General features: G+C 38.2%; 3 protein-coding genes across 3 annotated transcripts; all 3 read left to right on the plus strand.

Annotated features, from left to right (window-relative positions):
* Window positions 1-10,754: 10,754 nt before the first annotated feature.
* Window positions 10,755-39,480, plus strand: LOC134750752 (uncharacterized). Its single transcript, XM_063685994.1, has 12 exons — window positions 10,755-13,407; window positions 13,717-13,840; window positions 19,473-19,581; window positions 22,525-22,614; window positions 25,823-25,933; window positions 26,535-26,720; window positions 28,046-28,242; window positions 28,744-28,798; window positions 31,912-32,101; window positions 35,003-35,151; window positions 38,772-38,951; window positions 39,287-39,480. The coding sequence occupies exons 1-12, from the start codon at window positions 11,201-11,203 to the stop codon at window positions 39,478-39,480; spliced, it is 3,792 nt and encodes a 1,263-aa protein (XP_063542064.1). The 5' UTR covers window positions 10,755-11,200.
* Window positions 39,481-46,674: 7,194 nt separating this feature from the next.
* LOC134750672 (peroxiredoxin-2-like) lies at window positions 46,675-55,476 on the plus strand. The gene is made up of 7 exons (XM_063685904.1): window positions 46,675-46,811; window positions 46,919-46,967; window positions 47,555-47,696; window positions 48,957-49,092; window positions 51,508-51,610; window positions 52,626-52,754; window positions 54,629-55,476. Exons 1-7 carry the CDS (start codon window positions 46,779-46,781, stop codon window positions 54,718-54,720), a joined length of 684 nt encoding a protein of 227 aa, XP_063541974.1. The 5' UTR covers window positions 46,675-46,778; the 3' UTR covers window positions 54,721-55,476.
* A 7,735-nt stretch (window positions 55,477-63,211) lies between these two features.
* On the plus strand, window positions 63,212-69,047 carry LOC134750753 (myrosinase 1-like). Its single transcript, XM_063685995.1, has 8 exons — window positions 63,212-63,215; window positions 64,620-64,757; window positions 65,147-65,294; window positions 65,462-65,984; window positions 66,107-66,415; window positions 66,800-66,971; window positions 67,251-67,317; window positions 68,829-69,047. The coding sequence occupies exons 1-8, from the start codon at window positions 63,212-63,214 to the stop codon at window positions 69,037-69,039; spliced, it is 1,572 nt and encodes a 523-aa protein (XP_063542065.1). The 3' UTR covers window positions 69,040-69,047.
* Window positions 69,048-72,089: the final 3,042 nt, after the last annotated feature.

Genomic DNA, 72,089 nt, shown 5'->3' on the forward strand with positions numbered 1-72,089 from the left:
TCTTATCGCTAAAAAGCGATCTCTTCTAAACAACCTTTGGTTAGCGGGAAATGTGACACATATAAAAATATGAATGTTTCTAGTAATTACCTATATGTAGAGCGTCCCTAAGATACAGCTAGTTATGTAATTTAATCTAATAAACGAATTTTTATTTGTAATTTTATTTATTTAATTTACTTTGCCCTTTTTATCCATTTTCCGGGACCTGCTTTTAGTCTATTTGGGGCAAATAGGATAATGGAGAGCGGGCTCGCTTTCAAATCGATTTTACTAAAAGCCGCGTGAATATTTTAGCTTGTAGTTTGGGTCAGTTAAGGAATTAGCAAAACCGCGGTTTAAAAAAAGTTTCGTTCCGTTCAGTGACTACACCACTGCCTTAAAAATAATCAAAAATACTAAAATATAAATAAACTGTTTAATTACCTAATAAAATCACCTAATAATAATTTAAAATGGTTGATTAAATTTATTTTCACATATATTTTTACAGTTTTTGCATTGTACCGGTTAAACTGTTTGTGTTATGAGTAGAGATAAGTTCGCCTTTGTACTACATAATGACGAATGTTATTTTCCTGTTTTGTTTTGATCACTTTTAAGTCAGTTTACTGAAACACTAATCATCGATTTATAATTATTTATTAAACCACTCTACTTTATACTTAACTATACTATTTATACTCTTTTTACTAGTATTGAACTCTAAAAATATTTTGGTGGTAACTACTGGGACAAAAAACCCAGTAGTTACCACCAAATCGAGTTGGCGGTAACTACTGGGAGTTAATTTTTCCAGCGGTAAAAGGTGGGAAAAAAATTCCCAGTAGTTACCACTGGTAACAACTTGGTGGTAACTAGTGGGAATAATCCGTTCTCAATCAACAAGAAGTGAATATAGTCAAGTCGAAGTTTGTGAAGTGAAGTTGAAACAAAGGTTTTGTCCTGTACAATGAGAGCTATGGAAATCTCTCTTGTTCTGATAGCTCCGTCACATTTTGGTCTGCATTGAACATTATTGCCGTAAAGATTAATATTGATAAGGTAATTTACATCAAGAATAATTTTGGATAATATTGGTATACTCTTGCGGTAAATGTTCATGTCTGATGAGACAAACAGTTTACTTCGCGCATTTTTACTCAGTTATGTGGTATGGAACAATAACATGGGGAAACGTAACAGATGCATTGAATACACGTTCTATTAATTGCTTGATATGAATTTGTGGTATGATTACTACTTATTAACTTACTTTTAATTATGCGTCCAACGACCCAGAATCCACGCAGTGTAAATTCATCTAATCGCGTCAAAAGTAAGATGGTTTCGACAGGAAATTATTTTATTAAAATACTTGATAATCCCTGAAATCTGATGATGCATTAAGGTTTATTGACAACTCATATTTCTACTCAATAATGGCGTACGGGAAAATAACGTGGGGAAACAACATATTTATTTCATTTATTTAAACTTTATTGCACGATATAAAATTGTTCAAACGGCGGACTTAATGCCTTAAGGCATTCTCTAGCAGTCAACCATTGGGTCAAACAGAAACTTGTAGTTAGTGCAGGATTGTAAATATTGAGCTGAAATATATGAAACACAAAATCCAGTTACCTATGTAGATTCTAGTTATTTGAAAACATGAACTCCGGTTTGTGTGAAATTTACAACTTAGTTTTGCCAAAGTTGTGCAGTGAAGCCTCAATCGGAACAAAGGATCGTGGACAATGGAAGTTATGGAAATCTACGTTGCCTTGTTCTGATAGCGCGGAGTGCGGTTATCGTATCTTACCGTAATGCATATTGAACGTTGATGCCTGGATTTATACTAGTTGCATTTATTTTTTGGGCGTTTTCTTAAATAAATATTGAAAAACCTGATTCTTTCAAATCTGGACATTCTTGGGCTCATTCTACTCAGAATCGACAGCATTCTTCTTCCTGCCATTAAAATGTTTTCACTTGTATGTGCGTGACATAGTGGAATGTACAATTTTCATACAATTTTTTGGTACCCTTCATTTAATCATCAGGATTGAAAATGCTACTGATTCTGAGTTGAAAGAACCCAAAAGCACCAGGATCTGTGAGAATCAGGTTCACAAAAATGGCAAAAATTTTGAAAATAATACACAAAATAGTTCTTTACCTATAAATGGTAGAATAGTATAGTATTAGAAATGTGCAGTCAAGCGTGAGTCGGATTTAATTACTTAGTTATTGATCCGACCCCTACGGGTTTTTTAAAGACATTTCACTCACATTTTACATACACTGCCGGATTTATATTTTTTTAATACACGTGTGTAATTTAGATTTTAATTTGACATGTATTTTTGAACTTTACAATTTTAATATATAGTAAGTAAGTTTGTAAATAATTATTGTTAAGTATGTAACTATCTATCTAAACAGTCAATAATAATAAATGCATTTATTTTATGGACACCGGATCTATCTACTACACCTAAATTGCTTAAGAAAATAGTCGAGTGCTAGACCTAAACTAGTTAAGAAAAAAAAAACTATGTATAATCAATTTTGTACTCTGAAAAAAAGGGACACATTTATATTACAACTTTTTCGCTTGTACTGATTTAATTATACATTAAAATTAGGAAAGCATGATTATGAATATTCTCAACTTACACAGGCTAATCAAACGCCCTCAACGTCCACAACGACGAGCGAAAAAAATGTGACACAACGTCGGTCACACAGTAAATTAATATTTTTTTCTTACTAGTATGTTTCTAATATTGTTAGACTGTATTTACCACAAACAGTTTAGTTAGGTAACTATTTCTGTTCTAAGACCATCTCTTATTTTAACACGTTAACTTTTTCGATGCGAGTATCAGAAGTTTTTCCATAAGTTGGCGGCCTATTACAGTTTGGTTCACACTTCATTATACTGTTTATTTTTCGTGGGCATAGTTTTGGGTTAGCCTTTTAGGTCGTGGTACAAGTGAGGAAAATGTTGATTTTTTTTTTCAACTAATTACCTATATACTCGTACAATCAAGTATCTCAAGAGACTAGATTATTAAAATCGTAGGTAAAGGGGTCCTTCAAAAGCTTTTGTAAGATTTTGACGGATTGGCAAAGTGAATGTCAGATGGCGAAGACTGTTACCGAGCATAACAGTAACTTCTTACTATCCACCGGAACGGGCGATGTATAAATTACACTAGTTCGAGTGGTATTCAGATTTCATATTTTAAAGTTACAGTTATATTTTCAGCATTACATCTAACGCGCACCAATCACGACGAACGTCATTATCAAACTTTTAACAGATTTACCCCCATGTTCCTAAATCTATCTACTCTTTAACTACATTAATAAAACTTGACCAGAATAGTTTATTTTGGCCATGTGATCGTCTAGTGCTAATAATACATTGGTACCTTAGTACCCATCGTCTTTTACGTGCAGACTGATTAGATTTGGATTTGTGAGGGACGAGGGAAAAACGAGGTATAGCAAACCCTAGTGTCTGTGGTCTTGCCTCCCTCCGCTGTATGGGTCGTACAGACGAATAATAAAAAATAAATAAGCTATTCAAGATGTCCACAAAAGATGTGTCATCTGCTTGGCTCATGTTCTGAGGCAGCTCACAAAAACTAAACAGCGCCCACAAGTTCACCTCCGATTCCAAATGCTGAGGTTGCTTGAAGCAGTACGCACCGCCAGCCGATTTAGACACTGGTGGCAACTGCATCAGGTCGCCAAACAGTAGGATATTGACACCGCCGAAGAAATCATCAGTCATTTTCAGCTGCTGCAACCTGAGATGTACATTACGCAGTGTAGTGTACGGAACCATAGAAATCTCATCTACGATGAGCGAATGCACTCCACTCCATCTTTGCCTTTCCCTTTGAAGGCGTTCACCGGTTAAAAGACGCATCGTTTCATTTCTGCCCTTTTCGATGGGAAGGGCAAATGTGGAGTGCAATGTAGCGCCCCCAATTAGCCTTGCAGCTACCCCAGTTGTCGCTGTAACCTTTACAGTTTTACTAATTGAGTTATTGGTGAGGCGATAAATCTGTTCTATTATGAGTTTGAGGGTGAAAGTTTTCCCTGTACTAGTGACAAAGATCCGCAAAGGCTCATGGTTGTGTTCGGTATGCAGCAGCTGATCAGAAACTTTTTTGAACAATTCTCGTTGTTGTATGTTCATGGAGGTAACAGCTGCTGCATACTGTTGGTCAGGCATGGAACGCACCTCAGCCTCATCGACCTCTTCTAATTCAAACCCTTCATTTTCATGCATTTGATTCAAGTCAACAATTTCACCTACATTTGCGGTACTAGAAGCTGCGTTTGCGTCAGCCGCCAAATTTCCAGCAACGACGCGTGAAATTGCTTGCTGAATTTCTTGCTCCCATCTTGCCATATCTTCTGCACTATTACCCTCTTGCAGAGGTCGAAGTTGTTCTTTTTTTGCGAAAAATGCCTCTTTGGCCGTATTATGCCCCTCTTTCAATTCTCTTTCAGAACGGAATGGAACATGCGCCGCCAGAAGAGAGTAGTAATAGCCTTCGGGGTCGGAATTTGGTTTATAGTACCTAGTACGCAACACAGCGGGTCGGTTTCGCTTCTTCATCTTTCCTCGGTTATCGAGCAGCGTGATTGTTCGCTGTGGTGCGTTATCCTCTGCAGCATCCTCGTAGGCGTCAGCATCCTGATCATCCTCGGTGATGTTGTTGCGCGTCACAGGCTCATACCATACTGCAAATTCTCCTAAGCTTAATTGCTCCAATATAAGCGGTCTAGACATATAGCGGTCGAATATATTTTGGTATGGTTCACTGGCACCGTCATCCACCCTCAACATCCGATAATGTTCTTCCGGGACGCATGTATTAACGAAAACCACTTTTCGAGAGGAATCACGCATTTTAATGTGACATAACCGCACTGCTGCCTCACATGCTGAAACTTCCCTGTGTGTCAATATTGCGTTTTGCATAGCAAACACTTGCTTAGCCATACTGCCGCCCTTCTCCTGTACTCGCTTCATGGCATCGCTAATACTTTTAGAAACTTCTGCTGGCTCGGACTTTGATATGTACTTGGTAATATAGTACGCAATACCCGTTGCGGTGCCGCAAGGTTGAATATCTATATTACCTTTCCACATGCGAAGCATACGTGGGTTGTAATTATTTATGTCCTCTTCACCTTCTTGTCTCTTCAGTACATAAAAACGGCCGCCGTTGCGTATTTCCTCATCTTCGTCCAATATTCGAGATCTAGGTGCAGTAGGCCTCTAAAACCCAAACCGACAGAAATTTGCACCGTTTTTGTAGCAGGTGTGAGTGTGCTTATGCATCTGCACCCGCAGTACTAGTTCACGCATTTCCGGGTCAGTGTTGTTATCGGGTAGAGCGCAAGACACAACTTGATCCAGAAGCGCAATCCCTTCCTCCGTATCGAATGACGGTATGTCGGCACACCACACTACCATGTGCACGTGAGGACTCCCACGCAGTTGGAATTCGATGCGCCACCAAAAATCAACAACGGGCCGAGACAATAGAGGGTCATCAGGTTTCAGTTGGGTGAAAAAGGTGTTTAATCGAAGCATAAATTGTCTGCACAATGTAACCGGATACGATTCGACGAGACGAAGTTTTTCCGGGAAAGAAAGCTCTGACACAGGAATGCCGGGACGCCCATCTGCCACCAAGAGCGCCGTCAATATGTCTGGCCAGTGCAAATCATTACATGACAAAGTTATGTAAAAATGAGGAGCCCCTAAATTTCGCACCATGGCGGCCATTAGATCTGTAAACGCCTTAATGCCAGTAAGATTGCGTTCCACGGACATTACGCATTACGAGGTGAACATTTTGAACGACATTAGCAGGTTCTGCTCCATTTTGTCGCAACCGACCGCACACAGAGACATTTTGCTGGGCTTTGTAAAGCTCAACCATTGAGAGAGCGAAAAACAGGTACTCATTTGCTTGGAATCTCTTGTCATGGCTCATAACGCGTGACTGAAAATAGTCTAGAGTCGTTATGGGTACTTGTCGGTGTTCTCGAAATCCATTTTTACCATCTGGAAATATTTTTACCCAAGCTAGCTCTTCCGCTCTCTGTTCCCTGAGAATACTTATTGGAGGAGCTGTTTTGCGCTTCAACTCTCGTACAAGAATACAGCGGCCTACGTTAACGTTAGGTAAGACGGTGTTTATTTCCGGTACGTCAGTATCAATGGGCATCAAGCTGGTGGTTATGATTTCTCCGTCATTTAAACTGTCCAGAATGTCGACACCAACCTGAATACTCTCATTATTGTCGCAATTAACTGCAATCCCCGACGCAGGCGCGACAGATATTTCGGCGGGAGTCACAGCGCTTTCAGATGATATTTCAGTTATAGAAAACTGCAAATTTCTTGCGCTGCGTACGTCCAATACGACCAACAGATGACGACACAGTAGTTGTTCTAATGCAAACTGCATAAGAATTGCAGTTCCTCTATCGCCAGCTACAAAACCTTTAGGCCCGCGCGAGTGTGAATCAAAGAGATAGTATTCTGCGCCACGTTTCATTATAGCTACAGCATATCCGGTCTGACAAGTAACAATTCCTGATTCTGAGCTCCCAAAGAAATGATGTACGGCGTCATCTAAGCTACTAAAAGATTCTGGTAGCATTGTTTCTGGAGCGTCAGGTCTGATAAGTCCAATTACGACATCCGGCTCTATGCGTATATTGATAGTTAACCCACTAACAGTCAAATACGGCAACAGCTCCTCAGTATTTAGATAGTTGGGTCTATGGGGCAAACGCGCCATGCACTGTATGAAGTAACCATCGCCGGCCAACAACGCTCGATCTATTTCTGAGTTCGAAAAATGTAATCTTGAGCGTTGCGAGGGTTTAAAGGCACGAGAGTTAAACAAATTTTGCCACACACAATTTTTCACCACACTAACACAAGGAAAATACTAACTGTAAAATATCAAAGAAAATCAAAGCAAATAAATTCAAAACGAATGTTATTAAATGTATATCATTCAATATCATCATTTAAAAGTCAATTCTACCAGCCAACATAAGTAAACTACTCAGCATTTGATTACTTTGCCCCACATGTGGATAAAACTCAACTTGAATTTTCAAAAACCAAGAGAGCCTTTACCACCTGGAGTTGTGAAAAAATATAAAACTCAATAAAGGATCCCACAATAACGCTGAAAATTCCAATCTAAATCACTTGATTTACAATGATTACACGTGGTCTTGACGTGGTCGTTCCTGTTAGAGCTGTCCCGGCATTTTTGCAAGGCTCACTTCCCACCACTTAGTTTATATAGACACTAGTTTTACGAAAACGACTACCGTCTGGCCTTCCATCTTTAAGAGGCAACAGAGTATTATTGTGACTAGTCGTTTCCTCACGATGTTTCACCGAAAAGCGTTTGGTAAATGTCAAATGATATTTCGTTCATAAATTTCAAGAAACTCTTTGTTATCAGTTGGAGTTTAATTTAAACCCGCGAACTTCAATTTAAAGTTGCATGCTTTACCGCTAGAACAACGCTTACCATACATAATGTAACAGTCGCAATAACACCTGAATGTTTACGAGCATAATTATATTTATGTTTGTATGAAAAAAATTGTAAGTACTGTGCAAATTGGCGTCTTTACAAAACCTAGCAAATTAGCACCCTAGCGAATTCTAGGGCGCTAATTATTGCTTTCGTCAACAAGTGCAACATACTTCAAAAACAGGAGGAGGTTCTCGATTCGTTGGAATCTTTTTTAGGGTCCCGTACGCAAGGCGACAAACTGTGCCTCCGCTGTCCGTCTGTCTGTCTGTTCGTCCGTTCATAACGCAGTAGATTAGAAAGAATCACTAGTGCTCGTCATTCTGAGTAGAAAATAACTTAACATTTCGGGGAATTTAATTATAACATAACATGAACTTAAAGCAATAAAATAAAAACCCTTACCGGATTTAACATAAAAAGCTAAAATGGACTACAATTAAGGCTTTTTTATACCGATTGATGTTATGCAACCACCGCAGCGTATTGGCGCTTTAAACTCTAATGGAGTAAGAATTCACTATCTAGTCTAACTACTTCTCTTGACTTGCCTCTGTTTTATTTCATTCTTACAAATACATAAGTCAAAATGACAGACCAAATAAAACAAACGATTAAACGATGTCGTGATTGTTTCACCGGATGGTCTCACCGGAAGATCAGCGCTGGAAGTCGCCAGCAACATGCTGAGGTGAGACCATTTCGTGGCACTTTTTAGGGTTCCGTACCCAAAAGGTAAAAACGGGACCCTATTACTAAGACTCCGCTGTCCGTCTGTCCGTCTGTCTGTTTGTCACCAAGCTGTATCTCATGAACCGTGATAGCTGGACAGTAGAAATTTTCACAGATGTATTTCTGTTGCCGCTATAACAACAAATACTAAAAAGTACGGAACCCTCGGTGCGCGAGTCCGACTCGCACTTGGCCGGTTTTTTCTTTCTATGTTTCTCTGTTTTGTATAATTTTCTATTTTTGTATTTGTGCTAACGAATAAATTATTTCTATTCTATTCTATTCTAATAGCTAATCGATGCTTGTAGCGCGTTTTTGAATGACGTCATTGATGTTTCTTATCTTACATAACATTGGTAATTACCTAAGGTATTCATATTTCTATAGAAAAATACAGTGCAAATTAGCATGTTCGTGCATACAGGGTCCCGTACCCAAAAGTTAACGGAATCTTATTACTTTGCCTCCGCTGTCTGTATTTCTATCACAAGGCTGTATCTCGTAAGAAAGCTACGATGTAAACATAGCCGGTATTTATGTAATCATATCTAACAACAATAAATAATAAAAATTAAATTAATAATTAAGTGGAGTCACCGTTCGTACAAGAAGCATATTTTTTTCTCTAACTGGGTACTTATAAAATAAAATAAAATAAAAATAAAAAAGCCTTTTTTATTTCTTGCATACAAAAAAGAGAACAATAATGTTGTTTCTAAGTGTAAGGAGTTGGTTGTTAGTAGTTAGTTTTTTACATATTTTGTGTTTTTTTACCTATCTTAATTTCTAGAATGTTAGTATTTTTAGTATTTATAATTTCATGTTAAGATTATTAAGTATATTTATTTGTTGTAATTTTTTTTTAATCTTCTGCAAGAACCCCAGGTTGGGTGAAGGCCTCCTCCAAAGACGCCCAAATAGTTCGGTCTTGTGTATGAAATTTTTGTGTTCTTCTATTGACATTCCGCCTCTTCTCACTTCCGATATACCTATTACATTGTACTTGATTTCTTTTATTGATTCTTCTAATTCAATTCAGCGGTCATATGACGAAAGTGTTCTGACGTTGTATGTTGCAATCTGTATTTGTTGAAATTGAAATTCTTTGTTCTTGACCATACATACCGATATCGATAAATACACACCAGAAAAACCAGAAAAATGGAACAAGTACTATCCACACTCCGCGAGATACAAAAGGAGCTCAACGAACAAAAAACAACAATTCGAGAGAGTGGTGAAAAAGTTACTGAGCAAGTGACCCAAAATATCAATATAATCATTGAAGAGAAATTCGAAAAATGGGAAGGAAAGTACGATACTCTTAAGGAAAAAGTGGATACACAAGAAAAAAGACTATGTATTCTGGAGAAACAGGCGAGGTAAAGGCTCGCTGGCGCAAGCGCGTTGTGCGGTCGTGTGCGCGTGCGTTATCTCGCAGTCATCATGACGTCGATGTTAAAGTGCAATAGTTGCAATATAGTAGTCAACGAGTTGCTAGCGTTTGTGCAAAACAAGCTGTCTTTGATGGACGAGGACAGTTTGTACAGGATTTGTGTGTCTTCGTTCTCCACCGAAGACATAACTAAATCGAAAGGCCTATTGTTCGCGGCTACGGATACGAGTGTAAACAAGATCAACAGAAGAGGTGATAAAAAAGAACAGCGCGATATGGAGGACATTATAGCGCTTCTCAAATGCACGGAAACAGAAAAAATACCGGTCTTTGTGGCTCGTGACCTTCACCGGCTGCCTCCGGTAACGTTTGATTCAGTTGACGTTACTTGTTTGCTGAGGGACATCAACCAACTAAAATCAGATTTAAAGACCATCAAATTAAATTATGTCACAAATGACCAGTTAGACGAAGTGAAGAAAGAAATTGGCCAAACAAAGAATCATGTTCGCAGGATGACATCGCCGTTTTCAAACGTCAATCATTCAATTTCAAATCTGAACGTCAACTGTAAGAGAGGTGCCTGCGTAGATAGCGGTCCGATGGGGTTCTCGCATTTTGAAATCGACGAATCGCGGAGAACCGATGACAACCTGTCTCACGTAAGCAGCGGGGAAAACATCCTACTATCCCTCTCCCCCCCGCATGTACCGCTCAGTGAAGTATTAACGAGCTCCCACTCTAATGCAGCGAATCCCGAGGTGCATTCTCTCTCGACGACACTTGACGTTTCTAAGCAGTCGACCGACTGCGCGGGCGCGGACGGAATCGGACAAAATGCGGCCCCGGCCCCGTCTCCTTCTAAACCTGGGCGTGCGAGCGAGACACTGATAACGGAGAGTTGCGATGACAGCAAGATGGCGGCCAGTTGCCAAAACGTAAACAACGACCTGGCCGGCGTAGTTAGACAAGATAACTTGAGTATTTTAAATCCTCAACTAGTAAAATCGCCAAAATCGGTACAGAGTGAGATTGAGTGTAGACCGACTATGGCGGAGGTTGTGAAAGACGGCGTCTGGGAACAGGCGTTATCGCGTAAACGAGTGGCAAAACAAAGGAAAAATCAAAATCGCTTTGTGGGACAGCGGGGCAAAGCCGAAGCCCTGCAGCAAGGGAAATTCAGAGCAGCGGAGCTGACGATACCTTTGTTTATATCTAATGTTCACAAGGATACTTTGGAGGATGACATCGTTGAACACATTAGAGCGAAAACAAATACTACAATCAAGTTATTGAAGATTAACATGCAAGACAAACAAAAGAGCCATAATGCCTACAAATTATACGTGCCGAACGATAAAATGAGAATATTTCTAGACGCCAAGACTTGGCCTGAAGGCATTATATTTCGTCGTTTTGTGCATTTCAAGCACAGAAATATAAACAGAGGCAACTCTGAGGGAGCTAACACTGTGACGTAATATTAATGGGAAATAGTAGAACATGTACATTTATAAGTTTTAATTGTAAGAGCGTAAAAAGATCGGTAGATAGCATACGTGAATTATGTGCCTTTGCGGATATCATCGGAATCCAGGAGACGTGGCTGCTCCCAAATGACATACCGTTTCTTTCCACTATACATGAGGACTTCGCGTATACAGCTACATCGGCAGTTGACACCTCAGCGGGGATGCTCAGAGGAAGACCCCACGGCGGCGTCGCGTTGCTATGGAGAAAGAGTCTGTTTCCATCGGCGAGTGTAGTGGCGTGTAACAACAACAGGATTTGTGGTATTCAAATTAATGTAGGCTCTAAGCGCGTTGTGATATTCAGTGTGTATATGCCAACCGATTCCGCTGAAAATTTGCCAATCTTTGTGGAGTGTGTGAGTACTTTACATGCTATTATTGAGGACAGCGAAGTAGAAGCCGCTTATGTATTAGGGGATTTCAATGCCCACCCTAATGAACCCTTTCACAATGAACTTATGAGTTTGTGTGAGGACAGTCAGTGGATTTGTGCAGACCAAGAAATGCTTGGGCTCGACACCGGTACTTATACATATGTGAGTGATAGTCATGGATGTGAGCGTTGGCTGGACCACTGTGTTGTGACCCAGGCGGCCTGGTCTACTATTTCTAAAATATATGTAATGCATAATGTTTACTGGTCTGACCATTTTCCGCTAGTCATTGAATGTAACTTGGATGTGACCCATTCAAAAATATATAATTGTAATGTTGACAGGTCAAAAGTTTTCTGGGGTGACAAACAACCTAGTGATATTATTAAATATGAATGTAAATGTAATGATTTGCTAAAAGGTATTGACTTTCCTACACAGCTCAGTGAATGTGCAGATAGCTGTTGTTATGTCAGTAATGACAACCTGCATAGGGAAGTTATTAATAAGTTGTATAGTGACATCATTTGTGCCCTTAGTTCGGCCTCGGTGTTATGTACAAGTGACTCGCAAAATAGGAAAAATAAACACATTATGGGTTGGAATAAACATGTGGGTGAGGCTCACAGAGAGGCCAGGCTTAGATTTCAGACCTGGGTGGCTAGTGGAAAACCCCGTTCTGGCCAATTATACGAGTCCATGTGTGTAAGTCGCAAAGTTTTTAAAGCTAGATTAAAGTGGTGCCAGCAACACCAGGACCAAATTAAATTGGACCGGTTGGCTTCTTATCATGGTAAAAATGATTTTCGCAATTTTTGGAAGAGTACTAACAGATTAAATTATAGGCCAGGGCTCTCTGTGAGTATTGAAAATGATCCTGTAAAAATAGCTAACTTGTTTATGAATCATTTTTCTGTCAAGTCTCCCCTTAGTGCAGAACCCAGAAGGGAGGTGGCATGGTCAGCTGGGTCCGAGTGTACTACCAAAATTACAGCAAATCTAGTAAGTAAAATAATTAAAAATATGAGGAGGGGCAAGTCCCCTGGGCATGACGGGCTGAGCATTGAGCATCTGCAACATGCCGGGCCACACCTGCCCAGGGTTCTTGCCATGCTCTTCTCACTTTGTATTAGCCATGCTTACCTGCCACCCGATATGATTCGCACTATGGTTGTTCCTATTGTAAAAAATAAGACAGGAGACATAGCGAAGCTGGCCAATTATAGGCCAATTTCTCTGGCAACTGTAGTAGCTAAGGTGTTCGACGCGGTGCTTGATGCTGAGTTAGATAGATATATACGAATCAGTGATGCGCAGTTTGGGTTTCGACCTAAACTATCTACTGAGAGCGCGATACTGGGCCTCAAGCACACCGTCGAATACTATACACAGCGGAAGACTCCTATATATGCATGTTTCCTGGATCTATCCAAGGCGTTCGATCTGGTTAATTATGAGCTCTTGTGGGCCAAGTTAGAAAAGGCGGGGGTCCCTATGGATATTGTGCATATACTTAGGAGTTGGTACTTGTGTCAAGTTAATGTTGTCAGATGGGGTAAAGAAGTGTCAGAGGAATACAGGTTGGAGTGCGGAGTGAGACAGGGTGGGAGAACGTCTCCTAAGCTCTTCAACCTGTACATTAATGCTCTCATCGAGGAGCTCAGCAGCATACATGTCGGCTGCCATATTAGCGGAGTATGTATGAATAATATTAGCTATGCTGACGACATGGTGCTGTTGAGTCCCTCGCCGGGAGGACTTGAAATACTGCTGAAGGTGTGTGAGAAGTATGCATGTAAACATGGCCTCAAATATAACGCTCTTAAAAGTGAACTTATGGTTTTTAAGTCTGGGACGAAATGTCCATCTGTTGTACCGCCGTTATATCTAAATGGCACACCCCTTAAACGAGTGACATGTGTCAAATATTTAGGCCACTTTGTCGATGAAAATCTGCGTGACGACGCAGATATAGATAGGGAACGTAGGGCGCTGGCGATAAGAGCGAATATGATAGCACATAGGTTCAGAGGTTGTACAGCTCAGGTCAAAATAACTCTCTTTAGAGCCTACTGTACCTCTATTTATACCTGCAGCTTGTGGGCTAATTATTCGCAAAGATCGATCAGCGCCCTTCGGGTACAGTTCAACAACGCCTTCAGGGTGCTGTTGCGTCTGCCTCGCTTCTGCAGCGCGTCAGGCATGTTCGCGGACGCGCAGGTAGACGGTTTCTTTGCCACAATAAGAAAGCGCGCCGCCGCGACGCGTCGCAGAGTGCTTGGCAGTAGCAACAGTATCCTGAGTGTAATAGCGGGTAGGCTCGATAGTCGCTATATGCAGCACTGGTCGAGCCTGCATCGTTCCCTAGCTAAGTATGTATTGTAGTTGTAGATATCTAGTAAGTTAAGTAATAATTAATTGTATCTAACATAGTTTTAAGTTCCTGCATGTTCGACTAACCTGTTATGGATTTCTGTGGTCCGAAATAAATGATTTTTATTTTTATTTTATTTTATTTATTTTAAAGGAACCTAATATTTTTTGGAATTGAAGAAGACAAATTACCATACTCGGAACAGGAGAGTGCCATCATATCATTTATCAGAGAACATTTCAAAATTGAACTGGACCGCAGGGATATTCAGGCACATAGAAGAATAGGCGTAAAAAAGGACAAACCCCTCCCCATAAGGGTAATATTCTCAACACTTGGTACAAAAATCAATATTCTTAAAAATAAGAAAATGCTAAACAACACTGGGTATTACATCACTGAAGACTTCCCACCAAACATTTTAGAAAAAAGGAGAGAGCTACAAAATCAAATAAAACTGGAAAATGCGAACGGGAACAAAGCCTTCATCAAATGTGACAAGTTAGTAATCGTTGGAAAATCCATAGACACAACTACCAGCAAAAAAAGGAACCTACAAATATCACCAGAGAACAACCAACGGTAGTATGATCATAGAACACAGGTCTCAAAGAAAAATAAAACTCAACCTGTGAGTTCGCCTTTACAAAGACCACAAAGTGTATCGGAACCAGTTCTAAAGCCAGGAATATTAAACTTTTTGGTAAACAAAAATCCTAACAACAAAGAAAAACAAGACACTCATAGCAATTAGCACGCCCCCCCCTCTACACAAAAAATACTTTACATAAATCAAGAGCAGAAAAAACACAATAACTGGGTTCTTATGGTATGATAATAAGTAAAGTATAGTATCTAGTAGGTAAACTGCATGTATTGTATGTATACCTATATATGGGACAGAATCAGAGAGGTAAGCATTTTAGGTTTTCAAATATCTGAGAAATTAAGTTTTCTTTTGAAGAAAACTAACAAGTGGAGTCCGTTGTGCCATTTCACATGAACCTTTCCAACACAAGCCTTATTGAACGTACTGTGGGACGTGGGACTAAATAGGTCGAACTGTGTAAGATTATCTACTACTGTATTTATTTATTACTAGCTTTTGCCCGCGACTTCGTCTGCGTGAAGTTAGTAATTTGCGTAGCATATTTTTTTACCCAATCTGCTTTTTATCGATTCCCCATACAAACTTCCACCCCCTTTTCGCCCCCTTAAAGGATGATTTCTGTTTGTGGAGACCGGTCTGTTTAAGTTTACACGGGCTTCATTTTACCTATGTAACTTTACTTTTGAGTGGCATTAACGTGAGGCACTTCATTCGGTTCTTGTCTGTGTGTCTGATTTAATATCTTGTCTTTTTATTAATTATAAACAATAATTCAAGTCTTTGAGACCCTTTATATCTCTGGATAATTTGATGATCTTTTTTATTATTATATACATTTTATCTCTGACACCTAGAGACTTTTACATCTCTAAACAATTTTAGTACTTCTGTTATTTGTATAGTTTTTATTAGTTTTTTTTTTCTTGTGTAATTTAACATTTATATTTATGTAATTGTTTTTTGTAATTTTGGATTAATTTTATTGTTTGTAAAAATTGACATGTAAAAGTGCCCCTGTGGCCTATTTGCTGAATAAATGTTTGATGTTTGATGTTTGATTTCTGGGATACCCTATGTCCTTCTCCGGGACTCAAAACTATCTCTATACTAAATTTCAACTAAATCGATTCAGCGGTTTAACAGTGAAAAGGTAACAGGCAGACAGACAGACAGACACACTTTCGCATTTATAATATTATAGTATGGATTTAAACTGCATAAAAAAATCCTGACATGGGTGATTGGAGTTAAGGAAAAACATTAAGATTTTTTTTCTTCTTGGTGCTGAATCCTCGGAATGCGTGGCCCACTCGCACTTGTCCCGGTTTATTTACCTACAGCATGATATCATCATTTTGCTTTCCTCGTGGGTCCAAACTGTGCACAAATTCAGTATGATTATGATATTTATGACAATGTTACCTATGTCAGTACTTGTGATTATTTTGATGTGTTGCTTCTTAGCATTATACTATGTAAGTTTTTTTTTTATAGGGTGAAATTGAAGTGGTTTTAAATAAATTTATAACTTATATTTATTAACAAGTTTTAACATTTACAATATAACGGAGTAATTATGCATTAAAATATTTTTATACCTGTTGCCAAGTTTTTAACTATTATTAGTAGATTGTTAACCAAGGGTTGAAAGGCATCCATCTCTGTCGAAGTAGTTTGGCGCTCGAACGCAGTGAGATGATGATGATGATGTTGATGTAGATTTGTTTTTATAGTAAAATAAATAATGTTAAAAATATAATTTTGAATAGTAGTTAAAAGTTTGCGTTCGTATTTTCTGTTATGAATATACTACAAATATAGTGTAATACTGTGCTATTTCGATATGCCCGATGTAGATTTGTTTTATAGTGAGTAGTAGTAGTAGTAGTAAATCACTTTATTGTACAAAACAAAAATTGATAACATGAAATTCATATAAATTTAGGTACAAAGGCGAGCTTATCCCTATAAGGGATTTCTTCCAGCTAACCTTAGAGTAAATGAGTGGAAAATTCGAATTAGATAGATAGACAAACTTACAGAACGTACAATAATATTTAAGAAGGAAAACTACAATATTAACGTCTACGAATAACTAAAATACATCAATTGCATTATGCAATAAAATAAATATGTACTAGCATACATAAATATATAGTACTAAATAAATATTAAATAAATATATATATATATATATATATATAATATATAAATAATATATATATATATTAGCACTCAACCAAATCACAGTTCGTGGGAAAGCCAAAGCTTTTTCAGATTAACTTTGAGTGATGCTACAGACCGGGACCGTTTGAGCGACAGGGGCAACTCGTTCCACAACTTCACCGCGCGCACTGTGAATGAATTTGCGTACGTTCGAGACTTATTCGAAGGGATAGCAAGCGTAAGATTAGCACTAGAACGTAAGCGGTGATCACTTCCTTCAGCCAGATAGTTAAATCTCTCGGATCAAATATAATGTTAAAAATATTATTTTGAATAGTGTAGTTAATACCCGACAACTTTTCGTAGTCTCTGTCGTAAATATACTACCTAATTAGTGTTATATTTTGCTATTTCGAGACCTTCATATTTACGTTATTAAGCAGTATATACGTGGAAGCTTGTAATTTGCATTTAGTAGATAAGTCTGTTAACCTATATATTTTAGGCAGTAAGCATCCCGAATAAAATAAAATAAAAACACAAATTTCTCAATATTGTAATATAGAAAAATTATACACATGAAAAATATTTTAAAAAAATTCTTAAAGAAATTATTTTCAAAATGGCTGTCTTGGGGTTAGATATCAAGATATTACGTATTATTTATCGTATATTGTACAAAAAAATATCAGTAAGGTACATATATCGTATCTGAAGATTACAATCTTGATATTTTGTGTCAAAAACAAAACAAACTATACCAACCGATGAAAAGGCGCAGTTAAAGGGTTAAAGAGGTATTTCCCGTTCGATATATGGATATTACGTATCATTTTATGATTAATATATACCGTATCTGCAGTATTGTTCCATAAGTCTCGTGAAATAGGTATTGAAGTAGAACTGTGTCACTTTGTAAAATTGAAAAATTAAAAAAAAAATGTTAATGATATTATTTTCAAAATTGCTTTCTTGGAGTTAGACATGAGGATATCACGTATCATTTGTGGTATATTGTACAAAAAAAAATCAGCCATATCGTGTCTGGAGGAGCCCAAACTTGGTATGTTTCGAAAATTCTTTTTGTTTTAATTTTAAAAAAATGCCCGAAATGTAATGATGTGATATATTTTTAGAATCACCTCAAAAAGCCCTTTCGTATGATACCACATACGATAGGTTTTGAAATTTTATTTACATACAAAAAATAATAATGTTTTACTACTCCCCCCCCAGCAAATTTTTTTTAGGAACTGCGGGTGAAAAATTACGTTTCGACCCGCAGTTCCTAAAAAAATTTTGCTGGGGGGGGAGTGGTATTCGTGTGCCAAACGGCTAACATGTACATCGATTTGCGGTATTCCTTTGAAATTGGGGTCGAGCGGCTTCCGCTAGAAGCGACGGTCTGAGCTCCCATGTGAACCATGCGAACCATGCGAAACATACTTGGGCGTCCCCCCTAAGCGACGACACAGCGCTACTAACATGCGCGTAGCGACGTCGAATACGGTTCACTGACCGGGCGTCGCCAAGAAGTATCAGGAGGGCCGACCCCAAATAGGGAATGCGCCAGGAGAATGATAAGTAATTAAAGTACCTAATAGACCTACGGCCATCATTTTTAGGGTTCCGTACCCAAAGAGTAAAAACGGGACCCTATTACCAAAGATAGATATAACTCCGTAATAGATGTTTACAGTCTAAGGAAAAAACGTGCCTCGAAAATCAAGAAAATTTGATTCTCGTTCAGAGGGCGCCACTAGTTTTGGCCTACACTCGTATAGAGGGCGTTGTCTGTTTCGTTTGTTATTTAACAATTTTAACGCATATCAGTGAAAGAACATGGGTCAAAAACATACAAATAATAAATGCATTTAAAAAAAAAATATCTATATTTAAATACATTTTATCGTATTTTTATAAATCTTAATTTTTAGTTTTAAAGTGTGTCGACAGATGGCAGTGAATTTACTGGGGTTACAAAATTTACTACGACAGTACCGCTCTAGTATAAGTTACTCTATGCTATTACTAAGACTCCGCTGTCCGTCTGTCCGTCTGTCTGTCTGTCTGTCACCAAGCTGTATCTCATGAACTGTGATAGCTAGACAGTTGAAATTTTCACAGATGATGTATTTCTGTTGCCGCTATAACAAAAAATACTAAAAACAGAATAATATAAATATTTAAATGGGGCTCCCATACAACAAACGTGATTTTTTTGCTGTTTTTTTTCCTAATGGTACGGAACCCTTCGTGCGCGAGTCCGACTCGGACTTGGCCGGTTTTTTTCCTTAGGACTTACTTGCAATCGGAGATTTTACATGTTGTGAAGATAAATAAAGACACCCTTTTTCCATTTTGTTTCCACCCATGCAGTTGCTCTGGGACGGGAACGCAGAGGAGTACACCACTTTTCTGCATTAGAGCAGCAGAAACGTATCACTTTTTGCGCACTTTTTAGAACAACACCGACCCACTTTCAGAGCATGAGATATTAAATAACATTGTATTTTTACAATGCTTTGAGGGCCGCCTAATTATATAGAGTATTTCCTGGACTACATAATATCCCGCACTAAGTACATAACATAACTAGAATGCAGTCAAGGTGTATAATGAATGACATGGATTTAAGCAATTTAAAAAATGTACTGATAAGTCGAGGCTGTAAGGTAGGTAATAAATAAGTTAATTTTTAGTTGCAGAAAAAAAGACGAAGATATTTGGATTTGATATCTACAGTACCCACATATAAAGGTGGACTGCCTGTGATTGGGCACCTATACAAGCTAAGCGGGGGAAGTGAACGTAAGTTGTTCTTCACATTTAATGTGAATTCGCACGTCGCTCCGGTGTGCGAGCGGGACATCGGCTATATACGCACATAGCGCTATCACGCTCATACACTGGAGCGACGTTAAAATTTGTACCATTGAACTTTCGACTGACGCCTTGGACTCTATTTTTACCCGACTGCCAAAGGAGGAGGGTAATGTTTTTCGAGTGTATGTAAGTATGTATATATGTATGTATGTATGTCTGTTTCTTTGTGGCCTCCTGTAGCCTAAACGGCTTGATGGATTTTGAGAGGTATCGTTAGATTCATCTTGATCACGGGAGTGTCATAGGATACATTTTATCCCGAAAGTCCTACGGGATACAGAGATAATATTTTCTTTACTTTCTTTGAAAAAATTTGATGTATGAGGTATCATTAGATTCGCCTTGATCACGGGAGTATCATAGGATACATTTTACCCCGAAATTCCTACAGGAACATGTTAATTCTTCGTAAACTCAAGCCACCCACGCGTCAGCAAGCAATGAGCAAATAACTTGTTCTGCAAGTCCCGCGCACCCCTCGCGTAGCGGTCTGGTAGCGGGCAAAGAGGGCGTGGCCTGCCTTGTGGCGCGCGGTGCGGTACGGAAAGGGATATTCTCAAGTCTACAACCCGAACGCGGGCACACGCATGAGGGCACACGTCGTTGACGGTCGACTTTTCTAAGTATTTTTTTCGATACTTCCTCTTTATATAACTTGTTCTTTTTTGTTCGTGTTTCGCTCTTTACATTTATTCATTCTTTCTAATTAATTAACTCATTCTTTCGTTTCTTCTTTTCACTTCCTTCGTTCTTTCTAAATAAGCACACTGTTATTTGGTTCCTTCTTTTCGGTTATTTTTTACGTTCTTTCATATTAATTAAATAACTCGTTATTTTTTGTTAGTTAAAGTGACTTTTTTTTTAATCAATCCTCACTTATACTATTTTTTAAATATTCGTACCTTTCGTTTAAGTGGTGCCACAGGCTACACACAGGCTACAGGCTGTATACATAGAGTTCGACGTTCGTACTGTTAAGGGCAATCAATTGGGTGTGGGTGTTCGCATAGAGCCCTCCACTGTCGACTTTGATGCGCTTCGCGGACAAGGGAAAATTGAACGGAGGATGCTGCCTTTGATACATTGTTGGGCTGTAACGGTACACAAACTGCAAGGTACCACCTTAGATCGGGCCGTCGTGGACCTATCAAATGTGTTTGCAAAGGGTCAGGCTTATGTAGCCCTAAGCCGTGTTAAAACACTTGCTGGGTTAGCAATAAAAACCCTTGACCCCAAAAAGTTGTTATACCGGCCCACGACGAATGTTCTTTAACTGAACTTAAACGTTTGCGAGACTTTCAGCAATAATGACTTCAGTGCCAATAGTCCAGATTGGTGGTAATGAAGTAATTATCACTGATAGTTGGTTGTATGGGGACCACTCGCGATTCAAGGTCAAATGCCCCCTCGTTCTTGTTAGGATCGTCAGGTATAAACTGCAAGGAACCACCTTGAATCTGGTCGTCATCGTAGAACTTTCAAATGGTACTTACATAATAATCTACAAAATTTTCGTTAAATAAAAACAGCTAAAAAGTTATAAATAAAAAAATAATTATTATTCAAAAAAAAAATACCCGACTGCACACTAAAAAGATGAAAACAAGCCCCACAAGAATATTGTTGAATCAAATGCTAAAACCAAGCTATGGAATACCGTTTAAACAATATAAAATGCACTATGAAAAGTGTTCGTAATCGAAAGTTAAATAAATAAAAACTTATCCTAAATACTAACTAAATATAATTTATAAATGTTGATGGTAAGTATCGCACGCGGGGACCAACTTGACCGCCACCAACGAAAATATCTACCTAAGTAACATTCTGCTAAATAGTAAACTTAACAACCAACAACCAAAATGACTATAAGTAACCCTCTGTTGGTCCCCGCCTGCGATACTTACCATCAACATTTATAAATTATATTTAGTTAGTATTTAGAATAAGTTTTTATTTATTTAACTATCGATTACGAACACATTTCATAGTGCATTTTTAACCGACTTCAAGATTTCAAAAGGAGGAGATTATCAATTCGGTTGTGTTTTTTTTTTTTAAATGTTTGTTACTCCATAACTCCGTCATTTCTGGACCGATTTAGAAAATTCTTTTTTTGATTGTAAGTATATACATACAGATTGGTCCCGTTTTTGTCAAAACGCAGTGTTTTGTCGGTTTGTCTGATGATGATCAGAATGGAACTCTTCAATGACACATAGTTCACGTTTGGCGATTTGTTCTCTTCCTTATGGACCCAGACCCAAACTTGGACCCGGACTCGGACCCGGACCCGGGTCTGGACATGGACCCCAACTCGGATCCGGACCCGGACCGAACTCTGACCCAAACTTGGACCCGGACAGCCGGACACGGACCCGGACTCGGATCCGGACCCAGACCCGGACCCGGAAATGCTACTAGAAAAGTGGGTTAGGTTAGGTTAGAACTGTGACCCTTACAAAAACGAAATGCTACTAGAAAAGTGGGTGGTTAAACCTCTTTTTCTACATTATTAGGCAATATTATAATAATTAGGCAATTAGGCAAAATTAGGCAAAAAATGGATTAGGATAATTAGGCAAAAGATGCTCTCTTTTTCATTTCATTGCCTGGAATCTAAGAGTGCACCATCAATAAGTAAACTTTCAGCGTCATCCCCCATTGAAGTCGGTTTTTTTTCTTAAAAATTATATATTGTTTAAACGATATTCCATAGCTTGGTTTTAGCATGTGATTAAACAATATTTTTGTGGGGCTTGTTTTCCTCTTTTTAGTGTGCAGTCGGGTTTTTTGTTTATTTTTATAATAATTATTTTTTATAAGGCATTTTCGAAAGTGGTTTAACTGACCCTAATGGTTTTTCAGGATTATGGGAATATTCCAAAGAACTTAGCGTAGCCGCTGAACAAGCTGGAGGAATCATTACTCTATGGTTCGGACCTAGGGCCATATTCTGTAAGTAGCTATTTTTATCCACACATATCATAAACCCTATGAATTGTTCAAAAACCGCAAATTCCTACGGCCAGCATAATTGTGTTTGACGTTTGTGTTGTCACTCGTTTAGTTTTAGTTTAGTTGTAGCTTAGTTTTAATTCAGGTACCTACTGAAAATCAGCGTCATGGCTTGTCGTGGCATTATGCTGAGTGGGGATCCTGTTTAGCATCTTGTTTGTATTGTATGTGTTTTTCAATGTATTGTCCAATGTTTATGTTATGATGCTAAATAAATTTGTTTTCTTTCTTTCTTTTTTCTTTTTTCATAAAGATAATCTGTTTTGTTACAACAAACAATTTATCTGTAAAAACGTTAATTGCGTATTTAATAATAAAGTCAAATTCGATTTAATAATGACATTCAAATTTTAAAAATCTCTGAAAAAAAAAGAATATGAATTAAATTAATTTATTATCAAGCTGAAACGTCTGCGAACGATGCTATTGAGCTTAGAAATAAATTAAAAGTGAAAAAATTCACTGTCTTGGGTGAGACTTGAACCCACGACCACTGGATCACTAGTACAGTGCTCTACCATCTAAGCCACCAAGGCAGTGAATTTTTCCACTTTTAATTTATTTTTAACCGACTTCAAGATTTCCATGAAGGAGGTTCTCAATTCGGTTGTATGTTTTTTTTTATGTTTGTTACTCCATACCTCCGTCATTTCAGGACCGATTTTAAAAATTCTTTTTTTGATTGTAAGTATATACATACAGCTTGGTCCCGTTTTTGTCAAAAAGCAGTTCTGATGATGGGATCCATGAGGAATCAAGAGAACTCCTCAACAATATAGTGATTTTAGTATTTTCATCAACAAATCAAGCACTTACATTTAAAAAAGTGACATTTGATGAAGTGAAACTGCTGATGATGATCAGAACGGAACTCTTCAATGACGCATAGTTCACGTTTGGCGATTTGTCCTCTTCGTTATATTTGTTAAGCAAGTTAGGTTTTCAAGAAATATTTTTGTGAAGCTCAAGTTCTGATGATGGGATCCATGAGGAATCGAGGGAACTCCTCAAACGTGAAAGGCATACATATAGTGATTTTTGTATTTTTATCAACAAATCCAGTATTTCCATTTTAAAAAGTGTCATTTGATGAAGTGGAACTGCTGATGATGATCAGAATGGAACTTTTTAATGACGCATAGTTTACGTTTGGCGATTTGTCCTCTTCTTTATGTTTGTTAAGCAAATTAAGTTTTTAAAACATATTTTGTCAAGCTCGAGTTCTGATGATGAGACCCACGAGGAACCGAGGGAACTCCTCAAATGTGAAAGGCATACATATAGTGATTTTTGTATTTTCATCAACAAATCCAGCATTTACATTTAAAAAGGTGACATTTGATCAAGTGGAACTGCTGATGATGATCAGAATGGAACTCTTCAATGACAAATAGTTCACGTTTGGCGATTTGTTCTCTTCCTTATGGATCCAGACCCAAACTTGGACCCTGACTCGGACCCGGACCCGGGTCTGGACATGGACCCCAACTCGGACCCGGACCCGGATCGAACTCTGACCCAAACTTGGACTCGGACAGCCGGACACGGACCCGGACTCGGATCCGGACCCAGACACGGACCCGGAAATGCTACTAGAAAAGTAGGTTAGGTGGGTGGGTGGGTTTTTAACTGCGATTCTCACAGAACAGAACTGCTATCAGAAAAGTAGGTTAGGTTAGAGCTGTGACCCTTACAAAAAAAATGTTATCAGAAAAGTAGGTTAGGTTAGGTTAGAACTGCGACCCTTACAAAACGAAATGCTACTAGAAAAGTGGGTGGTTTTACCTCCTTTTCTACATAATTAGGGAAAAGATGCTGTCTTTTTCATTTCATTGTCTGGAATCTAAGAGTGCACCATCAACAGTAAGTGAACTTTCAGCGGCATCCCCCATTGAAGTCGGTTTTTTTTCTTAAAAATTATTAAGAATATGTTGACCTCATTTCTACTATAACTCGATATTCCGTTTTATTGAGTACGCGATCAAATGCCGCAATTGTGGCCGTAACATGCGGATCCTGGACACATCATAGAGACCTTATTATATGTGTGTGTTATGTATGTGTGCTCATTATAAAGCATAATTGCATGCTTTCAGCTCATTTCATAAACTCACACTCATTATGCAGCAGTCACAACATAAACTATCGTAAAATGTGCCTTTTTGCAGTTTACCCATATCACAGGATAAATAATAGTACTGTACTACCAAAGATAGATATAACTTCGTAATAGATGGATACAGTCTAAGGAAAAAACGTACCTCGAAAATCACGAAAATTTGATTCTCGATCAGAGGGCGCCACTAGTTTTGGCCTACTCTCGTATGACGTCTCGTTGACGGTTTCGTTTGTTATTTATAATTATAAAGTACATCAGTGAAAGAACATGGGTCAAAATCATATAAAAATAATTAATACAAATAAAAAAATCATTTATCCATATTTAAATACATTTTAACGTATTTTTATAAATCTTCATTTTTAGTTTTAAAGTATGTCGATAGATGGCAGTGAATTTACAGCGGTTACAAAATTTACTATGACAGTACCACTCTATCTTATTATATCCTCTTTGGTACTACGTACAGAAGGCTCACTGTATAACAAAACCCCTGTTTAGGTATAGCAAACGCGCTTAAACGTTGCCGATTGGACATATTATATACTTATGTGTAGTCAGCATTTTTGTCATTGTTCCTGCAACCAGCTGCGATGCAGTGTTTACTTGCTTGAGACATATTTGTATGCGACACCAGATCTGGTGACGGTCGCGCGAAGCGTAGTGGCACACGCCTGCCCATATAAATGTACAACGGTCTGGATCCGGCCCGAGGCGATCGACACTTCGTTTTCTATGATAGATGATCGGTCATCACGTGACGCTTTCTACAAAAAACGAAGTGTCAGACACCTCGGTTTGGACCTGGACTATTCTAGCCTGTTATCCTTAAGGATGATGTATAGAAATTCACACATAAGTAGGAGGAGACCGGGTATGGTTGTCTCTAGGGTCGGCTATCACAGCGGCCATAATACTCCTAAACCACTGAACGAACGTAAAAATTAATCGACTCATTCATTATGTAGGTAAAGAAAAAGAAGGCTTGCGAACTTTCGACACTGGTTGAATGATTTTGTATATTTTTAGGTATCAACGACCCAGATGACGCTTTCACCGTGCTCAACTCGTGTTTAAAAAAGAGTTACCTTATAAAAATAGCTTTCGGCTGGTTCGGCGACGGACTGCTTACTTCCGATGGTAACCAAATACCACTTATCGTTTCTTGTTACATAAGACCTGTTTACACTTTTTCCACTAAACGCAAGTAGCAAATATATGAACTCACACTAAATACTAATCAATGTGTATACACGATGTTAGGTGAAAAAATTGCGACAATGAAACTTCCAACATTAATATTGTTATAGAATAGAGGTACATAGAGAGCTGTCACCCAGGTTAGCCCTATTAATTTAAATTTCAATTTTTTACCCAACTGCCGAAGAAGAGTGTCGAGATTTTCCAGTGTCTTTCTCATTTTTCTGGCAATTTTTTTTATCAATAACAGTAGAATTAAAATATATAGGCACCTTTTTTGATGTTATAATTACTAGTTCTTAGGGATTCCACCAGTGTGAGGCACTGCCCAGGTAGAAAAATGACGTCAGCGACGTCTTAATGACGGCATTATTACGTAATGACGTATAAATGCTACTGGGGTGTGTGGCACAAGGATTTAGTACTGAATTTACTTGTGCCGCACAGTGCCGCACACTGGTGGCCCGCCTTTACGTCTTACCAGACTTTCTATGTTCACTTTACGGCTATTATATCGGTTTTTAATTCGACTTGCTTATAGTGGCCACATGGAAGAACAATCGCAAGCTGCTGAACCCGACGTTCAGCCAGCACGTGCTGGACGGGTTCCTATCCATCTTCAACCGGCAGGCCACGCTGCTGGCTCTGGAAATGGAACAGTCGGCTGGAAGAGGCCTGTTTGATCCTACTAATTACTTCCAAGAAGTTACCCTCGAGACTGTTTGCCGTAAGTAGCTGCAGAATCTTTTGTCATTTCATTTCATTTCATTTATTTCATTCACAAGCAATATTTACATCGCATTGGAAATTATACATTAAAATACTTAGGCTAACACAAAAAAAATACACAATAACATACAAGGAATAAACGTTAATTTGCTCAAATATAACAAAAATGATTTACTAATGAAAAAAAAAACAATTACAATTATAAAATATGTCAATTACGCAATAATTCTATTATTTATATTGTATATGTATGAATAATTCTAATTTGAGTGTATATAATGTCAATTCAATAAATAATTTTAATTAGTAGGCTGACAAAAATTTTCCACTGAGTAAAAACACTTGCTTAGCAAAAAAGTGTTGAGCTTGGTTTTAAACCTGTTTACATTGACGATCATCTTCAGTTCAACCGGTAATCTATTAAAGAGAATAATGGCCTGATAGCTTGCTGAGTGCTTAACTATGTTAAGCTTAGCCGAGATTGTTTGTGGCAAGTCTTTTCTCCTAGTAGCTAGACGGAGTTCTCTGTCTTCTGGTGTTTCTATATTAGAAATAGACTTAACTAAATCTGTTAGTACCACCAATATATACAGACTAGGAACGGTGAGAATTTCATATTCCAAGAAATAGCTCTTACAGGACTCTGTCTGTCGGTGATTAATTTCCACTTTTTCATATCCTCTAGCCACATACCAAGAAAAACTTGCTAAGACAAATGCAATTTTGATTTGACAGAAAAAATATTGAAATTTCAATGGAATTGAAGACCTTTTTATGGCCTGAGGGCTATAAAATATTAAACACATCACATTAGCAATCGGCTGGAGACCAGTTCGATCCTACGGATTACTTCCGAGACTGACTGTCTGTCGTAAGTCTCAGTTGAAGTTTTTTCAGTCATGGCTACGAAACTCACGCTCTGAGCATGTACGGTTGACTCCAGCCGCCATACATTGTGTAAAGGTCGGATTCAGACTACACAAGGATTATTGCTGGAGTATTGCAGCACGACATTATTACTGCCGACTGCATTGCTGCCGCAAATGTAAAAATATCCATGTTGAGATTTGCAGCAGCAATGCAGTCGGCATTAATGTCGCGCTGCAAATTAATGCAGTAATGCAGCCGACTGCATTCACGTTTAAATGGTAAATTTATCCAGAATTTTTTATTAAATTTCGTAAGGCTAATTTTCTTGTATTAGCGTTGTATTCCCTTGTAAGCAGCTGTAGATACTTTCAAGGGAATAACTCCGCAGCAACAGATGCAAAATGAGTCACTTCTTTATCTTCAGTTTTCCTTAATATTTGTAAAAACCTACAGAAACCGTTTTTGGCATTTATCTGGACGACCGATCAGTCATCGACAGGGAATACAAGAAGGCACTTGCTGTCGCACTGGACGGCTCCGCTCAGCGGCTGGGCAGATTCTGGCTCCATTCTGACTTCCTCTACCAGTTCTCTGCGCTTCGAAAAACTATGGACGACGCGGTGGCTGTTGTTCACAAAATGTCTAGAAGTGTAAGTGAAACTCAAACTCAACGCAACTCAAACATTTATTTAGCAAATCGGCCACAACACTTTTCATGCTTTACAAGGAATTAAAATATCTGAACTTAATTAATAAACAAATCAATTTTGCTCAATATAATAACACCGATTCTGTAACAGGTAAAGGATGACTCACGTTAGACCGGGCCGTGACCGGGCCGGAGCTTTTCTATGACATGACAGGTGATCACGTGATGCTTTCCATAGAAAACGAAGCGCCGGAAGCTCCGGCCCGGTCACGGCCCGGTCTAACGTGAGTCATCCTTACAACAGTTCGCAATTCAAGTCCCATTTTTAGTGTAGGTAAGTAGTTAGTAACAAAATAATTTGTTACTGTTATGCAATGATTTCTTTCAGTGTATGGCGTTCTAGTCTAGATGGATCGTGACCTATTATCATGAACAGAAAGACAAATGTGTAAATTCGACTCGCACCTGACTTTGTTATTAAAAATTTCGATTTTCCTTGAAGGTATTAAACAAGAGAAGAGCAGAAAGACAGAAAGCGAAAGCAGCCAATACGTCTTGTAAGTGTTAAAATATGTAAAGGGAGTAGACGTGGAGTAGACAGTTTAATAGTACATTACTACAGAGGCCGGGAAGTAAGGGGTTGCCGGCCGAATGCATATATACGGCCGAACGTAGTGAGGCCGGATAGTTATGAGGCCGACAACCCCTTTTCACGCCGATGTATGTATAGTGCTTTTCTCAAACATGCAATGAAATAAATAAAGAAATCTCCACGAAATCAAAGTTTTAATTCTAAAGAAACTAAAAGTAAACCAGGCACAAAATATAACTACCACCTGTACCTATCTTTATCACACGTGTCGTATATTTTACACATGTTGTTAATCAATTTAATTTATTACACAAATGTTCAAAGGTATATTTATGTATCTTTGATTTTTCGCCTTGCATCCTTCTGACTGTAGTTTTAGCCACATAACTAAGATTACATCGTTTTTTATGTTGATATTATGCTTCACATACATCGTTGCCTTAAACATGGAGTATAATTAACAGGTATTCATTTAATATTTTCGTCGGAACTCATATTAAATAACACAATAAACGACGCACAATAAATTCAATAAAATAGAATTACAGATACACAATGAAAAATGTTCAACTTTACCTCCAAAACGATTAAAAAAACACGAACGCGTGTTTGAGTAGACATTTTTACCGCTAATATTTAAATGAAATATAGTTTGTCAAAGGACTGTCTCATTTCAAACATAGACAGAGATAATCATACTATCTTTGTCTTACACTGGTACTAGCACCCAAAAGAAAAGGATGAGTATAGTTTTTTTGTTCTTATTTACTGACAAACAGGTTTGACCAACTATATTTTAAATCTGTATTTGTAGGTAAATTTGCAATTCAATATTATTGGAATTTGTTAATAATGTTTTATTTATATATTTTTTGTAAATTCGATACAAATAAAACTGAAAAATATATTAATTATCGTTTATTGTTTTTTTTAAAGGGGTATTGGCAGAATGTCATTTCGAACCATAAGCAAATATTGGTTATAGTTTTTTTTTTGGCTGAATGCCATGATGCTGTGTCACAAATATATGTGAAATGGAAATTAAAAAAGAGCCACTTCCCGGCCTAGGCCTGCAACTTTGTATGAAATTTCATTACAGGCCCCTCGTCTAGCCGCGCCGGAGTCGTGATACTTCCCAGCCTAATATAAAGAACGTAATATCAATATTACATAGCATGTTTGAGAAAAGATATTTACAGGCTTTTTTTAATACAGTTGCTCAAAAAGTGCTACTTTTCGTGGCTGTTTAGCGTGCGGAAAGTTGGTTTTCGCGAACTAGTGCTTTTTATTTTTCCAATTTTTTTAAATTTTTACTTGTTGCAATTCATGACTACTTATTGATGAGTGTTAATATTAGTTTCATTTAAACGTCGTAATCAACATAAAAACCTACTGTTAATGTAAGAATACGAAAAATATGCATATTTCGTATTTTATTACTTATCTCTTCATCATTATAAGTATAATAATACGTTTATTTTTTAATGTTGAAAAACCGTTCTTAATAAGTTGTCTGAATGGAACGGAAGGCCTGTCAAAGAAGAGGCATATTTTCTTACTGCAAGAATGTTTTAAGTTTCCAAAGGCAACATTCGATATTGTTTTTATAAATATACGATACACAAATAATCATAAATAACGATGTTTAGGTAATAATAGTACAATGTTTTAATATTTACAATTGTTTCTGTCTTATAGAACATGCATTTGAAAAAAAAACTTTCATTGAAGGGGGTTCAATAATAATAACAAAATCTATTCTAGTCGAATAAAAGCTAGAAAAACACTTCTTCATAATAATATTGTCTTCGGTTACCGCGATAGTTACTCATGAAATAAAACTATGAAAACGGATTATACACGCGATAAACAATATACGCGATATAATCCGTTTTCATAGTTTTATTTCACTTCTTCATAATGTCAATGTCAATGATGTCACAGAATTAATAATATAAAAGTTTCGAATTCCGTTCCTTACTTGTTGCTTTTCTAATTTTTTCGCAACTGTATTAAAAAACGTCGTTCGATACACGTGCGGAAATGTCATTCTTTCCGCACTAGCATCGAAATGTACTATTATTTAACTTACACTGATCAGTGCCTGTCTAATGTAAGTTGTCTTCAAAAGCAAGCTATTTAATTTTGGGCCAATTGATAAAGCAACGCAGTCATTTACTTTGGGTTTGTATGAATTGTCTCGATTGGCAGTGTTGATAAAAAAGTACAGTTGGCAATAAAATTAAAAATAAAATAAAACAGGACATGCCAAATGTTAGAGTATGTCTGAGCTAACTGCGTGGCATGGAAAACGTAATGTATTTATAGAAATGTCATATTCCTAAGTTTAAGGTCGCGCTTCCACACTCTATCTTTGCCAAGTGGGCACAGGGTTGGCTTAGACGGACGCTAGTCAATCTTACCAAAGATAGATATAACTCCGTAATAGATGGATACAGTCTAAGAAAAAAACGTGCCTCGAAAATCACGAAAATTTGATTCTCGATCAGATGGCGCCACTAGTTTTGGCCTACACTCGTATAGAGGGCGTTGACTGTTTCGTTTGTTATTTATAATTTTAACGCATACCAGTGAAAGAACATGGGTCAAAATCATATACAAATAATTAATGCAAATAAAAAAACCATTTATCCATATTTAAATACATTTTATCGTATTTTTATAAATATTTATTTTTAGTTTTAAAGTGTGTCGACAGATGGCAGTGAATTTACTGGGGTTACAAAATTTACTATGACAGTACCGCTCTAGTATAAGTTACTCTATGATCTTACTATATGAAGGGTACACGGAAAGAACATGTCTAGTCACTTTAGTAACATTTTGAGTAATCGCGGTTTCAAAATTTGGAACCATGTCAAAATGTATGGTAATTCTGTGACCAGGTCTTTTATAACTAAAAAAAAGTTGTGTTACATATTGTGATAGCAAAAGATATAACCAATAGTTCAATAAGAGCTCTACATTTTGAAATGAAAATCTCATTTTCCGAAAAAAGTGACTAGACATGTCCTCTCCGTGTACCCTTCATAATTATTATCTTTTTCATTTTGTTAGCCCGCCGCTTCATAGCGTTCCTGGACCTGTTGTTAGACCTGTCAGACGACGGGTCGTTCTCAGATGACCAGATCCTGAATGAGCTGAACATCTTCATAGCGGCCGGCTATGACACCTCGTCTCGTGCCCTCGTGTCCATCATGGTGCTGCTGGGGACTCATCAGGATGTGCAAGAGAAATTATATAAGGAGTAAGCGCAGGATTTTTGTTAAGACAGTAAAACTAGCCAACTTTGCTTTCATGGTTATATATTTGCCTAAAAATATTTTTTTAAACATCCGAGATAATCATGTGTCATGTGTGGAAATGAAATCTACAGGCTATGTATTTACTTATATACATAATCCAGTATGAGTAGCTACATAGTGTTCGTTTGTCTGTCATTTTTAATTGTCTACTCTCAGTCGCTCAAAGGTTGACTGGAAGAGATCCCTAACAGGGATAAGTTCGCCTTTGTACATTGTATACTTTCTGTTTAACACGTTCACTGCGAAGCTGCATTTTGTGAACTCGCTGTCAGTGCGTTACAACCCATGAAAGTCCTGTATTGAACTTTCTCGCTATGCAGTACAAGTCAAATACAGCCTGTATGAAGGGGTTTATATTTTACCTAAAATATTTTTACTAAATATATACTTATTAAATTTAATTATGACAATGTTAAGTCTAATAACTAATCTACCTTATATTACCTTCGCCGAAGTTGTTGACTGTTGGTTGAGCTTTTATAGACGAATTAATTAACAGGTCAGATATGACTTGTGACGCACAGCCAGGACGGGCACAGGTAAAAGTGTCGATGATTCAGTAGTGATGGGAAAGATAAACAAACAAATATATCGATTCAATTTATTCATTTTTTTTAATAGGTATATATTTTTAAGGCAATTTTAATTGTGTATGCATTTTTGTATATAAGATTGTTTTCGTCTTTGAAGGAAACTTGTCAATGACTACACTAACGACTCAGTAAAGTGAAGCAAATTCCCTTTTTTACTAAGGGGCTGCATTGTATACAACTCAGGCGTTTACAAATCCCAAATAAAATGTTCATCATTAATTTTCTGTATCATTGTAATCCTCTTTTTAAGATCGAATAATATGCAGTCATTTGGTCACTAGAATCATAATATACAAACGTGTGTATTGATAACAGAGTAACAACACTAATGCGCACTGCCCTAATCTGCAGTGCTATACAAGGCCGTACACAACAGGTCATATAGGCCCTGTTCCGCACTGAATAGCAAAAGTTTTATTCTGGTGCGCACAGGTCTTACGTGACCTGTTAATTAATTTATATTATAACGGGTAGAATGTTAAATGACAACCATAGATGTATACTTGACTATATAAAACAATTAAAATATCACAACATTATCGCCTTCGCACCAGGGGGATGTTACGTATTTCGGTCGCCGCACCAGGCGAAAGTCCAGTACAGGGTCAAAATGACCTGTTTCGCAGTGAACGTGTTAATTGTATATCTTAACCTGTCTTATGTGCAATAAAGTGTTTACATACATACATACGCCAAAACATTACAGGTATCCGTGTAACGTGCGATGTCAGTTCTAATAAAGTCAACATCTATCTACAATATAGAAAACTAATCAAAAACAATTATCCTTGAGCCCTTCTCGCATAGTAATAAAGGTCGAAATCGATCGATGCGCCAAAACGCGACATGACATGTAACGTAATACGTTACATGTTTCATAAAAATAGACCTTAAGAACTACTACTTACCTAATTAAAAATATATTTACAATTGTTAACTATATTACACACTAAAATATACAACATTACTGTCTTAAAACTGTGTATTCAGGAATATAAAATCATCATCACGCTGATTATTTCAAATATGTCGCGCCATAGTTATAACATTCATTCACAATAGTGTTCACATTCGCGAGTGCTTGAATGAATGCACTTATCGGTGCGCTGTGTCATGTCATCGCGCGCACCCGCTCGCTCGTTCATTCTATCATTGAAGTTGAGTGGAACGCACGTCGCTCATTATCGATCTCTGCTACGGTTCGAAATAACGAATCCGTTATCGAATTTTGACTTCGTCCCTACGCGTCCCTCAACGATTATAAAATCACTGTGGTGTTTAATTATGTTTTAAAGTGTACCCCGAATTGGGTAAGTGGATACATTTTATATGTTAGTTGCTTAGGATGTTTTAGTGTTATTTTATTGCTTTGGAATTTTAACTTACATATTGTAATTACAACCATTTCATAGTAATTGTCATTTAACTAAAGATAAATCACTTCCTCACTATAGTTCTATTCATAGTCGTCATGACCTTTTGTCAACCGACCCTCCATTTTGTATTAAAAATAATAGTTGCATTTAAATTCCTTATTTCGTTAATTTACTTCGCCTTTTTGTAATCTCCGTATCTGAATTGTGAACTTCCACGGCAACACAACTACTATAGTGCTTTCCTTCTTGCCGCTGGTGTTCACAAACGCTTATGGACCGTTTCTAACGCATTGTATGATGGCGCGTTCCAGGGTCCAAAGTCCAGAGTGACTTTTATTGGCTGCCTGCTTGCCGCCCGCTTGCCGTTCTGCTTCTGGCCCTTTCCCGACTCAGCGCCACACAGTTACGAGCTGCGCTGAACTCAGCGCCGACCCGAAAGACCTGCGCCTACCACCTCGGCACCGTCAGGGGAGTACTTTGGCCGCAAACGACTAGCGGAATCCGATCTCGACAAGTATTAGCGCGAACCACGACATTTTACCCGCTTTTGACCATCTGAGCTAGTTGTGGTAATAAATATTTTTATTGAACGCTCTTCTGCCTACTCATTTCAAATTTCCCATTCCTATCGGGACAATTAGTAGGTCAGAACAATCCAAGACGCGACGCGCGCGGGCCGCTTTCTCGGCATTCCGGCCCAACCTGCCTTTACTCGGAAATTTTTTGAAAGTCACCTAATGATGGATTGGGTGAAAAAAAAGAAAAAAAAAAAAAAAAAAAAAGGTGACTTTCATAAAACCTACTCTAAGGCGAGAAGTGTGTCTTAGACAATTCTAACTTCAGTACAAACAAATAACTTGCGCCATATTTACAGGGTGATATCCGTCCTAGGCCCTAGTTCGTACTTGGACAAGGAAGACATAGCGAGACTTGTTTACACGGAGGCAGTTATCAAGGAGGTGCTTCGCCTCAGCCCAGTGGTACCTTTCGTAGCACGGGAGGTCGACAAGGACATCAAACTCAGTAAGCAGTTCATTTCCTGACAGCTTGCCGCGAACATCAATCATGATAACTGACTGAACTGAAATTATCTACTGGTAAAATAAGCAAAAAAAATAAACGTGAACATTATAAAACGCTTCAAAAAAATCGCTACATGAAAAAAGACGAATAAATAAATTTGCAATCGTAAAACCGCGAATTGAAAATTCGCTACTCAGAAAAAATGCTTTTGTGTAAATTATCTAACAAGTCATCATCATTAGTATTTTATGGTTCACCATTATAGCTCGGTATTCTATACTGCTTCAATTTGAATTAAATTTAGAACTTATTATTTTGATTTGATTTTGTTTCTAGTTCCATGCCATATATATATATAGACTTTAATATTATTTAGAACTGCTAAAAATTCGTCTAAGCTAACAAAGTGAGAGAGTGTAAGTAAGTAGTGTAAAGCCAGGATTACACTCGTAAGTTTCACTTACGTAAGTAGGGACACAGCTATACTACAGAATGAGATATGAATATCGTTATCTCATTCTAGCAAATAGCTTTGTCCCTACTTATTAAGTAAGTAAAACTTACGAGTGTAATCCTGACCTAAGAGTGAGATAAATGTCATATTTTCATAGAAATTAGACATTAATGATGACATAGTGACACTCGGACTCTATCAATAATTGGACGTAGTTTAGGGAAAAGGATCTAATCCACAATTTGTTTAAAAAGATATGTTTCTTTCAAAGAGAAAATCAATTAATTTAAATGTCATATTTTATGGATGAATCCTTTTCGCTAAACTACGTTCACTTGATACTGAATTCAGTCCGAGTTTTTATAATTAAGTTTTTATAATGTTTTTATAACAATATAAACCGCATTAATGTTATTACTCTACTTCAGCTGTCAAAAAAGTATAAGTTATGAGTAAGTTATTTATATTTTCTGCACGTCTTGAATTTAGGACGAGGAAAAATATATAATATTATCGTGTTTTTCAAAGAATTTAAAAAAGAAAATCTTTTCCATTATTGTTTTTAAAAGAAAAAATATTTTAGTAGAACTTTGATTCATGAGTACCAAATCTAAACTGATATTTTTGTCGCTGGCTCTAAGGTTGACGAAATATACTGCCCGATTCAAACTTTAAGATACGTCAAATATTACGACTAGATACGATATGGATTAGATATGTCAGTGTCAAAAGTGACGTTTGTTGAAACAAAAACGTATCGTAATATAATCGTAATATTTGACGTATCTTAAAGTTCGAATCGGGCCGATAATGTGAGCCGATCTCACAAACAAGTTTGAACAACATCGGCTCAATTTCGTCAACTTTACCTGTTTCCAAAAACTACAATAAATTTTTTAACTGTCATATACTATAGGTCTTCCAAGATTATTTTCTCGGAACAGAACGGGATCTGGTTGCTGCTCTCACCGATCCTTTCAAAAATATACATACTGTATATACACATCATCGTACTTAATGCAAAGAGATATTGTGAATATTGTTTCGACGAATTAGATACTCTCTAATAAATATTAAACGACTTTGTTATCTCTATACGTCTTACTAACTCTATGTGCTTTTTTGTGTAAAAAAAAACAAAACGACAGTAAAGAACAAAATTCTTAATTTTTTTTTTTTAAGTTTACTCCAACAATAAATATGATTCTTACTGAGCACATCGTCGCTATACTTACGCAACCTCATATACGCATCAATCATTTGATGGAAATGTCGCTTATCTTTCATTCGGGATACGAGTGGTTTTGTCATCAAATGAGTGTTGCAGATACGAGGTTGAGTAAGTATAGCGACGACATTGAGATAGTCCATTGGTTGGAAAGCCCGTTCGAAATTTAAGCTTATTTGCATTATAAAAAGGTTGTATTTTGTAGATCTTTTTTTCTCTCATGCGTTTAGTAGAGTATTACAAAAAAATGAAATAACCCACAAAAACAAGCAAGTTGAATTAAACTTTGTGTCGCACACATAAGTCATTAATTTCAATGCCAAAGTTTTGAGTAAAGATCTTTCTCGCTAAAACGACTTCCTAATATGAAATTACCAGTCTAAGAAGCTGATCCAAGCTAGTAACTGAACCTAAGTAACCTAAGATCAGGCTGCAGTTAAAAAACTAATAAAGATAAGGTTAACCTGATAATTTTCCCGCCGTCTCCATACTCGATTTAGTTGGTATTACTATTACTAGAGATAAATCACAAATTTTACATGGTAATTGATAAAAAGTATCGTTAAACCAGAATGGTTTGTCTCGATACTCCATTCCGCAGTACTTACATAATCAAATATACTATACAATACTTAGGTACACATCCAGTTCGTAAACAACACAATAATTGCAAAGAATCACAAGTGAGCGCATCTCATCACACCGGCCGCGGCCGGCCGAGCAAAACTAGAACCGGTCGGCGCATACTCGATACAAACAACATAAACAATACAAACAAATCAAAATAACATAATTATTCAATTTAGTTAAAATAATTTAATTGTTTAAGCATTTCTTTTTTAAGAATATTTCCTATATTATTTGGTGTTATCTTATCTTTCCATTCTTTAGGTAACTTATTTATTAGGTCTGGTATGATGTAATCTGATGTTCTTCTACCATAAAAATTATTGAATTGGGGCTTTCGAAGCATTTGATTTGATACTTGCCTCGTATTTATTGGATGAGAGATTAAGTGCTGAATTTCACTTCTAAAGTATTGCTCTTTTAACATATGGTATTTAAATTACTGGCTGCTGGTTAACATATGGTATTTAAACTACTGGTTACTGGCTGGTTAGCTGCCGGTTAGCTACTTATAGTTTTTGCGAAAATCCCCAGGACAGAGGACAATCTTTTTGTATGAAAACTTGCAACTTTAAATGCATTTTTTATCGAAACTACTGCAATCTAAAATGAAGTCAAAATCAGTCTATCGACTCAAATTTTTGCAAGCTTTCTAATGGTACCCCACTCGATTCTTACAAATAAAATAACAAAAAAGGTTACCCCTCTCAACCCCCTAAATTACCCCCTAAAATAAGAAATAAGCGGTTTTGACTTATTTACAATATTAGTGGTGGTAAATGCTATAACTGTTTCAAATTTTAGGTATCTATGTTAAACGGTCTCTGAGAAAAACGCATTTAACTGATTTGCAAGACCGAAGTGATCCCATACGTGTTCCGTAAGTCAAAATAAGTTTTGCACGGAACACTAAAAATATGATCATCTAAGGAGATTTTTCGGATTAAGGTTTTAAGGCACTTTCCATCCAGGGCCCATCTTTTTTTTCACACTGTATAACCAGTCTCATGATTTAAACACAAAATCTTATTAGATTAAATTTAGATTTATTTATTTCATAATATTAAATTACAATATAAATTACTTTTACACTAATCTATACGAATTTATATTATGATGTGGAAAATAACAATTGATTATAATTATACAAAAACAATACACAATTTAAAAACTATTCTGACGATTTGTTTTTCAGTTTGCATTGCATTATAAAACGAATAGGTAGTTTTATAATGCAAACTGAAAAACAAACAACGATTTTATTTTATTTTATGTGCAAATAAATGATTATGATTATGATTATGATTGCAGAGAACTACACGCTCCCAGCTGGTAGCGGCTGCGTGTTGTTGTTCTGGGGTATCCACCGGCTCCCGATCTGGGGCCCAGACCGCCAGCAGTTCAGGCCCGAGCGGTGGCTGGACCCTTCGACCCTGCCCCGGAGTCCTGGCGCCTTCTGTGGCTTCAGCCTCGGGAAAAGGAACTGCATAGGTACCTAGAGTTAGACCAAGATAAGTCTGCAACAATTTTGATAGCACAAGCAGTGCAAGTGTTATTTATACGTCATAATTTTATAGAAGTGTGACGTTCAAAATAACACTTGCACTGCGTGTACTATCAAAATCGTTGCAGACTAATCTTGGTCTAACTCTATTTTTTTTAAATCAAGCTTTGTGTTGGCATTTAGATTTGCCGTTTAGGACAAAGCAACCGGTCATAGGACATAGGTACGCCATGGATACAAGTCGAAAATGAAAATTGCTAAAGAGATTTACTTCTGATAGTGATAACTGTACAATGTACATTGATGCTTGTTTAATTTCAAGGAAAACCCTATGCAGTTATGGCTGTAAAGACCATGGTGGTGCACTTGGTACGTAAATATCGGATCTCGGCCGACCACAGCAAAGTGAAACTGGAGTATGACGTGCTACTCAAATATGCAGAAGGACAACACATAACGTTACAACTGAGGGAAGAGAGAAAGGAAGGCAAGGAAGGAAGGAGAGGAGGAAGTTAAAGCAGATAACTTTAGATAACGTGCTTTAGTTTTAATGACTATTTTTATATAAAATATTATATTATTATCCGGTTGCAGTATTTCTTAAGATTGAGTCTAGATTACTATTTTTATATAAAATATTATATTATTATCCGGTTGCAGTATTTCTTAAGATTGAGTCTAGATTACTATTTTTATATAAAATATTATATTATTATCCGGTTGCAGTATTTCTTAAGATTGAGTCTACTGTCCAGTGGCGCCCTCTTTAGGGGAATGGTGTTTTCTAATAAACTCGTAATTTTTTGTATACTGATTAGTATATTAATATACTACTTATTCCCCATTTATAGGGTTCCGTACCCAAAGGGTAAAAACGGGACCCTATTACTAAGACTCCGCTGTCCGTCTGTCCGTCCTTCTGTCTATCACCAGGCTGTATCTCATGAACCGTGATAGCTAGACAGTTGAAATTTTCACAGATGATGTATTTCTCTTGCCGCTATAACAACAAATACTAAAAACAGAATAAAATAAATATTTAAGTGGGGCTCCCATACAACAAACGTGATTTTATTGCCGTTGTTAGGGTTCCGTACTTCAAGAGGAAAAAACGGAACCCTTATAGGATCACTCGTGCATCTGTCTGTCTGTCTGTCTGTCTGCCTGTCTCTCTGTCTGTCTGTCTGTCCGTCTGTCACAGCCTTTTTTCTCCGAAACTACTGGACCAATTAAGTTGAAATTTGGTATACATATGTAAGTTTGTGACCCAAAGATGGACATGTAACGTAAACAAATAAAATTTAATCATGGGGACCACTTTTAGGGGTAAATGAGAAAATTAAAAAATAAAGCTTTTCAAACTATATCGTGTTACATATCAAATGAAAGAGCTCATTGTGATTCCCCCCCCCCTTATCTCCGAAACTACTGGGTCTAAAATTTTGAAAAAAATACACAAAATAGTTCTTTACCTATAGATCACAAGAAAACCTATTAGAAATGTGTAGTCAAACGTGAGTCGGACTTAATTACTTAGTTTTTGATCCGACCCCTACGGGTTTTTTAAAGACATTTACCTTACATTTCGCATAAAAAATACCTTGTTTAAATTAATGTACGGAACCCTTCGTGCGCGAGTCCGACTCGCACTTGGCCGGTTTTATTTATTTATGTGATATATTATAATTTATATTAAATGTTTCATACATTCCGGCTGATGTGATGCCGCTGATTTCTATGGGATAGTTAATTTTTCCCCCGGTTTCGGCATTGGTCCCATAATAAAAGTTGTTCAGTATGAACTATAAATTCACTACGCAGAGTGGCTGGTGATAGGCTGGTGGTTAAAAATTCAGCCTGTGTATTCACCTGTTGGTTTATGGGTGTATATTATTCACGGTATTTTTTAATTAGGATCCGTTTTGTGCCTTTCTTATTGACTCGTTAAAAACAGTGTCTGAAACAGTCTGAAGTTTTGGTATTGCCATACTTTAACACTTTTCCCTTTTTGAGGGGAAAATTTTGTTATTATCATTTAAGAAATTATCATTAAATTAGCAACAAATAGAAACCATTTTACAAATTAAAATACCGAAATATATTCAATCATTACATTAATAAATAAAATTAAAATTAACTATAAACTTAACTAAAACTATACTAAACAAAGCCACAAGTCACAACTAAGAACTTAGTCAAACAACTCGTCCCGCGCCCTTCCTGCAAAGGTGCCCATCACGCTCGCCGCGTTGCCACGCTGGACCGCGATAAACAGCCTCTGCATCAGGCTCTCTCCCTCAAACGCTGCCCCATTTACAAGTTATTTTTATTGAATAATTATAATAATAAAAATAAAAACAAAAAAATACTTTTTTTTTTTTTTCAAAAAAGTATAACTCATTTTAAACTTATACTAGGTTCGCCAAACTTGCGTTTAACGGCGAAATGATGCACTCATTTTCAATGTTAGTACCTTAATCTAAATTTATTGACTAACTTATCTTACTAAGGTTAAGCTTTTCTTTTAATGCTATTATTATTATTATTGTTGGCATACCCTACACATCCCACCACCAAATCAAGACATAGTATTCATAGAATTAATATTGTACTTAACATAATTTCATGCCAATTTGACCTTAAATGATTTCTTCTATATATAACAATATTTACCCTATATATCCCTTCCACCATTGGAAGGCAAATCTCATGAAATTATATAGTACCTGACTCATATTACCTTTCTCGTTAGATACTTAGAAAAAAAACCTTATTCCGTGGACTCCCGTTAAATGTTGTATGTAATTACCTTAATGTACCTTAATAAAGTATGCGTTTGATACGCCGATTCCATAAAATAAGGCTTGTGCCAAATATGTTGACAAAGAGAAAGAGTATTTCTTTAAAAAAATATAAACTAAATATACATTTTATGTTGTTATTATTCTTATTTTCTTAATTAAACCTTAAGTTCGATTAGACTTCACTACCGTAGCTTTTTTATTAGCCCTACGTTGGGCCCGAATGCTTCGAGCGGAAGTGGCTGCGGACCCCGCGGGGCGGTCGTGATTGTCTTCACCCGGCAACCTGTCAGTGTCTACCGCGTCCCCGTACTCGTAGTCAAACTCGGTATCCGACTCCTCGGCTGACTTGGTGAAGTCAGCAGCGCTACCCTTATTAGTCTCCTCACTAACCCCTGCGGACTCGCCAGCCACCTCCGTCACCGATCCCCCACCGGCGCCATCTGCCTCGCCCGAGTCGGTGTCCGCCGGTAACCTACTCGCGCGCGACAATGAAAACCTAGAAGAATTATTTTCATCCCTTAACGGAATAATTTGGTCTTGGTGCCGCCGCCAAATCGCACCGTTTCCGACGTCCACTTTGTACGATACTGGACCCGTGGTCGCCGTAATCTGGCCCTCAGACCATTTTTCGCCCTTTTTAGTATAATCACGCGCCAGAACTGGCTGCCCCACGTGAAACCGCCGGTACTGGCCGCCGGCCGCCGCGGCCTGCTTGCTCTGCGCGGCGTGCGCCGCGGCCGCGGGGTCGGGGCGCAGCGCGTCGAGGCGCCCGCGCAGCCGCCGCCCGAGTAGTGCCACGGCCGGTGCCACGCCTGTGGTGGCATGCTCACTGTTCCTATATTGGAACAAAAATCTACTTAATGCCTCTATAATGTCTACCCCCTCGATAACTGCCCGTTTGACTGCTTTCTTTACTGTTTTTACCGCATTTTCGGCTTCCCCATTTCCCTGCGGTCTGTATGGCGCCGATGTGGTGTGTCTTATCGAGTTTCTGTTACAATACGTATTAAATTCCTCCGAAGAAAATGGTGGGCCATTATCCGTGACTAATTGAGAGGGCAAGCCAAATCTCGCAAATACCGAACGAAAAGCTTTTATTGTCGCCCCCGCTGTCGTTCCTGACATAGGCAAAACTTCTACCCATTTGGAATGAGCGTCAATAACAATAAGGAAACGTCTATTCGCACAATCAAAAAAATCGGCATGCAATCGCCTCCACGGGTATAAAGGAAACTCCCACGGGTGGAGCGGCGCGTGCGCGGGCGCGTCCCGCACCGCGCGGCACGCGGTACACGCGCGCGCAGTCGCCTCGATGTCCGCATCCATGTTAGGCCAATAAATGTAATTACGAGCTAAGCTTTTCATTTTGTTAATGCCTAGATGACCCGTGTGGATTTCCTTTAATATGCCACTCTGTAGTTTTGTAGGAATCACGATTCTATATTTAAATAAAATACACCCTAAGTCCGCGTATAATTCGTTCTTACGAATAAAGAACGGTTTTTCTTCCTCTCGATTAGGGGATAATGGCCAACCGAACATTATGTATCCTAAAATCTTACATAACAAGGGATCTTTTTTTGTGTCATTAGCCACATCCTTAAAATTAATTGGCATCGTTTCCAACATATTAAAACACGACGTCTCTGAGGCGGGGCGACGCTCGTGTGATAATGGAAGCCTAGACAGACTGTCCGCCGGGCCGTTGTCCGCGGACCTAACAAATTCAACTTTATAATCATAGCCCGCCAGCCGCGCGGCCCAGCGCTGCAACCGACTGGCAGCCGTCTGTGGAATGCCTTTCTTTTCACCAAAAATATACATAAGCGGTTTGTGATCCGTGCGGAGTAAGAATTGCCTCCCAAACAAATATTGGTGATGCTTAGTCACTCCATAAAATATGGCCAAGGCCTCTTTATCGAGTTGGCTATAGTTCTTCTCCGCGTCGTTGAGCGTGCGCGAGGCGCAGCTGACGGGCCGCTCGCTGCCGTCCGCGTACCGGTGCGCCAAAATCGCGCCGACGCCATACGAACTGCTGTCCACAGATAGCACGAGCTCCCGCCCCTCCTCATAGTGCGCCAAAACGCGATTACTAATCAACATCTTTTTTGCTTTGTTAAAAGCCTGTTCACAATCACTGTTCCATGACCAGTTAACATTTTTTTTTAAAAGTGCATGCAGTGGGTGTAATAAGGTACTAAGATTCGGAATAAATTTCCCGTAATAATTTAAGAGACCTAAAAAACTCTTTAACTGCGTGACGTCAGTAGGCGTCGGTAAACTAGTGATTGCCTCAAGCTTAGTCGGGTCCGGGTGCAAACCGGTTTTATCAATGATAAATCCTAAGTAATGTACTTTTTCTTGAAGAAATTGACATTTTTCCATTTTGACAGTTAACCCCATTTCCTTAAGCCTCTCAAGTACCATCCGGAGGTTGCGGAGGTGTGAATGGCGGTCCGGTCCCGTGACGCAAATATCGTCTAGAAATACAACTGTGCCCGGTACTCCCCGCAAAGTCTCCTCCATTAATTTTTGAAATTTCTCTGGTACACATGAGAGACCATAGGGTGTGCGGCGGTAAGAAAATGTACCTATATGTGTGGTGATTGTAGTGAAACGTTGCGAACTTTCCGTTAAAAGCACTTGCTCGTATGCATGTCTAAGGTCGATTTTTGTGAACTCCTGCCCGTTACTTAAGTTGGCAAATAACTCCTCAATACGCGGTAGAGGGTAATAGTCCCGCTTTAGCTTAGGGTTAATTGTTATTTTATAATCACCGCACAACCTAAGTTCCCCGTTTGTTTTGATGACAGGCACAATGGGAGTTCCAAAATCAGAATGACTCACCCTGTATATGGTACCGTCGCGCTCCAGCCGCGCCAGCTCGCGCTCGACGCCCGCGCGCAGCGCCAGCGGCACCGGCCGCGCCCGCATGTACACACCCTCGCAATCCGTTAGCTCTAACTTGAGAGTTTTTTTACATGTACCTAACTTGTCAGTAAATACTTCTGGGTAATCTTTGCACAATTGCTTCACGAATTGATCCTCCACTATCTGGTTAATTTTTATCTCTCTAATACCGAACGCTTTAAGCCAGTCTCGACCTAGCAGTGGCCTGCCACCGTTTCTGATAACATATAAAGATTGGTTATACACTCTCGTACCTTCAAAGTACACTTCGACAGAGAGGTATCCGAGAGGTTCAATTCGTGAGCCCTGATAACTACGAAACTTTGAATGATCAGTTAACAATTCCTTATTTTTAAAAAATCGTTTATAAAATTGTTCATTAATTGCTGATATTCTACTGCCGGTATCGATTTCCATTTCTACATTTAACCCATCTACTTCCATGTCAACATAATAAGGGTCGTTACCTCGGGATTGCATTTGAATATGGTAAAACTCGTCCTCGGAATTATCACTTAAGTAATGCTGCCGCTTGTCACTATTACGCCGATCACTTTTTGGACACATCACTTTTAAATGTCCGCGTTGATTACACTGATCGCAATTGTAATTAGCAAAACGACACTTATTCGCGCGATGCCGTTTACCGCATCTCCAGCAAGTCGTATCGTCGCCCGTCGAGCTATATGCGCCGCCGCCGCCGCCGCCGCCGGATGCCCTTGCGCCGACGCCGCCGCCGCGCTCTGCACCCCCGGTCGGCCCTCGCGGCCGGGCTCCGCCATGTCGCGCGCGCAGGGCGTGCAGGCCCTCGCCCGCCACGCCGTCGCCGCCGCCGTTCGCACCCGCCGCCGCCGAGCCCCCGCCGGCCCCGCTTAGGGCCGCATGTTTCTCCGCGGCCTCCAGTGCCAGAGCTAGTTCTACTGCTTTTGCGTACTTAATATTTTTCTCCGCAAAAATCCGTGATCTCATGGCCTCACTTGCCAAACCAGAGACGAACTGATCTCGCAACTCCTCCTCTAACCTTCCCGTAAAATTACAATTGACTGCGAGATGTTTAAGACTTTGTAGAAAATCTGTTAGCGTTTCACCAGGTTGTTGCCTCCGTTGTCGATAAACATGGCGCTCGGCGATTTCTGAGCGCTTAGGCTCGAGGTGATCAGAAACCAACTTGACGAGGTCGTCAAATGTTTTTGTCTCTGGGTGGTCAGGAGCACAAAGGTCGCACATTAATGAGTAAGTCGCGTCACCAACCACGGTAATTAACGTCGGCACTTTTAAAGTTTCTTTAATTTCGTTTAGTAAAATAAACTGTTTGACACGTCGTACGTAAGCCGGCCATTGCTTCGAGCTTAGATCGAACGCTTCGATTTTACCGATTGGCATTTTACGACCCGCAAAAAACTTAATGTGCACGACACACAACACTTAAATACTTAAATAATCACTTATATACTCGAAAACGCGTAAATACTCGGTAATTAATTAGAAATCTCGACGGCGCCAGTGGAAAGTATTAAGTAAAACGCAAGCTAGACACTAACTGACTTTATTCGAAATCTACCCGACATATTACAATTGTTGGCATACCCTACATTATCTACCCGAATCAGTAATCAAAATTAAAAAATCCGTCAGGTCTGTTTAAGTTAATCAATCAACCACATAAATAATATTATCTTCAGATATATCAACCCTAAGGTTTGTCTTTTTTTTTAAGGTGACTGGTTGTATTGAATTGAATGGATTTTGACACATACTTTTATAAAAATATTCCTAAAGCATTTACACATTTTAAGATTTGTTCTGCAGAAAGAGACAAAGCATGAGATGAACCTTCTTCCCAAAGTCTTTATTCTACTTTCCCCCCCCCCAGGATCGCGTTAAAGGCTTAAGCTGGAAGCAACCATCAGCGGTTTTTATAATTGTCTACCTTGCAACCCAAAGCAAAAACTGTCAATGTCATTAAAACGTCCCTTGTCACTGCTGTCAGTGTCACTGTCATTCAAAACCACAAAGTGAAACTGACTGGCAATTTTTCAAGACAAAAGCCGGAAATCACTGTAGAAAGCGTAATTTAATTCATAAAAGAGAAATTAAATCATGTCTTTCTTAGCCAAACAGTTCGGCAAAAGGGTAAGATGACACAATTACTATTAAACTTATCAAATTGCTGCATATCATATATACATACATTTCTGGGCGGCGTAATATGATAATCATCCCTGTTTCTCTGATTTTAGGTGCTTTTACCGGCACTTTCTACAGTAAAGAAAGTGAACCTTTCCACAAGTAAGTACTTGAAAGTATTCTAGTCGTGAGTTAGGAAATTTGTCGTTGTTTTGTTGCATAACCTCTACTTATAAATTGTAATTGGGAACGTCGCAAAACATTGCTTTTTTTTATTCGTCCTTCTGGACAGGCTAAGACCATAGGCCATACGGCCTCGTTTTCGCTAAGATTAATGACTGTTGATGGTGGAAAAATAAAAATGCTCGTCATTTCAGTGAAATTGTGGTTTGTTAATAAAATAAATAAATAAATATTATAAGACATTCTTACACAGATTGACTAAGTCCCACGGTAAGCCCAAGGAGGTTTGTGTTATGGGTACTCAGACAACGATATATATAATATATAAATACTTAAATACATATAAAAAAACACCCATGACTCGAGAACAAATATCTGTGCTCATCACACAAATAAATGCCCTTACCGGGATTCAAACCCAGGACCATCGGCTTCACAGGCAGGGTTACTACCCACTAGGCCAGACCAGTCGTCGGTCATAAATGAAGGACAAAATTTTACAGACATATGCCAAGTTTTATATATAACCCCTTTGTCACTATATTTACTATGTAATCCTTTTCCAGCCAGTGTTGCCCTTACCCCGAAGGTTCAGAAGCCCGCCCCAGACTTTGCAGCGACAGCTGTAGTGAACGGAGAATTCAATAACCTCAAGCTGGCTGACTTTAGTGGGAAATATGTTGTCTTACTCTTCTACCCGTTGGATTTGTAAGTATTCTGTTTAGTTCATTAGAATTGTTAGACACAGAATGATAATAAACAATAATTTTGTGGCTCAGGGTTGACATGATTTAAATCACTTGATTTAAATCATAAAATTTTTACTATAACCAACTCGGCCCAAAATTGTTTAGAGAATTCCCCGGACCACTATGGCACGCACACATGTGCAAGCGAGTCATACCGTAACAGTTTCAGGGTTTCCCCACTATAATACGAGACGCATGGTACCGAAACAGTTCCAGGATTCCCCGAAACCAACCGAAACTAAAACACGAGACGCATTTCGCTTTTCGCCCGGTCATTCGTAGTTGACTAGTGAAAGAGTGAATACAACAACAAGATGTCTGGAAGAAAAAAAGATGCTGTGTGGGTTTATTTCGATGAAAAAAAGCAAATGTTTAAGCAAATAAATAATTATCTTATCTTATCTTATCTTAAGAAAATGAGAAAATCAAAAAAATCGGATTTTAATCAAATAAATCCGATTTAAATCAAATTAATCGGATTATTATGATTTTTTTATAAAAATCATGATTTTTATCAACCCTGAATATATTTAATTATTTATGAACTGTATACTATGCACACACCAAAATTGTAAGCTACTATTACAGAAGAGTGGTGCTTCTTAATACAACTATCTACTAGTATCTAGTACAAGTATCTACTAGTATCTAGTACTTAAATAGAGGCATCGGCACAGATGTGAAAAGTTTCATTATTAGTTACAAAATATTTTTCATTTTCATTTTTTCAATTATGACCAGAGATGGAATTAATGGGGGCAAAATTAAATGACAGGTAGTGAGTTCCTATATTGATAAACTCAAATATCAATACTTTTCCCATGTAACTTAAGTAACTTTAAGTTAACTGTAAAAAATGTAATCGAACAGTCGCCATCAGATATATCAGAGCGGCCATAGTGCTCACAAATATCTAAACATGCCTCTTTTGTCAAGGCATTAGAGTGCGTGTTCAGATAGTTTTGAGCACCTTGGCCGCTTCGATATATCTGATGGCGACTGCACTTAGTATGATAATAATATAAAATAATAACTTTCTTTAAAAGGATTGTTAAACTTTACTTATTATCAGATCATCATACTCATTATTCAAGTATAATCATTATAATAAACCATTAATTATTACCAGTCACAATTAATCCCACAGTGTTTTATTTTGTGCCATATAAATGCTTCCCGCAATTAAAACTAATTTCACATTTTTTTCATAAATTTCCAGCACCTTTGTCTGCCCCACGGAGCTGATCGCATTCAGCGACCGATCAAAAGACTTCGCCAACATCGACTGTCAGGTTCTCGGAGTGTCCACTGACTCGGAGTTCAGCCATCTTGCCTGGATCAATACACCCAGGAAGGTAGTGTTTTCTCATGTTAAGTGTTTTAAGATTTAATAATCATGATGATTAAATCTTAAAACCAAAAGATCACAATAAGCTGTAGCCTTACCACAACTGCCTTATCTCAAACCAAAGATAGATATAACTCCATAATAGATGGATACAGTCTAAGGAAAAAACGTGCCTCGAAAATCACGAAAATTTGATTCTCGATCAGATGGCGCCACTAGCTTTGGCCTACTCTCGTATAGAGGGCGTTGACGGTTTCATTTGTTATTTATAATTTTAACGCATATCAGTGAAAGATCATGGGTCAAAATCATATAAAAATAAAAAATGCAAATAAAAAAAAAACATTTATCCATATTTAAATACATTTTAACGTATTTTTATAAATCTTCATTTTTGGTTTTAAAGTATGTCGATAGATGGCAGTGAATTTACATCATCATCATCATCATCATTCTCCTGGCGCATTCCCTATTTGGGGTCGGCCCTCCTGATACTTGATCGCCACTTGTTTCGATCTTTAGTCATTGCTGGCATTAGGCCTAGCTCCATCATGTCCTTGGAGATGGTTCTAGTCCAGTTGGTTGGCGGGCAGCCCCTGCCTCTCTTGCCCTCGTCTATAGCCATAACTCGTATCGTCTCTGCGCATTACATGGCCATACCAGCGTAATCGGCCCTCGTGCATCTTATGATGTATCTCTGCAACTTTAAAAGTGCCTCGGATATACTCATTTCGAATTTTGTCTGACCGAGTACCACCTCCAGACCAGCGCAGCATTTTCATTTCAGTTACATGTACTTTCTGTTCGTCACACTTTCTCATTCCCCAACATTCGTATCCGTAAAGTAAAGCTGGTCTCACTGCTCGTTTGTACACGGTACCTTTGGTTTTAACTGGCATTCTTGCGTCACAGAGACCTCCAGTAAGAGATCTCCACTTGAGCCATCCTGTTTTATTCTGCTTTCAATATCACTTACGGTATCGGCTTTAGTATTAACAACGGACCCTAAGTACTTGAATTTCTCAACCTTATTCAAAGGGTTTCCATCGATTGTGGGTAGTGACTGCGTGCATATGTCGCGGTTAGAGAAATTGCAATGCATGTATTCAGTTTTCTGCCGACTCACTCTTAGTCCTTTGTCTTCTAGTGCCGCCCGCCATGCTTCGAGGTTCCTTTGAAGTTCCGGCAGTGATTCCTCTACTAGGACTACATCATGTGCATATAACAGTGTCCATGGGGCCGGTTTTCGCAGGTCTTTGGTGATGTAATCCATGACGATATTGAAGAGCAGGAAGAATTTACAGTGGTTATAAAATTTACTATGACAGTACCACTCTATCTTATATCCTCTTTGGCTCAAACCGACATATTCGCTAACATCTGCGTAACTTACTTTGTATACATGTCGCTCGCATTAATATGCGAGTACGAGCGAGGTGCATAGAAAGTACACTCGTACAGATAAACAAAAGGTTTTTAATCCTCATTTTGTTTTCGCAATCGGGAATATTACGCGAAACTCTGCGCAGGCGCAGTGGCGCCCCCTATGTATGTATAAGTTACTATGCAGTAATACCCCCTATTTTGTTGAAAAATGTGTGATTTTGTATTGCGTGGACAAATTAAACTAAAATAAACCTTAGTAAGTTTGTAACTGCTACATACATTTTACTGCAACACATACAATGCATCTGAAATTGTATCTATAGACTGAGTTTAATTCAAGTTACTCTAGCACTATGAACTATGAGTACTACCAATGAGTATATAATAAGATAGAACGGTACTGTCATAGTAAATTTTGTAACCACTGTAAATTCACTGCCATCTATCGACATACTTTAAAACTAAAAATGAAGATTTATAAAAATACGTTAAAATGTATTTAAATATGGATAAATGAATTTTTTATTTGCATTAATTATTTTTATATGATTTTGACCCATGTTCTTTCACTGGTATGCGTTAAAATTATAAATAACAAACGAAACAGTCAACGCCATCTATACGAGAGTAGGCCAAAACTAGTGGCGCCATCTGATCGAGAATCAAATTTTCGTGATTTTCAAGGCACGTTTTTTCCTTAGACTGTATCCATCTATTACGGAGTTATATCTATCTTTGGTACTACTGACTGACTTTATGTCCTATGTCCCCTAGATGGGGCAGAGGGCGCCAGTGCGTCGGCATCTGTATCGGTCTTGAGCTTTGTGCTTGATTTCGCTACAAGTGTACCTACACCTCTGCAATAATAGTCTGTATCCAGGTCTGCTTTGAGACTACTACTAGTCACTTGAACTCTAGCACTAAAGCCTCATGGAAATAAGTTTTTGTTAACTTGCAGAATTAAAGGCTTCTAACTTGAAGCCTTAAGTTTTATGACGAGAACCCAGACTAAATGAGCTAACATTTGGTGTTTCAGGACGGTGGTTTGGGAAAACTAGACATTCCTCTTCTGGCCGACTACAAAAAGAAGATGTCCCAGGACTATGATGTTCTATTGGATGACGGCTTCGCGCTGCGTGGTAATTTTTATTTTATTTAAAAGGCACACTAAACAGACAACACATTTAATATTGTTACAAAAAGTACTTAAGTGGTAGGTATTACTTAAGAATGCCATCCAAAGCAAGCATGCACAGCAAGAAAAAATAATAACTAGCAAAAAAATTATCCTAAAATTATAAAAAATATCCTAAAACTACTCTAAATTATACTAATTACTCTTAATATCCTTTTTGAGGTTCAAAATATTAGGTTTTCAGGAATATATTTGGATTTTCGTGAAAACCTAGTCTCTTGCGGCCTGGGAATGGATTAAAGGCTGACATTATTAAATATTTCGCTAATAAAAAAAAAAACAATCTAAATATCCCTTTGACCGCCAAAGACGTGAACTGACGCGCGCGGCTACAGCCCAATATCAACCTTCGTGCACTCGGACAAGGTTCAAGATGACGCCTCGCTCACGATAGGCGTGACATTCATAGGGTTAAATATTAATATAGGTACATTTATAGGTGTCTCAAGATGAAAGTCTTCGAACAGTGTGTGTTGCCAGTGATGACATATGGAACTGAAACGTGGCCGCTTACTGCGTGCCTCATAAGAAGGCTCAAAGTCACCCAAAGGGCAATGGAGAGGGCTATGCTGGGAGTCTCTCTGCGTGATCGCATCAGAAATGAGGCCATCCGAACCAAAGGAACCGATGTGCCCTCCGAATCGCTAAACTTAAGTGGCAATGGGCGGAGCACATTGCACGTAGAACACGGTAGAACCGATGGCCGTTGGGGCGGATAGGTTCTCGAGTGGCTACCACGTACCGGAAGGCACAGCGTGGGTAGACCCATCACAAGGTGGACTGATGACCTGGTAAAGGCCGCGGGAGTCCGCTGGATGCGGGTGGCGCAAGACCGGTCATTGTGGCACTCTTTGGGGGAGGCCTATGTCCAGCAGTCGACGTCCTCTGGCTGATATGATGATGATAGGTATATTTTAATTTAATACTGGAAACTAAAAAGAGTCCTTCGTCATTTCCAGGCCTCTTCGTGATCGATAGGAACGGTATCCTCCGTCACATGTCCATCAACGACTTGCCAGTCGGCCGCTCCGTCGAGGAAACTCTGCGACTAGTGAAGGCCTTCCAGTTCTCCGATAAACACGGACAAGGTACGGTATAACACGAGTATTGTTCGAGTTGAATAGTGGGCAATAGTCATCAAGAGTTATGCCCCATTTACACGATGGGAGAACTTGCATGCCATATTTGATACTCGACACATTACTATAGTCTGCATCTTCTCAAAAGATTTCGAGTCGCGTGCCATTGTCAGACAATGTCTCTGACAATGGCACGCGCCGTAGCATGCGCTCAGACTTAATGGCACACAATGGCCGACGGCCACACAAAAGGAACAATGGCTTTTGTTTAACAGATTACCGTCTAAGACCTAAAAATCATTTGAGAAGATGCAGATTATAACAACAGAGTACAAAACATTCAGTCGATCGACCGAATACCGCAATGTAACGAAAATCGCATGCCCGTCCGTGATCCGTCTAAAATGTCTAAATACTCTAAAAGGAGCCTTAGGACAGTGTGGAATTAGATTTTCGATCCTAACTCCTATAATAATGAAAAATATCGAAAAAAGACGAATGAAGGGGTATAAATAACAATGGTTAATATACATCAGATTGTGTAAAAATATTTCCCATAATCACAGAATCCATACTAATATTATAAATGCGAAAGTCTGTCTTTCTGTCTGTGTGTTCCCTCTTCACGCTTAAACCGCTGAACCGATTTAGATGAAATTTGGCATAGAGATAGGTTGAGTCCCTGAGAAGGACATAGGATAGCTTATATCTCGAAAATCATCCCTTAAGAAAGTAAAAAGCGGGGTGGAATTGAGATAATTAACGAAGTGCCTGCTAATTTGTGTGCATAATATGCTCAAATTTAGATTGCTATGAGATTTTCTCCAGGCGCTATTCTTACTCTAGCTGCGGTTACTAAGTCCACGCAGACGAAGTCGCGGGCAAAAGCTAGTAAGTAATAGTACTACCGTACAGAAAGGACACTTTCTACAAACCCGAAGTTTGACAGCGATTAAGGGTCGACTCCTGCTGTCCCTTTCTAATGTATGGCACTATCCCTTTCGGCTATAAATAGGTAAACCCTAAAGGGTTGTTAAAATTCAAGTCATTATCTTATCTGTGGTTGTGCACGCAAAGGGACGTCAAGTTGTGCCAACCCTAATAATTGCTTGGAGCAATGCTGAGCCGAACGAAGCCGAGTTTGGCCGAAAGGAGGAGTGTACTCCCACTGCCATAATGTCAATATCCAGAGAGTAAACTGGGGACTTAGTTTGCATGGATGGTCGTCCACTAATTACACTACCCTCTTAATACTTCAGTTTCCTCACAGGCTCAATAATGTGGATGTGATTTTTATCTTCTGCATTAAGCTAATTTTTCGGTTTAACTCACGTAGGCAAATTTGCTTAGTGTTCGTATGACTGACAGTTCGTTTTTATCAAATTTTTTTCAAGGATGAGATCTATAATAATAATGTAGTGCAATATTACCTACACTAATACATTATTTTTAAGTATAGATTGCACATTGCACATCATCCTGGCCTCGTCTGATAGTGGCGATGTCAGGATGATGTTGCAGCTACCAATGTTGGTAATTTTGATAAATGTCATATTAATATTGTCTTCGGTTACCGCGATAGTTACTCATGAAATAAAACTATGAAAACGGATTATATCGCGTATATTGAATATATAATACATCCCGACGTTTCGAACCCTTTACAGCGTTCGTGGTCAACGGGTGACTGAGGAAAAATTACAAAGTGCAAAAATACCCACATACTAAAATATATAACTTTAAGGCTGGTTGTACATGCAAAATCGGTTCATAAAGCTAGTTATACACTACAATTATTTTCAAGTATATATACGAGATAAAAAAAAAATGTCATATTAGTAAATGTGACGACTGTTTAAATTCAATCTTATTTCTTTTTCCAGTGTGCCCAGCCAATTGGGACCCAGACACGAACTCTGACACAATCAAACCGAGCCCTAAGGAAAGCAAGGAGTACTTCAATAAAGCTAACTAAATAATTATCTAGGCTGTATGCTGTATTCAATCTTGGGGGCATTTATATTAAGTCCATTTTTGCATGGCATGGACAAAAAATTTGAAACTATGAAAGGCTCGGAACCGGTTTTTTCTTCCTACAAGAAATACGTATTATTACGTTTATTGGTTTATTATTTCATTTTGAATTGGACGATCTGATAATACGAAGATGTTACCTACATACATAATTCAGTCTTAAAGAGCATAAAATGATTAAAAATATTGGGCTATTTCGGGGTTCTGAAAAAAAAAACCGGTTCCGTGCCCTGGCTATCTAAGAGAGCAAAATAGTTATTATTAAGGTGGCATCTAACTGTCTGTGAAGGGTTAAATGTAAAAGAAACGTGGTCACAGCTTCGAGCAACACTGGCTTCCGACATTGTGGGAAGGGAGGAGCCCAAGCGATATCTTACCGTACAAAATCGTTCTGCTATTTTTTGCGGGGGGAAACGTGCACACAGTCGCACTTATACTACATAAAAAATCCAATCTGTAATGACGACAAAAATACATAGATAATGACACACGTCAAAGACAAATCTTGCACACCTCGATCTCTTTTTGTGTATGAATCGCATCGCGCTTCTGTGCTTCGGCAGAGGGAAAATAGTGCGAATGCCGACTCCCTTCCCGCTGTTGCTCGAAGGTTCAAAGTCTCAATAAATAGATAGGCTCTGTGAAGTACTCGAAATCTTTATTTAAAGTAGTTAAGAATACATCATCTGTTAAGTTATTTGAGTTTTATTTTTACCCCAGACTTGTTTTTGCGAACAAGCACAGCCGGCCTAGCCAAGGTGTCAATCGCTATCGCTACGACAACGAAACGCTTTGCGTCTCTCTATCACTGCCATATTAGTGCAACAGTGACAGTTGCGTTTCGATCGCTACGGAGCGTAAGCGATTGGCATGTTGGCTACGCGGCCTGGTAGACAATTTGATTGGGTTTGATGTTGTTTTTGGACCGCATTCTCTAGTAATATTTTAACTGACATGGTAGAACCACGTAGAACATAGAAATCGTATCCTCCTAAAGGGGCCCACTGATTACCATTCCGCCGGACGATATCGGCCTGTCAGTTGTTCGGAACTGGCAAATTTTTTGTTCTGACAGGCTGATATGGCGGACTGATAATCAGTGTCCCCCTTAAGGCTCACGGTTCTATAGGACTTATTAAGTACGATCAAATTTAAATCATTTTCAATAGGAACACTGCTGCATTTGTTTTGACCCGTTCAATATACAAACAAAACAAAATCAACTCTAAACAGAGACCTTTTCGACGCCATGTTAAACACAAAAGCTACTCGGACGCCACGTCACCGAAATGTCAAAACTGAAATTGAACTTTATGCACATGCACGTAGGTCTATGTTGCTCTGTGGGCTTTGACCGATTAATCCGTCTTTGGCGTTGGACCTGCGATGCCGATATATCCGTCATTGGCGTCCAAAAGGTTAATAAGTGCTGGATTTTCTGTTAAATAATATTCCAAAATCTGAATTGACAAAATTAATATAAGCAGGGTATTTTAATGTATTTAAAATAAATTATTTCACACCATGCATGAAATAAAGCACCAGATAATTATTAGAAAAACATAGATACTTAGCAGTTATTTTTAAACACAAGTTCTAGCACATCTATAGGATCGTACCATCTATGATAATATATTAGATAGATAGATAGATAGCGTTTATTCGTGGCAAAAAAGAGGAAAACACGTACATAGGAAACACAACATAAATAATATAAGCCACGAAATGGTCCCGACTCAGCATGGTGCTAGCCTGGCTGGGCTAGCGCTGATCTTCCGTCGGGGCCATGAACTAGTGCAGTTCTAAGAATACTAACACAGTATAAAACAAATAATAAAAGACACGTCAAGATTAATTAAAACAAACAAGATGCAAAAATAAAAATAAACAACAATTCGTTAAATAATAAAAATGAGAGTGAGTGGCGGTTGCGGAAGGGACAAAAAAGGCAGTAAGTACATACTTAATACACTTATGTAAATATAATAATCTATATTGAATCTAAATGTAGCTTGTCTCAAGTTTGAGGCATTCCACGTTAAATTGATGTTTAAGCATAAACTTTTTTAAAGTTGTTTTAAAACTATGAATGCTTTGCAGGTTTCTGATAGGAGGTGGGATGTTGTTCCAACACCTAGTGGCTGCGTAACGAAAACTGCCTCTGAAGGCTGCTGATGTGTGTCTAGGAGTTAGAAGTTGAGTCGCAGACCGCCGACCCCAGCGTGACTCAGATATGGAAAGCTTCTCATACAAATAAATAGGAGTCTGACAGTTTATTACTCCAAAGAGTAAAGAAGCAAGGTGCAGCTTACGGCGGTGGTGCATTTTTAGGATATTGTGCTGATTAAGGAATGGTGATACGTGGCCCCGCAATGGAATGCAGAAACAAAAGTAGACAGACGCACGAGTGATCCTTTTTCCCTTTGAGGTACGGAACCCTAAAAGTAAACAAATACCTTTGTAATCTTATCTTTAAGACCTGCTAGCAGCAAGGGATATAATTGATTGCCTTGTTTGTAACGTTGACATAAGACATTGAATGATAATATACCGGGTAGTGTTCCGCAATACGAGCAAAAAATTAAACTGTAGCCTGTATACTCCTCATACTGACCAACATTTACTATTAAAGATAACTTGTGTGTGTGTGTTTTGATATATAGGGTTCCGTCCCCAAAGGGAAAAAATAGGACCCTATTACCATAGAGCGGTACTGTCATAGTAAATTTTATAACCCCAGTAAATTCACTGCCATCTGTCGACACACTTTAAAACTAAAAATGAAGAAATTTAAAAGTGGAAAAATTACTGCCTTGGGTGAGACTTGAACTCACGGCCTCTAATTCAGTAATTTTTTTCCACTTAAATTTATTCAAAGCTTAATAGCATCGATCGCAGACGTTTCTGCTTGTTAAAAATTAATTTAAAAATGAAGATTTGTAAAAATACGATAAAATGTATTTAAGTATGGATAAATGATTTTTTTATTTGCATCAATTATTTCTATGATTTTGACCCATGTTCTTTCACTGATATGCGTTACAATTGTTAAATAACAAACGAAACCGTCAACGCCATCTATACGACAGTAGGCCAAAGCTAGTAGCGCCCTCTGATCGAGAATCAAATTTTCTTGATTTTCGAGGCACGTTTTTTCCTTAGACTGTATCCATCTATTACGGAGTTATATCTATCTTTGCTATTACTAAGACTCCGCTGTTCGTCAGTCTGTCACCAGGCTGTATCTCATGAACTGGGATAGCTGAAATTTTCACAGATGATATATTTCTGTTGCCGCTATAGCAACAAATACTAAAAACAGAATAAAATAAATATTTAAGTGGGGCTCCCATACGTGATTTTTTTGCCGTTTTTTGCGTAATGACGACTCGCACTTGGCCGGTTTTTATTAATACGCTTTAAAGTTTATTCTAAGACGCATTCTGTTAAGTTTAAGGCGCGTGACAAGCAACGTCAATCACAATGACAATGACGTACATTAAAGATAATAATTATTTATTTGGATGAAAAATAGGCAGTCAGACTTCATTATTTTTAAAAGTTATTGAACAAATGTGTCACCGTTTGAGGAGTAAAATCTGTTTTAATTATTTGCTCGTGTTACAGGCCACACCCGGTATAATTTTATTGATTATGATAGTAACATTGTATTATTTTTATTACCCAGGTACTTACATCAAATTAGGTTGTAAAATGCACGCAAAGTAGGCGAGGTACACGAAAACAATAACTACAGCGAGCTGTAAAATTGCGTGGACACAATTAATGTAGTTTTTTTTACTAGCCGAATTATGGTGCCCACTGCTGGGCAAAGGCCTCTCCTATTGTCTTCCACGACTCCCGATATAGTGCCTCCTCCGGCCAGTTGTTGACAAAGGTGTCTAGGTCGTCCCGCCATCTCCGTCTGGGCCTGCCGGGTCCGCGCCCCTCTTCTGGCATCCATTTGGTGGCTATGCTAGCCCATCTGTCTGGATGCATGCGGCAGACGTGACCGGCCCAGTCCCATTTGAGCCTAGCAGTCTTCTCGCCGACGTCAGCAATGCGGGTTTTTGCGCGCAGCGTGGTGTTCCGGATACGATCGGCTTCTCGCCGACGTCAGCAATGCGAGTTTGCGCAGCGTGGTGTTCCGGATACGATCGGTCCTCTTCACACCTAAAATGCTGCGCTCAATAGCCCGTTGGCAAACCTTCAACTTGGACTTCTGATTCTCTGTGAGTGACCCTGTTTGAGCACCGTACGTTAGGACGGGCAGGATACACATGTCGACGAGTTATCGCTTCAGTGACAATGGAAGGCTACCCTTCATCAGCTCTCTCGCAATGTGATAATTGAATGAATTTATTTTTAAAGTGGTCATGGAATTTTGCATTTGGGTGTGCAATTGTGCATACTAAACTTCATGTACGAATGCATAATAACCGTATGGGCTAATAGAAGCTGAGCGGTGACCGCCGTGGCCAACTTTCGATCCTGAGGTTGTGGGTTCGAATCCTCGCTCTTACCAATAAAGTTTCTGGAACTTACCTATTTACGAAATCATTTGATATTTACTTTTTATCAGTTCCTCTTCGGTAAAGGTAACATCACGGTAACATAGTGAGGAGACCGGGTTCCAATAAGGTCAATTTCCTGCACAGGTTAGGATTGCCTGTCAACGATAAAAAACGCGAATAAAATCGGGATGATGTCAAGTGTCATTGGAAGTGTAATTCAGAAATAATACCTATGTGATTGCGTAAATTATTTGCTTTTATATTCTATTAACAGTACTCCAAGATATAAATTCTGAATGAAAAAGGGAAAATTCCAGCAAATTTTTCCACTTTTTAGGGTTTCGTACCTCAAAAGGAAAAAACGTAACCCTTATAGGATCTCTTGCGCGTCTATCTGTCCGTCCGTCTGTCTGTCACGGCCTATTTTTACAGTCAAGGACATAAATATACATACATTCCCAAAGTTTCTAAAATATGTGTACGCTCTTACACCTTAGACAATAAAGTCGTGTTTACATATTTTTTAACCCATTTGTCTGGATCGATATTTTTGCCTTCGACTGTACAGTACCGGAATCAGAGGAGTGGCTCATAAATGATACCTCGGTAACCGCGTTTAAAATTAGTCCAAATAGAACATATAGACTTCGAAACTGGCCAAATACAACATTTCAGATCCGATAGTTACCCAGACAGGCTCGATCCCCCAAGGTAGTGTCTTGGGATGTATTTTGTTCTTAATTTATATAAATGGCTTACCAAAAGCTATAGAGTAGTATAGAGGACCTACGCGCTCTTTTCGAAGATGACGTTTCGGTGCTGTTCTCGTGTTCAGATAAAAATGAAGCTGAAAATAAAGTGACTGTAACAATGAAAAAATTTAAAGCTGCGGGCGCAGCACGGTTCCATTTTTGTCGTCTATCACTATGACAGGCATGGTGACAAGCGATAAAAATGCGACCGTGCTACCCCCGCTGGTTGGATATTAATAATCTTCAACTCAATCTAGAAAAAAAAACAAAATAATCCAATTGAAACCCTACCAAAAATCAGCATTACCAATTACTTTTAATTACAATATTACAACATTAGAATCTGTTAATTCAGCTACTGTACTGGGTATCGATCTAGAAACTAACATGAACTGGAAATCGCACATCCAGAGACTGTCAAAAAAGCTGTCCTCCTTTTTATATGCACACACACACACACACATTAAACGGGCGACCGACTTCAAAACGGCCCTTTCTGTATACTATGCATACGCGTATTCAAGAATGACTTACGGTCTCGTTTTATGGGGGAATAGCACTGACATGGATAATATCTTCATTCTCCAAAAGAGATGTGTTAGAATATTAACAAATTCTGATCAAATGGACTCGTACAGACCTCTTTTCAAGAAACTCCAAATACTAATTACTCTGCCGTCAGTGTACATTCCTTGAATAATGTAGGGGAGATGTGTGCAAAATGATCCCCTTAATGGAAAAACTTTACTGTGTTCAAAGTTGAAGAGAAAAACACAAGATTTAAATATTTATGAATGATTGATATAAATTTCTGTTTGACTAGTCTTATTACTAGTCTTAGTATAGCTTTATAGTATAAGTTATAATATTTTTTTGTTATTTATATTGTATTGACATGATTTTATTTGAAATAAATTAAATAGTGTTTATGAATAATCCATTTACTTATCTAAGCAACTGCATACTCATTTCTTATATTTTACGTGTAGTTTTAATTAGTTGTAGTTAATTGTTATGTTTTCTAAAAGTCTAGTTTTTTATTAATGTAATAAAATATTTTCATTTTCATTTTTTTCTAGTAAAGGATAATTTTATACCTATGTATGGTTAAAACAATCCCTAGGGTAGAGTTAAAATGATCATTGATCACAGATGATTCCCTAGTGATAATAAAATAAGCTCATAATAACTAGTATGTCATTCATCAACAATGGTAAATAAAATACCTACCACAATCCGCTAACGCGTGTATCTCTATCAGGAAGCGATCTTTTTAATCACTCTTTCTCTAATCTCTAAAATCTGAAGATAAATTATACCTACCGGTATAGTTACTACTAGGCAGGTTAATCATTAGTCTTTAATCTGTAGGTACATACCTACCAAGTGTGAGCCCGAAATTAGTAAAATAATAATGTACCTACCTAGTTTCTATGATTAAAAATAAAAACGACAAATTTGTTCCTTAAAAGGGCAAAAACGCATGAAAAATCATTGAAACACTATATTTTTACTTTTAAAATAAATTCAAATTCAGTATTTTTGTTAACACTTTTAAGCTTTGACTTTGGCCATAGTTCCATTTGTATGAAAATCGTCACTGCCACGCGCTATAAATTATTTTTTTCCTACAAAAAAATGTATGAATGCCTCCTTGGAAATGATGTTTCCAGATTGAAGAATACATTGGCAATATTGTCCAATTTTTTAATTGGCGTAAATCGCCACACTATGATTGTAACAGTCAAAAATGTCACAAAAAATTACATAACACTTTCATTTTTTGCACAAAAATCATTTTTTTTGTATGATATTTAACAATTATTTGAAAAATGAATTCCTCGTCCCTAAATTATCCGAAGATGATATATAATTTGCCCTAGTTGCTAAGACCTAGACGAATTAGACCTGGGGAGTCGACCCCTCCCCCCCCCCTTCTTTTTGGGGGGGTAGGCACGGTACGACCTAAGGAACAATCGGCATCGCCTGAGACTAAAGTGCATACTGTTCCATACATTTGCTGTCACTACTTACCCTATATTTAAATTAAGTAAAATCTATCAAATGACATTACTTTTTTTTTTCAAATACGTCCATGGACTGATGAGATCGCAAAGTAAATACCGCGCATAAGGGTTATTTTAGCTCCGAATGCGTCTTTTCTCAAAATTTGCGCCATCTCTGTCAGAGGTACATTCAATTCAAAGTAATGGCTTCTTTCCTAACTCTTTGCGATTAAAAAAAATATGCATGTAGGTAAAATATGCATATTAAATTGCAGATATAAGCCACAGCGCCATAACACTCTCCGTTACATCTGGGGGCCTACCGCGAACCACGTTCAACGTGTTGCCTCCCTGGCACACTTACGTACGAATTTACAAGTGCGACAGAGAGGCAACACGTCAAACGTGGTTCGCGGTAGGCCCTCTGGTTTTTGAATCGACCTATTCGGGTTTTTCAAGACGTTTCACGTACAAAAAAAATCATCATTCGCTTGCCCTTATCCCATTCATTTGGGGTCGGCGCTGCAGCGTATCTTTTTCTTCCATACCTCTCTCTCGCCCGTCATCTCATCATTCACTCGCGTTCGTTTCATATCATCTCTCACACAGTCCATCCACCTTTTCCTCGGTTTTCCTCTCCCGTTACTTCTCTCCACATTCATTCGTAATACCTTTCTCGTCGCATGACTTTCATCCCTCCGCATTACATGTCCGTACCACCCTAGGCGATTCGCTGTTACTTTTTCTATTATAGGTGCAACTTTCAGGCTTCCTCATATATACTCATTCCTTATCCTATCCATTCTTGTCACACCACACATCCATCTTAACATTCTCATTGCCGCTACATGTAATCTCTTTTCATCCGCCTTTAGGGCCCAACACTGATCCATACATGACGACAGTTTTATATATTTTACCCTTCAATCGAAGAGGCATTTGAGCGTCGCAAATGGTTCCCGTGACCTGTCGCCATTTCATCCATCCTGTGCTAATCCGGTTTTTCACGTCACGGTCAATATCGCCTTCGCACTGTACAAGCGAACCGAGGTACAAAAAAATATATTGTTAAAAATTGTGTGATATTGTTACAAAGTATTGACACATTTCGTGAAACACCTAGTTAACCTAGTAGGTACTTTTTTAGTGAAACATGTGATATGAGTAATTAATTCATTATGGCCTACCTACCCTTAACTACCCTTAGAATATGTGGTATGGAATCAAAAATACACGCTGTATACTGAACTGACTGAGAGGTCTTTATCTGATTAGATACATAAAACATTAATGAGATTAGACTGATACAGCAGTTATGATCATGCACAATAAATCGATACGTAATTAAAATTAATAAATGTGATAAATTCCATACAATATTATCTTGAGATAAATTAAATATCAATTTCGCCTTTGCACAATTTGATACTTATCTAGGTACATATTTTATATAATATAAGGAATTAGTCACTAAGCGTGCCATTGTGTGATTGTTTCCCGGTGTGCTTAGATTATAAATTTACAATTGTGAACAAAAAATGAAGGCAGGAATAGTATTTCTAGCATGGTATATATATATTTTAAAAATAAATAAATAATTTAAACAATTGTTTAATATTCGTTACGAATTGTTAAATTTGCATACATTTGTATTTGCCGCATTTCTCTGTCTGTCTGTCTGTCTGTCTGTTTGTCTGTCTGTTTGTCTGTCTGTCAGTCTGTCTGTATGTCACCAGGCTGTATTTCATGAACCGTAGCTATTAATACAGTTGAAATTTTCAGTGTGGAACCCTTTGTGCGCGAGTCTGACTCGCACTTGGCCGGGTTTTTTTTTTAAATATTATGGGACAATCTTGCAAAGATCAACCTAGTCCCACAGTAAGCTCAATAAGGCTTGTGTTGTGAGTACTAGGTGACGCATAGATATACTTAGATAAATACTTAAATAGGTACATAGAGAATATCCATAACCCAGGAACAAATATTTGTAATAAACACAAACATGTATGCCCTTACCAGGGTTCGAACCCGTTTCTTGGTAGGTAGGTAAATTAACAGTGTATAATCGGACTAGACACTGTTAATTTCCTACCGAGGAGTGTCTTTTCAAAAGGGCTTATTTCTCTATAAAACCATACAAAAATAAGCCCTTTTGAAAAGACACTCCTCTACGCGTTTCTAAGTTCAGCGCGAACTTTACTTAAAATCTCTTATGTAAATGTCAAAAATGTGTAAACTAAAAATTTGAAATTCATAACTGCGCAGGTTTCTGTTTAGATGATGCCTGATTTGGGTTGATTTGTGTAAATTCATCTAACTCCTGTCGCGAAGGGACGCTCTTTTTACCAGGATGGCAGGGTTGTTGTGTAAAAAATATGATTAGTATTCGGCCATCCTGATCCCCATCGTGTTCAGGAATTTTCGTCATTAGTACTACTTTTGTAGGTGACTCCAATTTCTTCGCGTACAATTTTCATGTAAATGTAATTTGTTAATCCATGATCATGCATTTATGAAAACTGCCTAACATTAAAAACATAGCTGCCTGTATGTATAACTATACCTAAGGTTTTAATTTTGCTTCCAGTTGCCTCGCCGCAGTTAGTGCTGCTGCAAGAAACACAACAGGAAGATCGTTTTCTTCGGAGTTCTTTTTCGGTACCGCCACCGCGTCTTATCAGATAGAAGGAGCATGGGACGTCGACGGTAATCATCATAGTTTTAACTATTAACCTTAGCTAGTCTTAGCGAGTTAATATGTCTCTTTTTTATCCATTAGTCTTTCGAATCTTATACCAGTTGCATTAATATACTCATTAAAATTGTATTTTTTAACATACTTAATTGACGACGAATGTCTTACATGGTTGATATGGGAATGTGCAAGGGACGAGTAGACATACAAAATTATTAATACCGGTGTAGTTAGCGCGTGTAAAATGTTAAAGGCAAAATCACACGCGCACTGAATCAAACTGCGCAAACGCAGACTGACTTCAAAATTCTAAACATACGAATATACCTACGCTTTTCCTTTAAAATGCCTCCAATATCCATTTTCTAGAACATGAAAATGTGGAATGATATTTTTGCAGGTAAAGGCTGGTCAATATGGGATTACTTGGCCCGCACTGATCCAGATCATGTAGCCGATAGCAGCAATGGAGATATTGCTGCCAATTCGTATTATATCTATAGAAGAGACATCGAAATGCTGAAAGAATTAGGAGTTACGCACTACAGGTATATTATATTAATATGAGCATCATTTTTACAGGGTTATTAGTATAGCAGATGACTGTTAAAAGAAAAATACAGTCAGCGATAAAAGCTAGTATCAAAAATGTTTTTATTTTGATAAATATGAGGTTCTGTTCACTTTTATGAGACAATATATTTTATCATTACAGATTTTCCATATCATGGCCGAGAATTCTTCCCTACGGTCGCGCAAACTACGTTAACCAACGCGGCATCGACCATTACAACGAATTCATAGATGAGCTTATAGCTAATGGTATCACCCCTTTCGCAACCATGTATCACTGGGACTTGCCTCAAAATCTGCAAGAACTTGGCGGCTGGTTGAATGAGGAGATTGTGGATTGGTTCGGTGACTACGCTCGAGTTTTGTATCAGAATTTCGGAGATCGCGTTAAGCATTGGCTGACTATAAACGAACCGTATATCCATTGCCATTTCGGATACGGATATAGCACGCATGCTCCTCGACTTCACTCCCCTGGTATTGGTTTCTATGAGTGCGGAAGACAAATTTTACTTGCAAACGCGAGAGCGTACCATATTTACGACGATGAGTTCAGAAATGTACAAGGAGGGAAGCTTGGTATTGTCATCAGCTCTGAATATGTGTTTCCTGCATCAGATTCGGAAGACGATATCGAGGCTACTAGAGATTACTTTGAATTCCATGTAAGTTTAAAAATACAAGGTAATACTTATAAAATATTCGTTATTTGATCTACTTTTACCCACTTGTAATTTTATGCAAATAACTTGTAATGTAAGATACGATATTTATATTTTTCTTGCAGTTAGGCCAATATATGCATCCAATTTTCTCGGAGACTGGAAACTACCCTCAAGTAATGATAGATCGCGTGGCAGCAGCCAGTCTTGCTCAAGGCTATAATTCTTCAAGACTTCGAGGTTTCTCTGAGGAACAAATAGAGTATATGAAAGGCACTTCGGATTTCTTAGGCCTGAACCATTATTCCACAAGAATTGTGTACAGAAACAGCTCTCTTATTGGAATGTATGAGATTCCGTCACATGAAGATGATGCTTTTGCGGGTTCATTTCTAAATGAGTCTTGGCCAGAATCACATGCACCTTGGATCAGAGTAAGTGGAATTCGCTTTGAGCCCAACAAGACCCACATAGGTCTAGGCGTCTATCTCTTTTGATAGCGCGGTTTTCATAGTTGAGTAGTTTGAATGTTTTCCCACACGCAAAGTAAACACGCGTTTTTCCGCTTTGTAGCGAAAAGAGCCCACGAGAAAACCCGTCTAGCGGGTCGCTAACAGTTAATTTGTTAAACTATACTACACGATTAACATAAGTTCGCTAACTCTCGAATCGAATCGACTAAAAATCGAATGGCTGATAATGGTCTTTACACTCATGACTGTATTCTTGTGATCCTTGGGCACCGCGGTGATTTATTCATATAAATATTTAAGGCGTTCAAGGTCTATAATAAACTTCAATATAACTATACTTTTCAGGAGCACGGCCCTGGATTATACTCTCTCCTGGTTCACATCAGGGATACATACAACAACCCTCTTGTCTACATAACGGAAAACGGAGTATCTACCACAACTGGCCTCAACGACCACATCAGGGTGTCTTACTACAGGAGCTACCTGAACGCAGTACTCGATGCAATTGCTGATGGTACATACATCATAAACATGCTATACCTACTTAAAATCATCATCATAAAAGGAAAATATCAACAGATGATAAATTCTATCTCCCCTTGATACTACCACACTTATATCAGCTGTGTAGGCTTAGCACAGGAGTGCAGCGACAGTATCACGCCCGCGAGATAGACTAAACGTCTTTTTCTAACTGTTTTAGATACCTAATTAGAGAGAGAGAGACGGGCGCTAAGCCGGCTGCATTATCTCGTGTTAACATTTAATGATAAAAATATGTTAACTATTTCAGGATGTGATGTTCAAGGGTACTTTGCTTGGAGTTTGATGGACAATTTCGAATGGGCTTATGGCTACATGTAAGTTCTCATGATTCATACAAGATTGTGTGTAGTGCGAGTCTTTCTTAGGTAAGCAAAATATAATCTGGGGGCACGGCAGTGTCCCCGCCAAGTCGAGCAAAACAAAGAAGCACGGCCGTACCATCCTTTTCTCGAAGCCATTCAGGCCATTTTCGACGTCCTGTAATTTTGTGCTGTCTAAAGCTAGAGCCCTGAATTTTCAGTGATATATAGGGCATGATATAGCTTACATATATTCCCAAGAACATTCAATTTGAACTTGTAGTTTAAGAATTATTGTACGTCAAAGTTCCTTACTTTTGTCACTGACACACTCACTCACCGATCATCATAATTCTAAGGTACTTCTAGCCAACCAACAAGCTTCAAATTTTAAACATAAGTAGTTTTTACTTACTTACTTAACAAGCCATAAAAAACCTAAAAATATTGCAATATCAGTCACGTTTTAAAGATTTAGGAACTGCATAAGTAAGTTTGTAGTCTTATATGAATATATGATATTACAAAGTTACATTTGCTGTTCCAACAAATAGTAGGTAAAGTAAAGGTCTTGCTAAGATAATGATGTGAGTAGGTATAAAGATGTATACAGTATGAGTATGGTATGGCTATGAGTATGGTAAAGATATGAATATGGTATAGGTTCATACCATACATATGGCACTCATGTGCGGGTATGATGTGGGATGGGGACTTGGGTATGAGTATTGTTTGAATACAAGTATAGCCTGGTATGGCCATGAGTGTTGTACAGGTATGAGTACGAGTATCGTGTGTAACGGGTATGAGTATGAGCTTTAAGAAAAGTGGTAGCTGACGTACAAGAAGTACCTAGTACCCGAAAAGAAGGACTGCATACAAAGAGATGAGATCCCATCAAAAACTTTACATGTAAATAGATGCCAGTCTCGCAACGCAATACTTCTACTACTAAAAAGTTTAGATGTAATGTGATACCAAGTCGGTTATTTTAGTCAGTGCCAGGGGGTGTTAAAACCGCATCAATAATTATTAGATATCTTTAATTTTTAATACATAAATGACTTGGCAATCGCACATACTCGTAATGCTTTACTCGTACCGTACTCCTAAATATGTGTAATGCTCAAGCTGCATGTGATTAACGCTAGCGTTATGTTCAATTAGAATTATTTTTAATAGCTGACGATGATCCTTATGTCATTATGCAGCCGTGCGATGGCCAAGTCATTATGTTGTTGTTGTTGTTGTCCTATGGCACCCCAGAGGTGCTAAGGGCCTTCACAAGCTCGCGCCACTCCTTCCTATCTTCAGCGACCCTTCTGGCCTCGCTCCAGCTCAACCCGACCGCTCGTAGCTCACTCATGACGGACCGCTGCCAAGAGTGTACAGGGCGCCCGGAGCCACGGCTTCCGTCCGGCCGTTTAAAATTAAAGATTATACGTATACGTATTAAATTATTTGACAGAGTATTACCTCCCATTCCGAGATAACCCTTTATTTAAATTAATAACGTATTTTTGCAGACTACGCTTCGGCCTGTACGAAGTGGACTTTGAAGACCCAGAGCGGACCAGAACCCCCCGAAAATCGGCGCTAGTATACAAAGAGATCGTACGCAGCCGTACGATTGACTACGAGTACGATCCCGATCCTTACGCTAGCAGTGCGTACGCATCAAGTGCCTGGCTACTTTCAATTGTTTTGGCTATTGTAAATGTTTTAGTTCTACTGTAAAGCGTTCAAAGAAAGTTGTGAAAGACATTTTCTTCAACGCCACAAATGTAGTCTTCTTCTCTCTTCTTCCTCAGCGAGTATGCGCCCACTGTTGGGCATGCGCCTCTCCAAATCTCCTCCAAGCAGCCCGATTTACTGCTTCTCTCCTCCAGAGTAGGCCTGCAATCTTTTTGATGTCATCTTGTTGGAGGTCTGTGATCTGGTCGTTTTTAGCGAGGCCTCCACGCTAGGACACGCTTGCTACAAATGTAGTGTAGTGTATAAAGTTGTTCGAAGTTATACAATTGATTACAACCCGGATCAAATAGATCCATACCATGGCTTCTTTCAGTAACTGTAAATGCTTCAAAAAGAAAGTTGTTAAATACATTTTCATGAATCCACAAATCTAGTGTAAAAATATGATCGCCCAAAGTCGAACAACGATTGTAATCCTATTAGCTTTCACTGTTTTCAACGTTTTGTTTGATATGGTATAAAGGGAAGAGTTGCCGCAAATCGTGCTCAATGCCGTGCAATAGAAGAGGCCTCTATGTCCAGCAGTAGACGAGAGTAAGCTGATGATGATGATTATGAAAGGGCATATAGGCTTTTATCAATAAGAGTACCTTATAAAAGCCATGGTATTGTTTTGGAAATAAATAAAAATTAATTTTATATAGGAAATATTTATTGTACATAAAAATTAATTGTATTTCTAGCTTCTTTCGGAATTTGTAGAGCCTGTATTTGATAATTCAGTACCAATTTGGCATGCGAGTGTTTCGAATAGCCATATACGTGAAATGCCCATGAAAAATAACTTATAGTGATGCTGGCACACTTTGTCATGCAAAGTTAACTTACACGTACTCTGTCTACTCGTAATGTCGTCGTTTATATAATTATCATCTCGTCTGGAGCCAGGAGGCCAATTCGTTTAGTTATCATTATTCGTGCATTTCGCTCGTACTTGTCCGTACATGTATCGGCGGGTACGTGACTCACGGGCGTATTATAAAACAATGCTATCCTTTTGATGTCAAAATCTTAGTATATTGAATTGGCCACCAGATTTTTTGCAAGAAATCTAACAATGCCAAAGATCAAATATTTGAAAAGATTGCCCTACGGCCTTATATACCTATAAATACCAATACTTAAATATTCAAGAGTTTGTGTAAGACGCTGCGTTACACAAATTGACTAACCTCACAGTATGCTCAATAAGGCTTGTGTTGTGATGATATATAATTATGTCGGCGGCCGATCGTAAAATCAGGCAGATCATTATATATATTTTAAGTATTTATATTTTTTATGCTACGCCTAACAAAATCCGGAGTGAAGCAATAACTAATTGGCGTAGGTTGGGAAGCATTTCTATTTATAGGGACTTTATAAAGCAAAGAAACAAGAGGCAACCGTGACCCTTCACACGTCCGAGATAGGGGTGCCACTCGCTTTGAATTTGGATCAGTTTTGGGTTTGGGTTTATTGGTTATCTACGTGGAAGATGTAACACCAATGGCGGTATATTCCCATTTGTCCCCGTCCCACGTGACCACTGCCATACGTGAGGCGATGACACATTTTTCATTTCATTTTCATTTATTCGTTGCAACCATGGTATTACAGATGTTCTTAAAATAAAGTGAGTACAATCATGGACCCTACTAGGGCGTAGCAACATTTTATATCTACTTATTTCTAAGGTATACAAGATATATACAGTGGTACTACGTAAACGAAATTAATAACTAGCTTAAATCTAAAATAGGCCCTTGAGGCATTGTACCAAGGATGCTGGCGGCATTTCCCCGCTGTATCGCAATGCGGATACGTTGTGCGAGAAAGCCGCCAGCTCTTCGGTCACCAGTTACGTCAACCAGACGCTTCGCGATTTCTGCAAACAACTTATGCGCGCTGGGACCCCATGGTAAGGTAGTCTTATAAAATAAATCTATAAACAATAACAAATAGAATAGGTAATTGAAATCAAATATTTATAGTATTACAATAATTAAAATCATATATTGTCTATGTAAGTAGTTATATTATTATATCACTATAACATTTATCATGCTCCATTTTTATTAAGTACATTATTATTATTATTTTGTCTTATTATTTATAAATTCTTGTAGGGTGTATGGGCATTCAGTTAGTAGGTAGCTCTTGAGCTTGTTTACAAAATTATAATATTTGGTTTCATTTCTTATAAACTGAGGGACGTGGTTATAAATTCGAATGGACATTGAGTAGGGGCCTTTACTGAACATTTGGAGGTTAGCTGGATTTGCTTGCACAAGTTTATTTCGATTACGTAAGTTATGTAGTTGTGGTTTGGGGTTTGGATTTTAAACAAGTCTTCGTATTTTCGCACAAATTTATAAGTTTCCAAGATGTATAAGGATGTAATGGTGAATATTTTTAATTTCGTGAAATGTGGTCTGCAACTTTCTTCAGTTGTTGTCTTGGCTAGAACTCGTATGCATCTTTTTTGTAGTAAAAATAGGTACATGAGAATTATGTATATGAAAACACCTATTCCCATCTGTGCCCGACGGAGACAAAATGGGAATACAACCCAGTGGCGAAGCAGTAAACATTCATTGTACAAGCAGTAGTTTAGTGGTTAACGTATTTTTTGAATATGTACCTATATAAAAATATTATTAATAAAATAAATAAATATTATTAATTTATTTTTATTACATACATGGGAAACCAACAGCTATAAACATTTCTAAAGCTACTATAGAATTACAGAGCCAATTACAGGTTCTCACTTATAAAAATGTAATATAATAAGTGATCAACAAGTTATAAGCTAAATTAGAATGAAACTAATGTTAACGAAAATGAAATGCCCAGAAATTTTTCGGACCCTTATCAAAACTACGCAACTAACAACTTATTACGCAGCGTACTACGTAGGCGAACAACACGTGAACGCGAAGCGAAACGATGCGGCGCGGGGTGAATCAATTCCTTGATACCTATAGAAGTTGCTCTTATGGTGCAAGTTGTGGAATGAGCTACCTTCTGAGGTGTTTCCCTTGCGCTAT

This window comes from Cydia strobilella, chromosome 20, assembly GCF_947568885.1.
Source record: "Cydia strobilella chromosome 20, ilCydStro3.1, whole genome shotgun sequence".
Classification (NCBI taxonomy): Eukaryota; Metazoa; Arthropoda; class Insecta; order Lepidoptera; family Tortricidae; genus Cydia; species Cydia strobilella.

Coding starts and splice junctions, on each gene's coding strand:
- LOC134750752 (XM_063685994.1), top strand. CDS start 11,201: ATGGGAAATAGTAGAACATGTACATTTATAAGTTTTAATTGTAAGAGC. Junction 13,841..19,472: donor GCATGTTCGCGGACGCGCAG/GTAGACGGTTTC, acceptor GTTAATTTTTAG/TTGCAGAAAAAAAGACGAAG. Junction 32,102..35,002: donor CAAGAGAAATTATATAAGGA/GTAAGCGCAGGA, acceptor CCATATTTACAG/GGTGATATCCGTCCTAGGCC.
- LOC134750672 (XM_063685904.1), top strand. CDS start 46,779: ATGTCTTTCTTAGCCAAACAGTTCGGCAAAAGG. Junction 49,093..51,507: donor GGATCAATACACCCAGGAAG/GTAGTGTTTTCT, acceptor TTGGTGTTTCAG/GACGGTGGTTTGGGAAAACT. Junction 51,611..52,625: donor TGACGGCTTCGCGCTGCGTG/GTAATTTTTATT, acceptor CGTCATTTCCAG/GCCTCTTCGTGATCGATAGG.
- LOC134750753 (XM_063685995.1), top strand. Junction 66,972..67,250: donor ACTCGATGCAATTGCTGATG/GTACATACATCA, acceptor TAACTATTTCAG/GATGTGATGTTCAAGGGTAC. Junction 67,318..68,828: donor GAATGGGCTTATGGCTACAT/GTAAGTTCTCAT, acceptor GTATTTTTGCAG/ACTACGCTTCGGCCTGTACG.